The 72,089-nt window shown below is 38.1% G+C and overlaps 1 protein-coding gene across 1 annotated transcript; it reads left to right on the forward strand.

Annotated features, from left to right (window-relative positions):
- Positions 1 to 5,476: 5,476 nt before the first annotated feature.
- LOC139712907 (uncharacterized) lies at positions 5,477 to 57,666 on the forward strand. Its single transcript, XM_071624685.1, has 8 exons — positions 5,477 to 5,558; positions 7,898 to 7,916; positions 11,940 to 12,052; positions 14,340 to 14,674; positions 48,927 to 49,067; positions 55,295 to 55,429; positions 56,262 to 56,642; positions 57,383 to 57,666. The coding sequence occupies exons 3-8, from the start codon at positions 11,991 to 11,993 to the stop codon at positions 57,664 to 57,666; spliced, it is 1,338 nt and encodes a 445-aa protein (XP_071480786.1). The 5' UTR covers positions 5,477 to 5,558; positions 7,898 to 7,916; positions 11,940 to 11,990.
- Positions 57,667 to 72,089: the final 14,423 nt, after the last annotated feature.

A 72,089-nucleotide genomic window follows, 5' to 3' on the forward strand; every position in this document is an offset into this window, starting at 1 on the left:
AGGCTGTAAAATCCTCGCGATGACCGAGCAGCGCCCTGTCGATTTCCCGTCGGTCATCGATCGATTTCAGTAAAATTTCGGCGAAATGTGGGGATCTCCAACGAGCAGAGTCCGAGCAGTCACCGAGCGATGCCCCATCGGCAACTGGACGATCTCTTCTTCTTCTTCTTCTTCCAGGTAGAGTGCAGCTTCAAGTTTTGAAGATTATCGCACTGTGAAATGCGTGTGAGTGTGTGGACCCTCACACACGTCTACGTCAGGATAGCTAACCGGCAACCGGCCATCTCCAACCGGCCACCGGCCGATTTTCACGAAATTGCTCAGCGACCGACGGGTGATCGATAGGTCATCTACCGGTGACCCGTAGGCGTGCCGGCGGCCACCCGCCGGTCTCTGCCGGAAATTTCTCACGAGCTACCTGTGTTTATTAATGTTCCTATATGTGATTTGTGATGTGTTAATTAATTAATTAATTAATTAAAGAGAAAACTTGAGGCAAAACATCTAATAGTTAAATTATCAACTAACAAAACTCCGCCATGTGATACCACAGATAACTAGAAATTAGGAAATAAAACAAAAGGGAGGAACACCCAAGATGGAACAAATATTAGAATAGATTAGAATTTTCCAAAATATCTTTTTTGCTTCTATATTTTACAGTATTTTCTATTCCTATTTGATTTCATATTTTAATTTTCCCCATCTCTTGTTATTCATTTCTTCTTCGATCAATAGGCATTTAATGAATGATAAGGTAACCAAACCATATTTTACTACGTCAACATATCGACACTAACTTTTAGCTTTCATCTCTTTTGCCCCGAAGCGGTTGCCTCTGACTTCAATGTCCCTCATGTTGGTTGCCGAGATGTTGAGATGCTGATATGTTGGTGGGGTTTCCTTGCCTCTTATCCCTCCCCCTGCTTCTTCCACATTGCGCTAGATTATCTTCTCCATCTAGGCCCTGATTTCCTTCAGTGCCTCTGTCATTTTTATCTTAACATTTTTTAGTCCCCAAATCGCTCGACGGCGACCGCTCGATCTATTCTCTTGGTTTTCTTCTGTGCTCTTGTCATTTTTGTCTCTATTATTTTTGTTCCCTAAATCGCTCGGCAGCGACCGCTCGATTAGGTCAGTACCTGGGCGGTTCCTGCTCGGACACCGAGCATATTTTGGGCAGCGAGTGAAAACTGGTCGGTCGCCGCTGAAATTTTAACTTCAGCGGCGACCGACCGATGCCCTAAAAATCAGCGGCGCCTGGTCGGTCACTGGTCGGTCACCGGTCGTTCTCCGACCGGTTTTAGCTAAAAACTCGCCGACCGGTCGCCGACATGGCCGAGCAGGCTGATTTTGGGGGTTGTGACCATAGCCTTAGAGAACAACACTAGTTAAATTTCCAGACCCTTTGCCAACTTCAGTCCCTTCCACGGGATGCACCCTTCGCGGCGACGGAGACGTGACCTTTACCGAAGGCAAGACTATAATTCAACTCAATCTGTTACTTCTTTCGAGAGCGTTTCTGGGAAGCAAATTCGTTCAGGTAGATCGTAGATGGCCTGAACATAGAGCTACAATGCACTGTTGTGCCTCCATGGTCTGAACATTAGCCTATACGTACAGTATAAGAAGGGAATTCCCCGTTTAGTCATTTCGCAACATCTCGGAGTACGAGTGAGTTACGGTGTAGCCAAAGAGCGTAGAAGTGCGCCCTATAAACCCTGCATGTAAGTCACTGGCACGCACATAGGTCTACCATACCCAGATCATTTGCGGATAGAGACACCGTGGCCGTGCTAAGTGTCGCGATTTACAGCGACTGGGCTAGCTGTGTGTATACCCTCCTCCAGTTGCTGAACAGGCTTTGATGAGAAGCTATGTAGAAGTAGAACTAGAATTAGAAGTAACCAGATTGATGACCTGCAATCTGACTAGTCATTAGTGACAATTCTCTTGCATAACTCAAGGTGGTTCGAACTGTCAGACCTCATTGTAACCTATACTATATCGCACTACCACTACCACTAGCAAAGTAGTATCGGACTCGGAGATAGATGCTAGTCAAGTTACAGCGACAGGCGTTGAAACACAGCCTTTTTTGATGGAGTTTATATCGCTCGTCTATCATCATCGCTGGCTTTCTTCACTGGCCCAGGCCCTCACTGGGTTGGGCGTGGTTCGACCATATCGACATCGACAGTCATCGGCAATATACAGGGAACCGGGACAGGTAGGTCTACACCGCACCGCGCCGCGCTGCGGGCTGGGGCGCCGTAACGTACGTGCAGTACCGGTACGGTAGTCCACTATAGTGTAATCAAGTGAATTTAAAGGACAAGTTCACCTTCATAAACATAAGGATTGAGAGAATGCAGCAATATTAGTAAATAATAGTAGAACACATCAGTGAAAGTTTGAGGAAAATTGGACAATCGATGCAAAAGTTATGAATTTTTAAAATTTTTGTGTTGGAACCACTGGATGAGGAGACTACCAAGGCTCGTGATGTCATATGAGTACAACAGTAGGCCTATATAGAAAATGTAAAGAAAATTCAACATTTTTCCCTTTTTTTTGCATAATAAAAGAGCACTTGACCTGCCTCTTTCTAAAGGCAATGGGAATGATATTACCCATAACATGTCAGTAACGAGTCAAGGGAATGTGTAATTTCTTCAAAAGATGAAATTTTGTGAAATTCCCTTTATATTTTCCTTGTATAGTTGTACGCATGTGACATCACACACTGAGGTAGTCTTCTCATCCAGCGGTGACTGCACGAAAACTTTTCAACGGATTGTCCGATTTTCCTCAAACTTTCAATGATGTGTTCTGATAATATTGCTACATTCTCTCAATCCTTAATAAATGAAGGTGAACTTGTCCTTTAAGGATTTTTCCGCATGGACTGTAATCTATATGTCTAAGCCCGCCGCACACTATACACACTTGTACGCCTCACGACCTTACGACTGACAGACTTTGGATCTGAAATAAACAAGCGGTGTTTATTCTGAGGATATTGTGATTTATGTCGGATCCAAAGTCTGTCAATCGTATAGGTCGTGAGTCGTATACCAGCACAGTACTCTCCGCATAATCGGGTAGGCTCGGGCAGAGCGTTTCTCACCCGATTAAGCAGATACCCGATTAACAGAATAACATGTCTCATTTACAATTGACACACACAATGTGTATTTACATGCATTTTACACTGCACCAAACACCGGCCTACACTGTATACTTAACATGCGTGCTTACACGGCATATTATGTATACCGGTACCTTACACTTGCTCAGTCACGAGCAATAATTTACACTCTTTTTATGGACAAATGTGATCTTCAGAACACTTTGTCGTTTGACTATAGACTCCTCGTTAACACGCGGGTGTTTTCTAAAATGAATACGTTTCTTTGCGTGCACTAGTTACGTAGAACGTCAGGTTACTGTTCGAGAAGTGACTGGGGAAAAGCAAAATTATGGAGCTGGTGCATATGGCCTGATTTTCGTTGCAAACTTCTCCTTTTGTGAATGTTGTTGCAGAGCAAGGGAGGAGCGCAAGTGTGTTCAACTCCTGTCTGCCTATGCAATTGTGAGTGCCAGCTACATGTGTAATGTTCGTTTTCGTGTGGCAAGTCGGTACGTGTATATGTGTTTTCATGTCTGATCACTCCCCCAAATGATCGGTCTTCTTTACAAATTAAGCAGAATGCGATTAGTCATGGAAAATTTGACATGCATGATTTCTTAAAATGTTATATCTACGATAAAATGTGGGTAGAAAGTAGATTGGAAGAAAATTATTTACCCATTTATGCGGAGAGGCAACCCGATTATCAGGTAATTTTAATGTGCATTGGAACTGACTCTGACATTCTACCCAATTAAACGGAGTACCCGTTTAAGCGATACCCGATTACGCGGAGAGTACTGTATAGCGTGTGGCGGGCTTTAGAATTCAGATATCAAAACTGCAGGGGTCTATATTGTACATGAAACGGGCCGTGGGCATGGAACAGGGAGAGGGCTGCCGGAGAAGAGATGCCAATGCAGATTGTCATCTCGCTAGCGGTTTGGAAGTGAAAAACTGTATTTCAGTGATCAGCATTTGAAGCAACTGAAGGAGGCAGGGGGTGGGGATGTCCCCCCCCCCCCCCCCCCCCCCTAGTTTGCAGGCTGCACAAACCCTTGTTGGTCGTATAGGAGTCTGCATGGGCCAAGACTAATACACGCACCACTACACTGCAGCCTCTCCCAACAAGTTGTCGGGAGAAGCTTCAACAGGGCCTATGGGACAGTGCCAAAGTGGTGCATGTAGTAGTCTTGGCGCAGACTCCTTTACGAACAACAAGGGTTTGTGCCTGCAAACTACCCCCCCCCCCCCCCCCCCCCCCATGAACTGTTTCATTTTGGAATGAGATTTTGTGCAATTTGGCAAACACTTGCCCTAATACACATTTAGAATTTATGTGCATATTATAATGGCAATCATGGGTTTTACTTTTAGGGGGCTAAATTATTTTAGGCTTCTAAATTTTCATCTAGGAATTAGAGTCTATTGTTATGGAAGATGGTCCGGCAAGACATCATTTTGGATGTTTATCCCCAAATTTTGGTCAGTTGGGAATGAGCCAAATGTGACCACTTGGGCATTGTAGGATATTGAGTCATGTACAGGGTAGTATCGCCCCTAAATTCCAACTTCAGTACAAAAAATTGCTTCAATTGAATACATACAGATGTAGTCCGATTTTTGACAACACTTACCTGGAAACATTTGGTTCCTCCAGTAGTCTCTTTCTGTCAAAATTGATGACTTTAAATGATCTGGTCAAGACTCAAGAGGAATATGTGAGAATGACAACTGCTCCGTTCGACGGGATTGAAACCTGTGCGCATGCGCTAACCAGAGTTCAATGTAGCCTTTTCACAAGGCCCTCTCACTGTATTGCGTTGCTTAAATTTCTGGGTGAGTGAAGAAGCAATCCCAGCCGAGCACGACAGTGTGGGAGCGAAAGGGCGAAAAGGGCGCGAAAGTTCTTGGCTACGCAATATGTATTGGATGCCAGTGGCAAGTTGCGAAAATTTCATGCTGCGAGAAAGGCCGTCGGCTCCAATTCTCAAAATTTTCATGCCGCAAATATATTGTGTTTTACAGTAGTCTATGAAAGCGGATGGGGCGGGGAGGATATGAAGGGATACATATCTGATGGGAGAGTGTGAGCTCACATCAGTGCCTCTTTTAATTTTGGTGTCTGGTTTGCGACTAAATGTCACTGTTCAGTGAAAGCATGTGAAACTTGCATTTTAGTTTAAAACATTTTTAACACATTTTTTCATGTCAATTTTTATGAGCATTATACAAGTCCTTTTCACATGACTTCATTCCTTTTGATCATGGTGAGAAACTTTTCTTTGACTTTTGATTGCACATTTTACTATTTCACATCATATATCATGCTTCATATCAAGAACAGGACATTATGAGGACGCTCATCATACTGATGGTCTCTTTGCATTTGGGCCATTGTATCATCTCATCAGCAGATGAAGCCGTAAGTATTGTGTGCTCTGTGTGACATAAGTGTATGGTAATCATTGCTTGGTTAATTTGAAAGTAACAATGATGTCACTAAAAAAAATAGAGAATATAATATGTGACCCGCTACAACAAAAGGATCCGGAAGTCAGGGGAAGACAATTTTCGGAAAATGGCGGAGTCTAGCTGCGGAGCTAAATCCAAATCTTCGGGCACGTTTCTGTTACGTGAAAAGTCGGAAAATCATGGCCCAGAAGAACGCTGGTTTCTTGCCTTTCCTTTGATCATTTAGCTTCGAAATTTCGATAGATGATAGACAAAACATTAGACTACAAAATTATGCCAAAAGCAGAAATCTGATTGTTTTGACCAGTTTTGATGATGTGACTTCAAACTTGATTTTCTCTGCTCAGCCGTCAGCGACTTTAGGATCCTTTTGTTTAGCAGGTCACATATATTCATATATAAAGAAGGATGTAATGTCTATGCAGCAGTATCAAAGTCTTCAGAAGAACTTTGTATGATTATCTGTAAGGATACAAGCTAATGTTTCAACTTGCTCAGTAGTGACTATGAATGAGGTTTGTTACTGAAGTACTTACTGCTGTTATATTAGGACTTGGATAAACAGGGACACTGCTTATGGGACAAAATTACTGCATGCTATTTTGTATTTCCATGGCATATTATATCTTACTGCTGTAATAGGAGGAGGCATTGGTTAATTGGGACACATTCAATTGAAAAAAAAAAGAAGAGTTTTCTACCTGAATGGTGTAGAACATTTAATAGCTGAATGAAAAAAAAAATGAAGCCATGTATGTGTATAGCCATAATGGAAGCCATTTTGTATAAAGAAGTATTCATGACTTAAAAAAAAAAAAAAATTATGATAAAATACACACCATTTATTCCCGTAAGTACCGTACTGTAAAAGTGGATATTTTCGCATGAGTGATTTTTCACACTCGGCCTTGTATGATAAGTTTTGCATGTTTTTAACAATCATGAAGACATTAAAGGGACTGTACAGTACTGGTTGAGGTGGGGATTCATGTTTTGAACATTCCAAAGTGAGATAATGAGAAACCTCTATGAAATATGAAAGAGCATGTAATTTTAAGAAGGATTCAAAGTTTATTGGATGAAAATTGTTTTTCAAATGGCCGAGATATCCAAAAAAGTGATAACAGCAAAGGCGACAGGCCACGCCTTTTATTAGGATCTCTTTGTTTCACATTGTTTTTGGATATCTCAGCCATTTCAAAACCGATTTTCATCAAATGAACTTTTGATACCCTTATAGAATTGCATGCCCTTTGACATCTCATAGAGTGGTTTCTGAATATCTTGCAAAACTTTCAAAGCTAAATCCTCACCTCAACCAGAACTGTACACACCCTTTAAGTACCGGTACTTGGAACAGATGGAGAGCAAAAGTATTTGTGTGCTTTTATTTTCATGCTATGTTCTGGTTGCACCAATTATGTGAAAATTTTGACACTGCAAAAATTTCCACGTTTACAGTATTTGCTATACATATAGCCCAGGCTTGTGCACATACCTGATACCTGTTTATTGAACAAACTTTGACATCAGTAACTGTGCAAAAAATTGTTTACATGGAGGCAAATTAATATCTCACTGCCATAGGACCAGTCAGTTTCCTTGGCAGGTGAACGAGGGTGAACTGGCTCAGAGGTAGCAAATCTGCCTTGCAATCAGGAGGTCTCGGGTTCAGAGCCTGAATGGAGCATAGTCATGTGTTATTACATATTTTTACTGTCTTCCCTCTGATTAAAAGCTGATCTACATTCTCTGATATTTATAGATACTGTATGTATGATGGTCCCTTCATTGTGTGGGAAGTGTCACCAATCAAGTACAGAAAAGATCCCTCTTCCCATTTTGCATAGAGAACAGTGATTACATATGGACTGTCCTACAAACTCTGTAGAGATCGGGTGAGGGTAGGCATCTACCGACACCATGGGATTTGCCTAAGCCCAAAGGTGACTAGTAGAAATTGGCCAAAAAAAAAAAAATATATATATTAACAAACCACATGGCTATATTTCAAAGTATCAAGGGATTGTGTTACAAGTGTCACATCACCATGTAAAGTGTGGTATGAAATTAGATGAATACATCAGTGACAAGTGCATTTAATCAAAGAGTTAATGCCAGTCTAGTACCACATTATTTTTTTCAACATCATTAAGAATGGTCATCCCTCAATTAAAAGTGCTTATTCACTGCACTTTGACCTGATGATGAAGTCAGTGTCCAAAGCTACAATGTATGTGTGTCTAAAGTATGTGATGTGTATCATTCATGTTTGCGTCCCAATTACAGGAAGGGGATTCCCTAAGAGGTAAAACTGTTTTGCTGATTCATGCACCAGAACCTACTTCTCTATTCTTTATATTTAAACCCCTCCACTATACTGTTGAATCTTGGACTTTTGCATGCTATGTCTCTTGTACCAAGTGTGGTTGGCTGTTTTGTTTGTTCATGTGAACATTTTGAGATGTTATCCTCAGCAGCACCGACCACCGTTTATTTTTTTAAATCTCATTCCATCTGCCAGTATCATTATTTCACTTGCAAACTACTAAATAGGCCCCGTACAGCATGATGTTAGCAAGATTAATTTTGCATGAATCAAGACTTACCAACAATTTCATGAGTGGTGAAATTTGTGATTTTGATGAAATTTGTGGAGTGTAGCAATGAACGGATAAATCAAGACATGAGCGCATTATTAGATGCACAGAGACTTACACTTTGTAGGCCAGCTAAATTTGATAGTCATGCATGTTGTTTGTGTACCATATACTCCGTACCAGAACATTTACACATAATGCATGTCACATTCATGTCGGGATAAGAGTTAAACATTGAAATGTGCGAAAACGAAAACCCTGCCAAACATATGCTGTATGTACCCTAAATATTAGGGGTCAAGGTGGTCACAAATTGAGAATAAAATACTTATTTCATTTACATTATGCGTTTATGGATAATGTAACATTTATTTAATGGGCCTTCACAATCTTTCACCACACTCGATCACAGAGACTCCAACCCCAAGCACCTTCTGATCTGGAGATTATCCCGCCCGAAACCCCTAGCAAACGGGAGACTCCAAGTTGATGTGTGCAAAGCGCGAAGTTCCTAGGATTCTAGATGTTCTCTGGTGCTATCTAAGGCTTATTTTTTCAACATACGATAGAAATAAGTAAGAAATGCTTTCCACCGGGAGACACAGAGCCAGGGCGGGAGAAATCAAATCTCAAACGGGAGAACGGGAGATTGTGCAAAAATGGGCTTTCGGCGGGAGATCTCCCGTCGAAAGCGGGAGAGTTGGAGTCTCTGCGATCATTACCACATACCACTTCATTCTGTTGATATGATTTATTTTCTTAACTTTGGTTTGTTAGAGCACATGCACAGCTGTTTCAAGTTTTTTTTTTTCCTTCAGTTAGCATGAAAAATCTGAAGATTGCCTTAGTGCTGCACTTAGATCCTTGGAATGCTCATCATTTGTTTTAGTTGATGTTAGTGTTTTTATTTCATATCAAACGATGTGAATGGGATTTTCTTATATTTTGTTGCATGTCTGTTACTAGATTGTTCAATGTGTATGTAATTGATAACTTTTAGATTTGATCACCACTGCAAAATCTAGCTCATTAGTGATCAGTGTTGTTGTAATGTGATGTTCAAGGGTAGATGCCTATTACTGGAATGTTTTGTAGAACATGTGGAACTTCTCTATGCGATTACATGCTGTGCCTGAGGCTAATGAAATATGTTTTAGGGTTGTCTGACAGGCAGTCTGTCTGTTCAGCATTCACAACTCAGAAAGTGTAGTTTGTTTGTTTGTTTGTAGGAGTAGGACACTCTCTGCAATCGTTACAACATAAAATTTGTATAGATACTTCCCCATAGAAGCTTAAAAACTAAATGAGTCTATTAGCCCCAACTTAAAAAGCTGGCGCACCAGATATTTACAGTGATAGCTACAGCACATGTAGGTGCTGTGCTTGAAGTACCAGTGCCTCGATCTGTGTGGGTGATGAACCTTTGTACAGTGAAGTGTGTTTTGAAAACCGTCATAATTAACTTCTACGGTGTCATTTACTGGTATATCGGATATGAATCCGAGCAGAAAGTACACATTGTCTGAATTTCAACACAGCAGGGATGGGTAATTATAAAGAAAAGATATTCCTTGCATTTACAAGCTAGCCGACAGTGTGTGCACATATACTGACTGTTATGTTTGTGCATCAGAGGTTGCACAAAATGAAAAGCAATTTTTACACCAGGGCTGGGGCATGAACCTCAGCTCTGTATTATAACTGCATGCATGTCCTGGCACAGAATCTGTAACATCATTGCATGCAGTACACAGTTGATAATGTATCAACACACAGTGTATATCAACCTATGGAAATGTTAACATGAGAAGATGCATTAGTTTTTGCAATCGGACTTCTCCTGTTACACTCCACTGACATGTTAAGCACTTGTTTAACACTTAACCAGGGTGATCCATGAAGGGTTTCAGCATGTCGCTGCAACAAATTCTTGTGCAACTAAGCCAGCAACATGCTATGCAACATCCTCAAGAATTTGCAACAAGCTCAAAATGAAATGTATTCAAACATGTGAAAAACATACCTATGTGCAAAACATAAGAAACATCAAACTACCTGATACTTAGATAATTGTGTATGAGAGTGAACATTGAATGTAAGCAGTTCAAAGAGAGATAAGCTGTGAAATATTGTGTACTACGTGCACGTGATGTGCGCTCCACGCATGGTATATGTAACTTTCTGCAATATTCTCAGATTCTAAGCTTGCAATGTGCTTACATTTCAAGTTGTGGACCACCCTGCTTATCACTCCTTTTTCTCAAGTGATTACATGGAATTGAATTGAATATATTCCACTCTCAAAAGCTCAGGTAGCATGTAACACTGAACATGATATACATTTGCATCCTATACAAATAAAGATGCAAATTACATGAATGATTAAAAAATTGACAATAAGAATGGAAAATGGAAAGATGTTCAGAAAGTATTGAAAGAACATAACTTGATCCTACAACAGTCACAAAGTACAAGTTTTAAAAGAGCATAACACAGACATTCACACGAAAGGCCACAGAGATATTTGTACATTACACACACACACACACACACACACACACACACACACACAATACGACAGCCTAATTCCAAATTGTATCTAATTATCTGATACATTTTGTAGTAAATACTTCAAATGATGAAATTCATTGGCAATTAAATTCAATTCTGAAGGACTTGCAGTTGTGTTTTATGCTACCTTTAACACCGAGGTAATTGCAATGGGTGGTGGAAAAAGTGAGGTTTTACATGTCTTAAAAATTTTTTTTTTTGGTCGTTTTTGATGTTATCAACTAGGTAAAGCTAAACATATCTGATTTATGTTTATTTGATGTTCATTGCATTGTTCTCAATTCTTAAACAAACTTCAGCCAGTTGAAAGCGTAACTCAAATATAGTAGGACACATTTGGTGAAAGAGTCAAAATCAAAAAGAGAAGTGAATCCTCAAATTGTCTTTAAATTTCATTGTTTGGTTTCAAGCTATATAAAACTGGAATCATAGCAGGAAATAGACTTTCAGACAATTTATTTATATTGGGTAGGCTAACTAGACTTCTCAGGAAGGAAAAAGGGATACGATTTCTGATGACCAGAAATATTGATTCAAGACGTCCTTGACATATTCATATTAAAGGGCTATGAATATGGGCTATCCAGCCATCTTCTCAGGTGGAATGTGCAACAACAAACAAACAAAATATCAAAGGGAATGTCACCTAATACATATTTCAGCTTTTTGAATAAAAGCAAACAATAAAATGCTACTAATGAATTCAATTTATAAACATATGATACTTGCCAAAAAAGAAAGAATAAGAAAACATAAATTTATATGTTGTGTAGCTGTTGTGTAGACTGTGGTGTTATTTTTAGAAGTAAATGGAGTAGTAATTGTACACTGTAGCATATATGGACTGCAGTGGTGCACCTCCCTGCATAAAGCATTATCATGACAGTATGCACGAGTCAGGGACATTACTTTCTTCTGTGTTTCCATTTACATACTTGAATAATGTGGGGCTATCTGCTCTATACTAAAGTACGTTAGAACAATTAGTTCATAGATACATTGCCTTAAATGTATTCATGATATTAACAGGTTCAGAGTACTCTTTGAGGTACATGCACTTGAGGGCTGTATTTATTTATGCCATGGCCTATCATTTGTGGCCACAATTGTTTGTAATCAGTGTGATTATAAAGTGCATATTTTATCTTTATCTGTTACAGCATGACTCTGACTGTGTATTTCCAAACACTTACTCACATGAAGCATTGTGCATGGAAGGACAGAGGGTTATCTGTGATCCAGACCAACTGGAGAACTGCTCTGCATCTGAAGGGTACATTTTTGGGGGTGAAAGAAAAATTGTAATCATGCATTTGTATTTATTTTAACAAAATACCCAGTATATTTTTCTTGTTATCATAGTTATTGTTAATGTATTATTGTCATAATCGTTATGTGGCAATTCAATCAAAGCAATGTATGCAAATGATTAGAATGATAAGTACAATTGTAACTTATAATTTTTTCATACAATCTTGATGATTGCAGAGACTCCAACTCTCCCGTTTTCGACGGGAGATCTCCCGCCGAAAGCCCAATTTTGCAAAATCTCCCGTTCTCCCGTTTGAGATTTGATTTCTCCCGCCCTGGCTCTGTGTCTCCCCGGTGGAAAGGATTTCTTACTTACTGCTATTGTATGTTGAAAAAATAAGCCTTAGAATAGCACCAGGAACATCTAGAACCCTAGGAACTTCGCGCTTCGCTCACATCAACTTGGAGTCTCCCGTTTGCTGGGGTTTTCGGGCGGGACAATCTCCAGATCAGAAGGTGCTTGGGGTTGGAGTCTCTGTGATTGATGCACCAAACAACTAGGTATATTGCCACTTGTTCTAATCCTTTTTTGGCTAATGCCCATTTGGACTCATTCCATGTGGTCTAATCCTGTGTTGACCAAATGGTCTAGCTGTACTGGTGTTTGATGATCTGGAAATTAGTCCAAATGGTATCTTTGATAAAGTGACTATAAACTAACAACTATGCCAGGGTTGAAAAGACTATTACTGGTCTGCAGGTCTTCCTTCCAAAACCCAATGGTCAGTATGGTGTGTGTTACACACACACACACACACACACACACACACACACACACACACACACACAAAAGTAACTCCCTTTAATCAAAATAGTGTAACTTTTCAATGAATAGATTTTGAGCAAAACAGTTTAAGAGAGGTATTCTTACACTTATTGACTAATATTTGTGTGAAAATGAGAGTGATCTGTTAAGTTATGCATGCATGAGCACACATTGAAGACAAAGTTAAATAGTCATTTTTCAAAAGTAATATTTTGGGGGTATGTGAAACATTCTGTATCTGGTGAATGTTTGAGTGCTGGTGTTGTTTCATCTTACAATGTTTGAACCCCTTATGCCAAATTTAAATTGCACTTTAGCACTTAAATTTCTCGCCAGAGCAAGAAGTCTTTACATCTTTATAATGTGCTCACCCCACCCATAGACCTACTGTAGGCCTATACTCCACCACAATATGACTCCCTCTTTTAATGTTCAGTAGCATGTGCTACTGTTACATATTGTTGACAATATCTGAAGTCATTTTCTTTAATAAATTAAATGGATTTTGCTGCTATAGGTGGGTTGAATGTAAGGCAGTTGCCCTAAAATTGTGCTCACCTGACCATTAAAGTTTTGGGATAGATGTGGTGGTCAAAAGATGGATGATAAAATAACAACAGCATTTACAGATACACCAGAAATGATAAGATACACCAGAAGCAGAATGTTTCACAGACCCCCACCCCCCCCCCCAAAAGAAATGACTCTTATTACCTTTGAAAAGTGACCAATTTGTTTTTAATGTGTTCTCCCTCATGCATGACTGAACGGATTCTAATCTGTACAAAAAAGTTAATCAAATAAGTGTAGGAATACCAATGCTAAATCATTTTGCTCTAAACTTTTTTTGTTAAAAAGTTACATTTTGCTTTTGAGTGTATCAATTTTGTTATGTATTCATATATAAATATATAATAATAATAATAATAATAATAATATATATATATATATTATAAATCAAATAATTTTCAGAAGAATCTAAGAACCAAATTATGACACAGTAAAGAATGAGAAAAGATTTGGAAATGTCCTTTGGTTATTTTTCTTGTTTTCCTGCTCTGGATGAATTCATAGCACTCACAGCAATCAAAAATCAGTGAAACTGCACATTACTGGCATATATCAGAAATGTGAGCCATTTATGTGAGCACAAATACTATGCTTTATATATTCATGTGTATGCTGTCAAAATCGCATAGTATTTGTCATTTAAACTTAACCTGTTGAGGAAGGGCTAATTCTGCTCCAACACACATTTTCAGTAGGAACCTGCCCGAGTATACTTGGGACTAGTCTCCAGCGGGTTAAAGTACTGTTTCAAGCAGCACTCTTTTTTTTTTCGTGCCAAGAACCGTGCTCGTAAAATAATTGTCACGATGTGTCACAATAACAGTGAGCCAGATTACTTAGAAATTGAAGGAAAATTGACTTGAGATGTACCTAGATTCTCCTGAATCCAGCTGTCATATAATCCAATTCACAGGTGTGGTACCTGTCCACATGGAACATACCAACCATACAGGAACAATTGTAGACAATGCAGACCATGTACAGAGTGCAAGGCGACTCAACAGATCACGCAAGAATGCAGTCCAGAGAAGGACCGGCAGTGTGCAGAGCGATTAGATAGCACTACCACTGAACGACCCGTGTCTGGTTTTACAGCCTCTTCCATGCTGTGGAGAGATACGTCCCAATCTACACCCTTTGCTGAGTACACAGTCGATGACACCATAAAAACTCAAACACCTACAAAAGTACAGCAACAGACCACCAATGCAACTGCAACTGACAGAGACTATGCCAACTCTCAGAATGGTAAGTCTTTAGCTTATTGCTGAGGTATGTATGAACAGTGGACTCTGTTTCATCCAAACCTATGTGTGGATACAACAGATGCATTATCACTGGTACTAATGAAACAGACTCATGAAAGTTTAAAGGAAGTATTTTAGGTGGACAGCGGAGGTACTGTATACACCGCCAATTTTTAAAGTATATTAATGTTTTGCGAACTGGAACTTGTAGACAGTTTTGCAAGTTTTGGATTTCTTGTTAGAGATTAACCACTTTGATAGAATGAGAAATAAATATCATTTTACAAAGAAAAATAAAAATAGCAGTTTTTCACTTTAGATACAGTGTACGACTTATTTCTTATGGGAGGCAATATTTTTACAAGTTGTTAAGTTATATTCAGAAGAGTGGAGTCAAAAGGGGCCTGAGCTTTCGATCCTAGCAGAATCTTCTTCAGAATCTTGGTCCTTTTGCCTCTGATGACGATTCTGCTGAGATCGAAAGCTCAGGCCCCTTTTGACTCCATTTTACTCCATTGGCTTACCACTATTGGAAAAGCAGTTTTCAGCAGCTTTTTAGCTCACCTGAGCCAAAGGCTCAAGTGAGCTATTGCGATCGCCCTTCGTCCGGCGTCCGTCGTGCGTCGTGCGTCATGCGTCGTGCGTCGTCCGTCGTCCGTCGTCCGTCGTGCGTCGTGCGTCGTGCGTAAACTTTTTACATTTTCATCTTCTTCTTGAAAACCCCAAGACCGATTTTCATCAAACTTGGCAGGTAGCATCCCTAGGGGGTTAGGAACTCAATTTGTTAAAATGGGCACCATGCCCCACCCAGGGGGCCCCCAGGGGGGCCCAAACCCCCAAAAATTAAGGAATCTGTAAAAATCTTCTTCTCTAGAACCAGAAGTGATAGAGCTAAGTTAATACTATGAGTTAGTACATTGATGACTGTAGTTTCAAGTTTGTTCATGGCAGAATCAGGGGTGCCCCCCTTGGGACCCAGGGGAGGGGGGTGGGGAAGGGTTCTAATGGGGCCTAAATTGTACATTTTCATCGTCTTCTTGAGAACCCCATGACCCATTTTCACCAAACTTGGTAGGTAGCATCCCTAGGGGGTTAGGAAATCAATTTGTGAAAATGGGCACCATGCCCCACCCAGGGGGCCCCCAGGGGGCCCAAACCCCCCAAAATTAAGGAATATCTGCAAAAATCTTCTTCTCTAGAACCAGAAGTGATAGAGCTAAGTTAATACTATGAGTTAGTACATTGATGACTGTAGTTTCAAGTTTGTTCATGGCAGAATTAGGGGTGCCCCCCTTGGGACCCAGGGGAGGGGGTGAGGAGGGGTCCTAATGGGGCCTAAATTGTACATTTTTATCTTCTTCTTGAGAACCCCATGACCTATTTTCACCAAACTTGGCAGGTAGCATCCCTAGGGGGTTAGGATCTCAATTTGTTAAAATGGGCACCATGCCCCACCCAGGGGGCCCCCAGGGGTCCCAAATCCCCCAAATGAAGGAATCTTTATAAATCTTCTCTAGAATCAGAAGTTATATATAGAGCTGAGATAATACTATGAGTGAGTACATTAATGACTGTAGTTTCAAGTTTGTTCATAGGAGATCCAGGGGTGCCCCTCTTGGGTAGGGGGGGGGGGGGGGGTGGTGGTTGGAAGGGTCCAAATGGGGGCCTGAATTGTACATTTTCATCTTCTTCCTGAAAACCTCATGATGGATTTTTGTCAAACTTGGCAGGTAGCATCCCTAGGGGGTCAGGATCTCAATTTATCAAAATGGGCACCATGCCCCACCCAGAGGGCCCCAGGGGGCCCCAATCCCCCCAAATTAAGGAATCTTAAAAAAATTGGGCCCGTATTGTACATTTTCATCTTCTACTTGAGAATGCCTGGTCAAATTTTGGTAGAGCTGTGAATAATTTAGATTAGTGACTGCGTGAAAGGTGAACTTGCGATACTCAGGTGAGCGCTAGACCCGCGGGTCTCTTGTTTTGCTACACATATTCAGAAGAAGTCTACCTACCTGTAAATTGTAAACGAGATGTACTGACACCTATAGTTTGTTTGCTTTTCCAAATGAATGTTGAACCTCATGGGATGGGTGCCCCTATATTCACAAATTGTTATTTACCATTTGAACCACTTGTGGCTGATTATTATTTTTTTTTATGCCTCCACCACAAAGTGTCACTGGAGGCATTATGTCTTTGGGTTGTCCGTCAATCTGTCAGTCCGTCCTTCCGTCCATCCGTCCATCCGTAATCAATTTTGTGGACAGCGTAACTTAAAAAACGTTTGAGATATATGCTAATGAAACTTGGTATGTAGGCCCTATGTATGAGTGGACGAAGTTGTGCCTGTAAACTTATGGTTGCATGTGCTCAAGGTCAAAGGTCAATTGCAAATTCTCAAAATTTCCTATGCAATGCCTGAAGGTATTTTCTTGAAACTTAGTGTATACATGTATTACCCAGTAAAGATTCTCTTGGGAAAGTTTTAGGCTGTGGGGTCAAAGGTCAAGTGAGAAGGCTAAAATTTCACCTTTTTCTCTGTATCTCTGCATGGAATTGCTCAAAGTATCTTCATGGAACTTAGTACATACACGCATGTAGTGCCTTACAGTGATTTTCCCTGTACTTTAGGGGTCATGGGGTAAAAGATCAAGGTTAGCTCCAGGACAAGTAAAAGGCTAAAATTTGACTTTTTTCTCGATATCTCGAAAATTGCTCAAAGTATCTTCATGGAACTTTAATAGTACATATGCATGTAGTGCCTTACAGTGATTCTCCCTGGACTTTGGGGGTCATGGGGTCAAATGTCAAGGTTAAAGGTCAAGGCCCGAAACTTACGGCACCCCTCCCCCAAAAAAAAATAAAAAATTAAAAAAAAAATGAAAAAAAATAAATTGTGTTGGCTTAACGGGCCATATATGAAAATAGGGTCTGTAAATCAAATTTTTTTTTTTAAGCTGCACTTTTCAGTGAAGCGAACGCTGTACAACTCCATATGGTGAAGTGCAAAAAGAAATATATGAAAACAGCCTAAATGTTCCAAAAAAAAAATCATGCTACTACACATGCCAATTAGATTTTTAAAAAACAGAGATGGAGCTTGTGAAACTCAAATGACAAAAGATGGGGACTGCGCCGAAGCGATAATGTTGTCCTATCGATATAGATATTTTATGCTATCGTGATCGCGATAGCAAAGATTTTTATGCCTCCGCCATGAAGTGGTGCGGGAGACATTATGTTTTCGGGTTGTCCGTCATTCCGTCCGTCCATCCTTCCGTCTATCCTTCCGTCCATCCTTCCGTCCGTCCTTCCGTCCATCCGTAATGAATTTTGTGGACAGCGTAACTAAAAAACCTTTTGAGGTATCCTAATGAAACTTGGCATGTGTGTATTAGGGGGTGAAGTTGTGCCTATAAACTTTTGGGTGCACATGCTCATGGTCAAAGGTCAAAGGGTCAAGGTCAAATGCTTAAAATTTCACTATTTCCCCCATATCTATGCAATGCCTGAAGATATTTCCTTGAAACGTAGTGTATACATGTTGTATTACCCAATTAATATTCTCTGGTGAAAGTTTAGGGTCAAAGGTCAAAAGGTCAAGTAAAATGTTAAAATTTCACTTTTTTCTCCGTATCTTAAATATTGTTCAAGGTACATGTACTTGTATCTTCATGGAACACAGTATATATGCATGTACTGACTGGCAGTGATTATCCAGGGAATTTAAGGTTCATGGGGTCAAAGGTCAGGGGTAAAGGTCAAGGGCAACACCTCAACATTTTACTATGTAACTCATTTATGCAATGCCTGCAGGACTCATTTTTTTTTTTACTTGGTGTGTGCATGTATAACCCAATAGAGATTCTCTGGCAATTTCTTTTTTTTTTTTGCCTCAAAGGTCAAAAGGTCAAAGATCAAGTGAAAGTGCTGAACTTACTTCTTCCTCCATATCTTGGAAGTGGCTAAAGTTATCTTGAAATTTAGTACATATTCTGCCTGACAGTGATTCTCTTCTGAGTTTTAGGGTCAAAGGCCAGATGAAAATGGTAACAATTTACTACTCAATACAGAAATTGCACTTTTTCTCCATACCTTGAAAATTACTCAATGCATAAACTTATGAAAGGGTCAAAATCAAGTTAAAGTCCTTAAATCCCCAAATACATGCTCTCCTGTTCATCCAATTAAACCTAGGTCAAGGAAGGTGAACATTCAACACATTTGTGACAAACATGTCATTTCAATATTTTACCAATTTAGTGAAAATGTAATCACACATTGTCCACATGTACTATAGACCTATTAGGAGAATCATGCATTATGGCGGAGACATACCAGTCACCATAGCAACATTTCTAGTTTTTTTAATCTCTAGGGTCATGGACATTTTTAGGGTCAGTCGCATTACGCCAATGCAACTTTTTTTTTCCTTAGCTTTACTGTCTACATGTGTTACCAGATAAAGATTCTCTTGGGAAGTTTTTGGCCATGGGGTCAAAGGTCAAAGGTCAAGGAAAAATAATAAAATTTTACTTTTTCTCTATATCTTGGAAATGGCTCAAGATATTGTCATGAAATTAGTACATATGAATATACTGCCTGACAATATCTCTGTAGGGCATTTTAGTGTCTTTGGGTCAAAGGTCAGGTTAAAATGCCACAATATGCTGAAATTAATCTTTTTCTCCGTACCTTCGAGATTACTCAATGCAGAAGCTTAATAAAAGCAGACCATGAGTCAGAATTTTGAACGATGTACAATTAAGCCAAATCAATACCAAATTTAAAAAGTTGGAATTACTCAAAATCATCTATCTTACCTGAAAGAGTATAATTTAAGCTTTAATATGAACCCAATTATACCAGGATCTTCCCAGAGGAACAAGTTCTAATTCGCCGTGGAAGTTTACAATGTCCAGAGCAGCAAAAGTCCGTGAGGAATAATAATGCACATACATTTGAATACCATTAACATAGCATGCAACGATATGATTCAGTTCAGAATCGTAACGAAATATCTTAAGGGATATATGTATGTGTTGGCAGAATATTAAGCTTGTATTCTTAACCTGTACCAGGGCTGCACACTGGCGTTGCTCCGACGGTCCCAGACCGGTAAAAGTCACTTTCGTTTATGTCTACCGGTGCAATTTGTACAGTAAACATAATTAGTTTTGAGCATTAGCAGTCGACACAAGAGATGGTTATTTGTGCGCTTGTGCATTAGAGCTGCTCAAGCACTGCCATCAATACATGCAAAGTATGTACAATGTACGGTAACTGCTGAAATGCATGCCGGTATTCCCCGACGAGTTTGTTCGTTTGTTTGCTTGCGATCGGCAGTCATGCCAGACAAGGAGTATGGATAGAGGCGCACGCATTTCTGTGGTCATTTCACTCATGATTTTTTAACGCAAGATCCGATCCTGTGTCATAAAACTTGTCATCAGTGACAATTTGTCATAGATGTGACAAGCTACTGAAATCCTCGCATCTGATTGGCTGAATGCAAATTTGTCATAGAAATGTGGCAGTTGTCACTGATGACAAGTTTTATGACACGGGCACTTGAAGATCCCGGCTTTGCAGCAGCATGGCAGTTGACATGTTAGAACTAGTTTACTTGTGCTGATTTTTAGAAAAAGTAAAAAAATATTCAGTGGTAAACAGATCTGATTGCGTTCATTTTCATTTCATTCCTTCAGAATGGTCTCATAATGAAGATAGGCGCCAAAAGGATCGCGAATTTGACCCTGCCGTATATACCTTTCAAGAACGCATGCACAAATGCGAAGAGATTATCGGAAGAAAAATAAAGAACCCCTTCTGGCACGTGCATCAGAAAATACTAAAGCTAAAATGATTCATGAAATCATCGCAATCCAGCTCAGCACCAGGAGTGTGAAATGTGCAGCAAGTTAAGTAACGTGTGTTACTCTACGTGCACCGATGTTTACAAGAAGGCACAAATGCATTTGATACAAACTGATTTTGTTCATAATCATTTTACGCTTCAATTCACAAACAAACATTCAATTCTTTTTAAATTGTTCTATACACGAAGAAGAGATAGGAGTACAAACATCACAAATTTGACCCTACAGTGTACTTTCAAGAACGCATACAAGATATGCGAAAAAAATTTCGGAGGAAAGTTAAAAACCGTATTTCAATCCCTTCCTTTTTTCTTCCTTTTCGTATCAACAAATCAATTCGCAAATGATTCCTTTTTGTTCCTTCTCAATGCAATGATCCATAAAGGTTTCTTGTGCAATAAACAATGCAAGTTTACAAATTGGGGGGGGGGTAATAGTAGTCGACAAAAAGCATGAAAATAAATTTGAAAGTCATTTAATGCTTTTTTGGGTTGTTGTTGACCAGTAAATTTTCTGTTCGGACCAGTAAAAAATTGGTAAAACTGGGTATTTACTGGTGCGATAGAGACAGGTCAGACCGGCAGAAAAAATTGGTTAGTGTGCAGCCTTGCCTGTACGTAATGATAGACAACTGATGATTTAACCAAATTTGTTATTTCTGTTGAAATATTACTCTTTTGCAGAACAGAATTTTGACCTTTGACTTCTTTGACCTTTGACCTTGATTTTTGACCTGTATTGTACATTTTGCTACAAAATGCTACTCCTTCGCCATTTCTAACCCGATTTCGATTCCGTTTGCTTTATGTGATGGCACTATGTGAGGGCTTCAAAACTTCTACACAGAATTTTGACCTTTGACTTCTTTGACCTTTGACCTTGATTTTTTACCCATATTGTACATTTTGCTACGAAATGCTACTCCTTCGCCATTTTTAACCCGATTTCGATTCCGTTTGCTTTATATGATGGCACTAGTTGAGGGCTTCAAAACTTCTACACAGAATTTTGACCTTTGACCTCTTTGACCTTTGACCTTGATTTTCGACCTATATTGTGCATTTTGCTACAGAATGCTACTCCTTCGCCATTTCTAACCCGATTTCGATTCCGTTTGCTTTATGTGATAGCACTAGGTGAGGGCTTCAAAACTTCTGCACAGAATTTTGACCTTTGTCTTCTTTGACCTTTGACCTTGATTTTTGACCTATATTGTACATTGGCTACAAAATGCTACTCCTTCGCCATTTCTAACCCAATTTCGATTCCATTTGCTTTATGTGATGGCACTAGGTGAGGGCTTCAAAACTTCTACACAGAATTTTGACCTTTGACTTCTTTGACCTTTGACCTTGATTTTTTACCTATATTGCACATTTTGTTACAAAATGCTACTTCCGGCGGGGACATATGTTACGCACCGCGTAATTTCTACTTTTCCTTGTTTTTAAAGTATATTAATGTTTTGCAAACTGGAACTTGTAAGACAGTTTTGCAAGTTTTGGATTTCTTGTTAGAGATTAACCACTTTGATAGAATGAGAAATAGATATCATTTTACAAAGAAAAATAAAAATAGTTTTTCACTTTGGATACAGTGTGCGACTTATTTCTTATGGGAGGCAATATTTTTACAAGTTGTTAAGTTTGCAATTATCAGTCAACTTGCATAATTATCAGATAAAACCCTGAAGGCTTGCAAAATATACAGAGTCTACAGTAATGTATACGCCATATTCAGAAGAGTGGAGTCAAAAGGGGCCTGAGCTTTCGATCCTAGCAGAATCTTCTTCAGAATCTTGGTCCTTTTGCCTCTGATGACGATTCTGCTGAGATCGAAAGCTCAGGCCCCTTTTGACTCCATTTTACTCCATTGGCTTACCACTATTGGAAAAGCAGTTTTCAGCAGCTTTTTTTGCTACACATATTCAGAAGAAGTCTACCTACCTGTAAATTGTAAACGAGATGTACTGACACCTATAGTTTGTTTGCTTTTCCAAATGAATGTTGAACCTCATGGGATGGGTGCCCCGTATATTCACAAATTGTTATTTACCATTTGAACCACTTGTGGTGGCTGATTGTTATTTTTTTTATGCCTCCACCACAAAGTGTCACTGGAGGCATTATGTCTTTGGGTTGTCCGTCAATCTGTCAGTCCGTCCTTCCGTCCATCCGTCCATCTGTAATCAATTTTGTGGACAGCGTAACTTAAAAAACGTTTGAGATATATGCTAATGAAACTTGGTATATGTAGGCCCTATGTATGAGTGGACGAAGTTGTGCCTGTAAACTTATGGTTGCATGTGCTCAAGGTCAAAGGTCAATTGCAAATTCTCAAAATTTCCTATGCAATGCCTGAAGGTATTTTCTTGAAACTTAGTGTATACATGTATTACCCAGTAAAGATTCTCTTGGGAAAGTGTTAGGCTGTGGGGTCAAAGGTCAAGTGAGAAGGCTAAAATTTCACCTTTTTCTCTGTATCTCTGCATGAAATTGCTCAAAGTATCTTCATGGAACTTAGTACATACACGCATGTAGTGCCTTACAGTGATTTTCCCTGGACTTCAGGGGTCACGTGGGGTAAAAGATCAAGGTTAGCTCCAGGACAAGTAAAAGGCTAAAATTTGACTTTTTTCTCGATATCTCGAAAATTGCTCAAAGTATCTTCATGGAACTTTAATAGTACATATGCATGTAGTGCCTTACAGTGATTCTCCCTGGACTTTGGAGGTCATGGGGTCAAATGTCAAGGTTAAAGGTCAAGGCCCGAAACTTACGGCACCCCTCCCCCCCAAAAAAAAAAATTAAAAAAAAAAATAAAAAAAAATAAAGAAAAATAAATTGTGTTGGCTTAACGGGCCATATATGAAAATAGGGTCTGTAAATCAATTTTTTGTCCCCGCCGAACGAGTTCGAGCAGGGGACTATGAAACGGGCTCCGTACGTGTGTGTGTCCGTGTGTCCGTCTGTCTGTCCGTCTGTCCGTCTGTCTGTCTGTGCGTCCGTGTGTGATCAAAATGTTCAATTTGCTACTTCTCTGTCATTTATGAGCCAATTTTGATTCTGTTTGCTTTATATGATAGCACTACATGGGAGCTTTGAAACTTCTACACAGAATTTCAGTTGTGACCTTTGACCTTGACCTTTGACCTATATTGTACATTTTGCTTCAAAATGCTACTCCTTCGCCATTTCTAACCCGATTTCGATTCCGTTTGCTTTATGTGATGGCACTAGGTGAGGGCTTCAAAACTTCTACACAGAATTTTGACCTTTGACTTCTGTGACCTTTGACCTTGATTTTTGACCTATATTGTACATTGGCTACAAAATGCTACTCCTTCGCCATTTCTAACCCGATTTCGATTCCGTTTGCTTTATGTGATGGCACTAGGTGAGGGCTTCAAAACTTGTACACAGAATTTTGACCTTTGACTTCTTTGACCTTTGACCTTGATTTTTGACCTATATTGTACATTTTGCTACAAAATGCTACTCCTTTGCCATTTCTAACCCAATTTCATTTCCGTTTGCTTTATGTGATGGCACTACAGTCTGTAGGTGAGGGCTTCAAAACTTCTACACAGAATTTTGACCCTTGACTTCTTTGACCTTTGACCTTGATTTTTGACCTATATTGTACATTGGCTACAAAATGCTCCTCCTTTGCCATTTCTAACCCGATTTCGATTCCGTTTTCTTTATGTGATGGCACTAGGTGAGGGCTTCAAAACTTCTACACAGAATTTTGACCTTTGACTTCTTTGACCTTTGACCTTGATTTTTGACCTATATTGTACATTGGCTACAAAATGCTACTTCTTCGCCATTTCTAACCCGATTTCGATTCCGTTTGCTTTTTGTGATGGCACTAGGTGAGGGCTTCAAAACTTCTACACAGAATTTTGACCTTTGACTTCTTTGACCTTTGACCTTGATTTTTGACCTATATTGTACATTGGCTACAAAATGCTCCTCCTTTGCCATTTCTAACCCGATTTCGATTCCGTTTGCTTTTTGTGATGGCACTAGGTGAGGGCTTCAAAACTTCTACACAGAATTTTGACCTTTGACTTCTTTGACCATTGACCTTGATTTTTTACCGATATTGTACATTTTGCTACTAAATGCTACTTCCGGCGGGGACATATTTTACGCACCGCGTAATTTCTACTTTTCCTTGTTTTTTAAGCTGCACTTTTCAGTGAAGCGAACGCTGTACGACTCCATATGGTGAAGTACAAAAAGAAATATATGAAAACAGCCCAAATGTTCCAAAAAAAAAAAATCATGCTACTACACATGCCAATTAGATTTTTAAAAAAAGAGATGGAGCTTGTGAAACTCAAATGACAAAAGATGGGGACTGCACCGAAGCAATAATGATTGTCCTATCGATATAGATATTTATACCCCCGCCAAACGAAGTTTGAAGGGGGTATATAGGAATCAGCGGACGGTCGGGCGGTCGGTCGGGCGGTCGGTCGGGCGGTCGGTCGGGCGGTCGGTCCGTTGCAAATCTTGCGTCGCGAACTACTTCCTCAGTTTTCAACCGATTCCCATAAAACTTGGCACAGATGTGTGCCTTGGGTTGTAGATGTGCAAGACGTATTTTTTGACAGTACCCAAAAGTACGTTGCCATGGTAACGGCATATTATGGGCAAAAATGGGTACAAATCTTGCGTCGCGAACTACTTCCTCAGTTTTCAACCGATTCCCATAAAACTTGGCACAGATGTGTGCCTTGGGTTGTAGATGTGCAAGACGTATTTTTTGACAGTACCCAAAAGTACGTTGCCATGGTAACGGCATATTATGGGCAAAAATGGGTACAAATCTTGCGTCGCGAACTCCTCCCACAGTTTTTGATCAATTTTTATGAAATTAGGTACAGATGTTCATCTGAATATGTTAATGTGCAAGACACATATTTCCGCAGTGGCAAAAAGTGCGTTGCCATGGTAACGGCATGTTATTGGTAAAATATAGGGCAAAATGCTTCATGGCAAAACTGCTTCACAGTGTTCTTCCAATTCTCATGGAATTCATATTTAATGTTTGTCTTAGGATATAGGTCAGCATGACACATTTCTTGACAGTGACAAAAAGTATGTTGCCATGGTAACAGCTCACATATTATGAGCCAAAATGATGGAAAATTTTGTGTTGCAAACTACTTCCTCAGTTTTTGCCCAATTTCCATGAAACTTGGTACAGACGTGTGCCTTTAGTTGTAGATGTGCAAGACGCATTTTTCGACAGTACCCGAAAGTACGTTGCCATGGTAACGGCATATTAATGGCAGAAGATCAAGGAAAGATCTTGCGGATTTAACTACTTCCTCAGTTTTTTGACCAAAGCTTATCAAATGTTGTTTTGACCAAAGCTTATGAAATGTTGTTTGACGGGGGTATAACCAGTCCCTGTAGCGACATTTCTAGTTTATGCTATCGTGATCGCGATAGCAAAGATTTTTATGCCTCCGCCATGAAGTGGTGCCGGAGACATTATGTTTTCGGGTTGTCCGTCATTCCGTCCGTCCGTCCATCCTTCCGTCTATCCTTCCGTCCATCCTTCCGTCCGTCCGTAATGAATTTTGTGGACAGCGTAACTAAAAAACCTCTTGAGGTATCCTAATGAAACTTGGCATGTGTGTATTAGGGGGTGAAGTTGTGCCTATCAACTTTTGGGTGCACATGCTCAAGGTCAAAGGTCAAAGGGTCAAGGTCAAATGCTTAAAATTTCACTATTTCCCCCATATCTATGCAATGCCTGAAGATATTTCCTTGAAACGTAGTGTATACATGTTGTATTACCCAATTAATATTCTCTGGTGAAAGTTTAGGGTCAAAGGTCAAAAGGTCAAGTAAAATGTTAAAATTTCACTTTTTTCTCCGTATCTTAAATATTGTTCAAGGTATCTTCATGGAACACAGTATATATGCATGTACTGACTGGCAGTGATTATCCAGGGAATTTAAGGTTCATGGGGTCAAAGGTCAGGGGTAAAGGTCAAGGGCAACACCTCAACATTTTACTATTTACCTCATTTATGCAATGCCTGCAGGACTCATTTTTTTTTTTAACTTGGTGTGTGCATGTATAACCCAATAGAGATTCTCTGGCAATTTTTTTTTTTTTGCCTCAAAGGTCAAAAGGTCAAAGATCAAGTGAAAGTGCTGAACTTACTTCTTCCTCCATATCTTGGAAGTGGCTGAAGTTATCTTGAAAGTTAGTACATATTCTGCCTAACAGTGATTCTCTTCTGAGTTTTAGGGTCAAAGGCCAGATGAAAATGGTAACAATTTACTACTCAATACAGAAATTGCACTTTTCTCCATACCTTGAAAATTACTCAATGCATAAACTTATGAAAGGGTCAAAATCAAGTTAAAGTCCTTAAATCCCCAAATACATGCTCTCCTGTTCATCCAATTAAACCTAGGTCAAGGAAGGTGAACATTCAACACATTTATGACAAACATGTCATTTCAGTATTTTACCAATTTTGTGAAAATGTTAGCACACATTGTCCACATGTACTACAGACCTATTAGGAGAATCATGCATTATGGCGGAGACATACCAGTCGCCATAGCGACATATCTAGTTTTTTAAATCTCTAGGGTCAGGGACATTTTTAGGGTCAGTCGCATTACGCCAATGCAACTTTTTTTTTTCCTTAGCTTTACTGTCTACATGTGTTACCAGATAAAGGTCAAGGGAAAATGATAAAATTTTACTTTTTCTCTATATCTTGGAAATGGCTCAAGATATTGTCATGAAATTAGTACATATGAATATACTGCCTGACAAGAACTCTCTAGGGCATTTTGGTGTCTTTGGGTCAAAGGTAAGGTTAAAATGCCACAATATGCTGAAATTAATCTTTTTCTCCGTACCTTGGAGATTACTCAATGCAGAAGCTTAATAAAAGCAGACCATGGGTCAGAATTTTGAACGATGTACAATTAAGCCAAATCAATACCAAATTTAAAAAGTTGGAATTACTCAAAATCATCTATCTTAATTACCTGAAAGAGTATAATTTAAGCTTTAATATGAACCCAATTATACCAGGATCTTCCCAGAGGAACAAGTTCTAATTCGCCGTGGAAGTTTACAATGTCCAGAGCAGCAAAAGTCCGTGAGGAATAATAATGCACATACATTTGAATACCATTAACATAGCATGCAACGATATGATTCAGTTCAGAATCGTAACGAAATATCTTAAGAGATATATGTATGTGTTGGCAGAATATTAAGCTTGTATTCTTAACCTGTACCAGGGCTGCACACTGGCGTCGCTCCGACGGTCCCAGACCGGTAAAAGTCACTTTCGTTTATGTCTACCGGTGCAATTTGTACAGTAAACATAATTAGTTTTGAGCATTAGCAGTCGACACTACGAGATGGTTATTTGTGCGCTTGTGTATTAGAGCTGCTCACGCACTGCCATCAATACATGCAAAGTATGTACAATGTACGGTAACTGCTGAAATGCATACCGGTATTCCCCGACGAGTTTGTTCGTTTGTTTGCTTGCGATCGGCGGTCATGCCAGACAAGGAGTATGGATAGAGGCGCACGCATTTCTGTGGTCATTTCACTCATGATTTTTTAACGCAAGATCCGATCCTGTGTCATAAAACTTGTCATCAGTGACAATTTGTCATAGATGTGACAAGCTACTGAAATCCTCGCATCTGATTGGCTGAATGCAAATTTGTCATAGAAATGTGGCAGTTGTCACTGATGACAAGTTTTATGACACGGGCACTTGAAGATCCCGGCTTTGCAGCAGCATGGCAGTTGACATGTTAGAACTAGTTTACTTGTGCCGATTTTTAGAAAAAGTAAAAAAATATTCAGTGGTAAACAGATCTGATTGCGTTCATTTTCATTTCATTCCTTCAGAATGGTCTCATAATGAAGATAGGCGCCAAAAGGATCGCGAATTTGACCCTGCCGTATATACCTTTCAAGAACGCATGCACAAATGCGAAGAGATTATCGGAAGAAAAATAAAGAACCCCTTCTGGCACGTGCATCAGAAAATACTAAAGCTAAAATGATTCATGAAATCATCGCAATCCAGCTCAGCACCAGGAGTGTGAAATGTGCAGCAAGTTAAGTAACGTGTGTTACTCTACGTGCACCGATGTTTACAAGAAGGCACAAATGCATTTGATACAAACTGATTTTGTTCATAATCATTTTACGCTTCAATTCACAAACAAACATTCAATTCTTTTTAAATTGTTCTATACACGAAGAAGAGATAGGAGTACAAACATCACAAATTTGACCCTACAGTGTACTTTCAAGAACGCATACAAGATATGCGAAAAAAATTTCGGAGGAAAGTTAAAAACCGTATTTCAATCCCTTCCTTTTTTCTTCCTTTTCGTATCAACAAATCAATTCGCAAATGATTCCTTTTTGTTCCTTCTCAATGCAATGATCCATAAAGGTTTCTTGTGCAATAAACAATGCAAGTTTACAAATTGGGGGGGGGGGTAATAGTAGTCGACAAAAAGCATGAAAATAAATTTGAAAGTCATTTAATGCTTTTTTGGGTTGTTGTTGACCAGTAAATTTTCTGTTCGGACCAGTAAAAAATTGGTAAAACTGGGTATTTACTGGTGCGATAGAGACAGGTCAGACCGGCAGAAAAAATTGGTTAGTGTGCAGCCTTGCCTGTACGTAATGATAGACAACTGATGATTTAACCAAATTTGTTATTTCTGTTGAAATATTACTCTTTTGCAGAACAGAATTTTGACCTTTGACTTCTTTGACCTTTGACCTTGATTTTTGACCTGTATTGTACATTTTGCTACAAAATGCTACTCCTTCGCCATTTCTAACCCGATTTCGATTCCGTTTGCTTTATGTGATGGCACTATGTGAGGGCTTCAAAACTTCTACACAGAATTTTGACCTTTGACTTCTTTGACCTTTGACCTTGATTTTTTACCCATATTGTACATTTTGCTACGAAATGCTACTCCTTCGCCATTTTTAACCCGATTTCGATTCCGTTTGCTTTATATGATGGCACTAGTTGAGGGCTTCAAAACTTCTACACAGAATTTTGACCTTTGACCTCTTTGACCTTTGACCTTGATTTTCGACCTATATTGTGCATTTTGCTACAGAATGCTACTCCTTCGCCATTTCTAACCCGATTTCGATTCCGTTTGCTTTATGTGATAGCACTAGGTGAGGGCTTCAAAACTTCTGCACAGAATTTTGACCTTTGTCTTCTTTGACCTTTGACCTTGATTTTTGACCTATATTGTACATTGGCTACAAAATGCTACTCCTTCGCCATTTCTAACCCAATTTCGATTCCATTTGCTTTATGTGATGGCACTAGGTGAGGGCTTCAAAACTTCTACACAGAATTTTGACCTTTGACTTCTTTGACCTTTGACCTTGATTTTTTACCTATATTGCACATTTTGTTACAAAATGCTACTTCCGGCGGGGACATATGTTACGCACCGCGTAATTTCTACTTTTCCTTGTTTTTAAAGTATATTAATGTTTTGCAAACTGGAACTTGTAAGACAGTTTTGCAAGTTTTGGATTTCTTGTTAGAGATTAACCACTTTGATAGAATGAGAAATAGATATCATTTTACAAAGAAAAATAAAAATAGTTTTTCACTTTGGATACAGTGTGCGACTTATTTCTTATGGGAGGCAATATTTTTACAAGTTGTTAAGTTTGCAATTATCAGTCAACTTGCATAATTATCAGATAAAACCCTGAAGGCTTGCAAAATATACAGAGTCTACAGTAATGTATACGCCATATTCAGAAGAGTGGAGTCAAAAGGGGCCTGAGCTTTCGATCCTAGCAGAATCTTCTTCAGAATCTTGGTCCTTTTGCCTCTGATGACGATTCTGCTGAGATCGAAAGCTCAGGCCCCTTTTGACTCCATTTTACTCCATTGGCTTACCACTATTGGAAAAGCAGTTTTCAGCAGCTTTTTTTGCTACACATATTCAGAAGAAGTCTACCTACCTGTAAATTGTAAACGAGATGTACTGACACCTATAGTTTGTTTGCTTTTCCAAATGAATGTTGAACCTCATGGGATGGGTGCCCCGTATATTCACAAATTGTTATTTACCATTTGAACCACTTGTGGTGGCTGATTGTTATTTTTTTTATGCCTCCACCACAAAGTGTCACTGGAGGCATTATGTCTTTGGGTTGTCCGTCAATCTGTCAGTCCGTCCTTCCGTCCATCCGTCCATCTGTAATCAATTTTGTGGACAGCGTAACTTAAAAAACGTTTGAGATATATGCTAATGAAACTTGGTATATGTAGGCCCTATGTATGAGTGGACGAAGTTGTGCCTGTAAACTTATGGTTGCATGTGCTCAAGGTCAAAGGTCAATTGCAAATTCTCAAAATTTCCTATGCAATGCCTGAAGGTATTTTCTTGAAACTTAGTGTATACATGTATTACCCAGTAAAGATTCTCTTGGGAAAGTGTTAGGCTGTGGGGTCAAAGGTCAAGTGAGAAGGCTAAAATTTCACCTTTTTCTCTGTATCTCTGCATGAAATTGCTCAAAGTATCTTCATGGAACTTAGTACATACACGCATGTAGTGCCTTACAGTGATTTTCCCTGGACTTCAGGGGTCACGTGGGGTAAAAGATCAAGGTTAGCTCCAGGACAAGTAAAAGGCTAAAATTTGACTTTTTTCTCGATATCTCGAAAATTGCTCAAAGTATCTTCATGGAACTTTAATAGTACATATGCATGTAGTGCCTTACAGTGATTCTCCCTGGACTTTGGAGGTCATGGGGTCAAATGTCAAGGTTAAAGGTCAAGGCCCGAAACTTACGGCACCCCTCCCCCCCAAAAAAAAAAAATTAAAAAAAAAAATAAAAAAAAATAAAGAAAAATAAATTGTGTTGGCTTAACGGGCCATATATGAAAATAGGGTCTGTAAATCAATTTTTTGTCCCCGCCGAACGAGTTCGAGCAGGGGACTATGAAACGGGCTCCGTACGTGTGTGTGTCCGTGTGTCCGTCTGTCTGTCCGTCTGTCCGTCTGTCTGTCTGTGCGTCCGTGTGTGATCAAAATGTTCAATTTGCTACTTCTCTGTCATTTATGAGCCAATTTTGATTCTGTTTGCTTTATATGATAGCACTACATGGGAGCTTTGAAACTTCTACACAGAATTTCAGTTGTGACCTTTGACCTTGACCTTTGACCTATATTGTACATTTTGCTTCAAAATGCTACTCCTTCGCCATTTCTAACCCGATTTCGATTCCGTTTGCTTTATGTGATGGCACTAGGTGAGGGCTTCAAAACTTCTACACAGAATTTTGACCTTTGACTTCTGTGACCTTTGACCTTGATTTTTGACCTATATTGTACATTGGCTACAAAATGCTACTCCTTCGCCATTTCTAACCCGATTTCGATTCCGTTTGCTTTATGTGATGGCACTAGGTGAGGGCTTCAAAACTTGTACACAGAATTTTGACCTTTGACTTCTTTGACCTTTGACCTTGATTTTTGACCTATATTGTACATTTTGCTACAAAATGCTACTCCTTTGCCATTTCTAACCCAATTTCATTTCCGTTTGCTTTATGTGATGGCACTACAGTCTGTAGGTGAGGGCTTCAAAACTTCTACACAGAATTTTGACCCTTGACTTCTTTGACCTTTGACCTTGATTTTTGACCTATATTGTACATTGGCTACAAAATGCTCCTCCTTTGCCATTTCTAACCCGATTTCGATTCCGTTTTCTTTATGTGATGGCACTAGGTGAGGGCTTCAAAACTTCTACACAGAATTTTGACCTTTGACTTCTTTGACCTTTGACCTTGATTTTTGACCTATATTGTACATTGGCTACAAAATGCTACTTCTTCGCCATTTCTAACCCGATTTCGATTCCGTTTGCTTTTTGTGATGGCACTAGGTGAGGGCTTCAAAACTTCTACACAGAATTTTGACCTTTGACTTCTTTGACCTTTGACCTTGATTTTTGACCTATATTGTACATTGGCTACAAAATGCTCCTCCTTTGCCATTTCTAACCCGATTTCGATTCCGTTTGCTTTTTGTGATGGCACTAGGTGAGGGCTTCAAAACTTCTACACAGAATTTTGACCTTTGACTTCTTTGACCATTGACCTTGATTTTTTACCGATATTGTACATTTTGCTACTAAATGCTACTTCCGGCGGGGACATATTTTACGCACCGCGTAATTTCTACTTTTCCTTGTTTTTTAAGCTGCACTTTTCAGTGAAGCGAACGCTGTACGACTCCATATGGTGAAGTACAAAAAGAAATATATGAAAACAGCCCAAATGTTCCAAAAAAAAAAAATCATGCTACTACACATGCCAATTAGATTTTTAAAAAAAGAGATGGAGCTTGTGAAACTCAAATGACAAAAGATGGGGACTGCACCGAAGCAATAATGATTGTCCTATCGATATAGATATTTATACCCCCGCCAAACGAAGTTTGAAGGGGGTATATAGGAATCAGCGGACGGTCGGTCGGGCGGTCGGTCGGGCGGTCGGTCGGGCGGTCGGTCCGTTGCAAATCTTGCGTCGCGAACTACTTCCTCAGTTTTCAACCGATTCCCATAAAACTTGGCACAGATGTGTGCCTTGGGTTGTAGATGTGCAAGACGTATTTTTTGACAGTACCCAAAAGTACGTTGCCATGGTAACGGCATATTATGGGCAAAAATGGGTACAAATCTTGCGTCGCGAACTACTTCCTCAGTTTTCAACCGATTCCCATAAAACTTGGCACAGATGTGTGCCTTGGGTTGTAGATGTGCAAGACGTATTTTTTGACAGTACCCAAAAGTACGTTGCCATGGTAACGGCATATTATGGGCAAAAATGGGTACAAATCTTGCGTCGCGAACTCCTCCCACAGTTTTTGATCAATTTTTATGAAATTAGGTACAGATGTTCATCTGAATATGTTAATGTGCAAGACACATATTTCCGCAGTGGCAAAAAGTGCGTTGCCATGGTAACGGCATGTTATTGGTAAAATATAGGGCAAAATGCTTCATGGCAAAACTGCTTCACAGTGTTCTTCCAATTCTCATGGAATTCATATTTAATGTTTGTCTTAGGATATAGGTCAGCATGACACATTTCTTGACAGTGACAAAAAGTATGTTGCCATGGTAACAGCTCACATATTATGAGCCAAAATGATGGAAAATTTTGTGTTGCAAACTACTTCCTCAGTTTTTGCCCAATTTCCATGAAACTTGGTACAGACGTGTGCCTTTAGTTGTAGATGTGCAAGACGCATTTTTCGACAGTACCCGAAAGTACGTTGCCATGGTAACGGCATATTAATGGCAGAAGATCAAGGAAAGATCTTGCGGATTTAACTACTTCCTCAGTTTTTTGACCAAAGCTTATCAAATGTTGTTTTGACCAAAGCTTATGAAATGTTGTTTGACGGGGGTATAACCAGTCCCTGTAGCGACATTTCTAGTTTATGCTATCGTGATCGCGATAGCAAAGATTTTTATGCCTCCGCCATGAAGTGGTGCCGGAGACATTATGTTTTCGGGTTGTCCGTCATTCCGTCCGTCCGTCCATCCTTCCGTCTATCCTTCCGTCCATCCTTCCGTCCGTCCGTAATGAATTTTGTGGACAGCGTAACTAAAAAACCTCTTGAGGTATCCTAATGAAACTTGGCATGTGTGTATTAGGGGGTGAAGTTGTGCCTATCAACTTTTGGGTGCACATGCTCAAGGTCAAAGGTCAAAGGGTCAAGGTCAAATGCTTAAAATTTCACTATTTCCCCCATATCTATGCAATGCCTGAAGATATTTCCTTGAAACGTAGTGTATACATGTTGTATTACCCAATTAATATTCTCTGGTGAAAGTTTAGGGTCAAAGGTCAAAAGGTCAAGTAAAATGTTAAAATTTCACTTTTTTCTCCGTATCTTAAATATTGTTCAAGGTATCTTCATGGAACACAGTATATATGCATGTACTGACTGGCAGTGATTATCCAGGGAATTTAAGGTTCATGGGGTCAAAGGTCAGGGGTAAAGGTCAAGGGCAACACCTCAACATTTTACTATTTACCTCATTTATGCAATGCCTGCAGGACTCATTTTTTTTTTTAACTTGGTGTGTGCATGTATAACCCAATAGAGATTCTCTGGCAATTTTTTTTTTTTTGCCTCAAAGGTCAAAAGGTCAAAGATCAAGTGAAAGTGCTGAACTTACTTCTTCCTCCATATCTTGGAAGTGGCTGAAGTTATCTTGAAAGTTAGTACATATTCTGCCTAACAGTGATTCTCTTCTGAGTTTTAGGGTCAAAGGCCAGATGAAAATGGTAACAATTTACTACTCAATACAGAAATTGCACTTTTCTCCATACCTTGAAAATTACTCAATGCATAAACTTATGAAAGGGTCAAAATCAAGTTAAAGTCCTTAAATCCCCAAATACATGCTCTCCTGTTCATCCAATTAAACCTAGGTCAAGGAAGGTGAACATTCAACACATTTATGACAAACATGTCATTTCAGTATTTTACCAATTTTGTGAAAATGTTAGCACACATTGTCCACATGTACTACAGACCTATTAGGAGAATCATGCATTATGGCGGAGACATACCAGTCGCCATAGCGACATATCTAGTTTTTTAAATCTCTAGGGTCAGGGACATTTTTAGGGTCAGTCGCATTACGCCAATGCAACTTTTTTTTTTCCTTAGCTTTACTGTCTACATGTGTTACCAGATAAAGGTCAAGGGAAAATGATAAAATTTTACTTTTTCTCTATATCTTGGAAATGGCTCAAGATATTGTCATGAAATTAGTACATATGAATATACTGCCTGACAAGAACTCTCTAGGGCATTTTGGTGTCTTTGGGTCAAAGGTAAGGTTAAAATGCCACAATATGCTGAAATTAATCTTTTTCTCCGTACCTTGGAGATTACTCAATGCAGAAGCTTAATAAAAGCAGACCATGGGTCAGAATTTTGAACGATGTACAATTAAGCCAAATCAATACCAAATTTAAAAAGTTGGAATTACTCAAAATCATCTATCTTAATTACCTGAAAGAGTATAATTTAAGCTTTAATATGAACCCAATTATACCAGGATCTTCCCAGAGGAACAAGTTCTAATTCGCCGTGGAAGTTTACAATGTCCAGAGCAGCAAAAGTCCGTGAGGAATAATAATGCACATACATTTGAATACCATTAACATAGCATGCAACGATATGATTCAGTTCAGAATCGTAACGAAATATCTTAAGAGATATATGTATGTGTTGGCAGAATATTAAGCTTGTATTCTTAACCTGTACCAGGGCTGCACACTGGCGTCGCTCCGACGGTCCCAGACCGGTAAAAGTCACTTTCGTTTATGTCTACCGGTGCAATTTGTACAGTAAACATAATTAGTTTTGAGCATTAGCAGTCGACACTACGAGATGGTTATTTGTGCGCTTGTGTATTAGAGCTGCTCACGCACTGCCATCAATACATGCAAAGTATGTACAATGTACGGTAACTGCTGAAATGCATACCGGTATTCCCCGACGAGTTTGTTCGTTTGTTTGCTTGCGATCGGCGGTCATGCCAGACAAGGAGTATGGATAGAGGCGCACGCATTTCTGTGGTCATTTCACTCATGATTTTTTAACGCAAGATCCGATCCTGTGTCATAAAACTTGTCATCAGTGACAATTTGTCATAGATGTGACAAGCTACTGAAATCCTCGCATCTGATTGGCTGAATGCAAATTTGTCATAGAAATGTGGCAGTTGTCATTGATGACAAGTTTTATGACACGGGCACTTGAAGATCCCGGCTTCGCAGCAGCATGGCAGTTGACATGTTAGAACTAGTTTACTTGTGCCGATTTTTAGAAAAAGTAAAAAAATATTCAGTGGTAAACAGATCTGATTGCGTTCATTTTCAGTTCATTCCTTCAGAATGGTCTCATAATGAAGATAGGCGCCAAAAGGATCGCGAATTTGACCCTGCCGTATATACCTTTCAAGAACGCATGCACAAATGCGAAGAGATTATCGGAAGAAAAATAAAGAACCCCTTCTGGCACGTGCATCAGAAAATACTAAAGCTAAAATGATTCATGAAATCATCGCAATCCAGCTCAGCACCAGGAGTGTGAAATGTGCAGCAAGTTAAGTAACGTGTGTTACTCTACGTGCACCGATGTTTACAAGAAGGCACAAATGCATTTGATACAAACTGATTTTGTTCATAATCATTTTACGCTTCAATTCACAAACAAACATTCAATTCTTTTTAAATTGTTCTATACACGAAGAAGAGATAGGAGTACAAACATCACAAATTTGACCCTACAGTGTACTTTCAAGAACGCATACAAGATACGCGAAAAAAATTTCGGAGGAAAGTTAAAAACCGTATTTCAATCCCTTCCTTTTTTCTTCCTTTTCGTATCAACAAATCAATTCGCAAATGATTCCTTTTTGTTCCTTCTCAATGCAATGATCCATAAAGGTTTCTTGTGCAATAAACAATGCAAGTTTACAAATTGGGGGGGGGGGGGTAATAGTAGTCGACAAAAAGCATGAAAATAAATTTGAAAGTCATTTAATGCTTTTTTGGGTTGTTGTTGACCAGTAAATTTTCTGTTCGGACCAGTAAAAAATTGGTAAAACTGGGTATTTACTGGTGCGATAGAGACAGGTCAGACCGGCAGAAAAAATTGGTTAGTGTGCAGCCTTGCCTGTACGTAATGATAGACAACTGATGATTTAACCAAATTTGTTATTTCTGTTGAAATATTACTCTTTTGCAGAACAGAATTTTGACCTTTGACTTCTTTGACCTTTGACCTTGATTTTTGACCTGTATTGTACATTTTGCTACAAAATGCTACTCCTTCGCCATTTCTAACCCGATTTCGATTCCGTTTGCTTTATGTGATGGCACTAGGTGAGGGCTTCAAAACTTCTACACAGAATTTTGACTTTTGACTTCTTTGACCTTTGACCTTGATTTTTGACCTATATTGTACATTTGCTACAAAATGCTACTCTTTCGCCATTTCTAACCTGATTTCGATTCTGTTTGCTTTATGTGATGGCACTAGGTGAGGGCTTCAAAATTTGTACACAGAATTTTGACCTTTGACTTCTTTGACCTTTGACCTTGATTTTTGACCTTTGACCTTGATTTTTGACCTATATTGTACATTTTGCTACAAAATGCTACTTCTGGCGGGGACATATATTATGCACCGCGTAATTTCTACTTTTCCTTGTTTAAGATGTATCTGATCTAGGCAGTCTCTATAACCAAACAAACATTGCATAGTTTTCATCAGGGAGGTTCGCATAAAGCTCACGGACGTTCGGAACAAAGAAGATATTGAACAATGCAGTTCTCTGGAGTTGGAAACGCATTCTTTTCACAACAAACAGGAATTTCATGTCGAGAACAAACTCCTAGAGCTGCAAAATCATGAATAATTATTACCAATTCTCAATTATAAAAGCTTGTTTCATATTTTTTCATGCTGAGGAATAAAAAAAAACTTTTTCCATCCCTCGTAGATGAACGTACAAACGTACGTGAAATCTCACTGATGTACTCCATCTGATGAAACATTACGCCTTGTCGCTAGAATGTTCCGTCAAGCAAATCAGTCAACACTGTAATTATAACGACTACCATTTGTAAATTTACACTTCAGGTTAAAACAATCAAATGAATTATAAGAAAATGCAATGTCATGTCTTGTTGGTTGCAAGCAGGCCATCGATAACCTCTGAAAAAAAAAAAGAATATTTTCCGCACACATTGCTTTCATTACCATTAACCAAATAAATTGGATGATGCTTTTGACAAAACTTTTTATGATAACTTTAGATGTCTCAACTGAAAATCTGTTATTAACCCAAGTCCGTATGAAAAAAAAATGGAAGAAGATCGCATTGAGAGTTGACTGATTTCAAAAATTTAACGCTCCCATATCGCGATAAAGTGCATATGGGCAATTCCATGGGAATGTGGACATGGCACTAAAATTTCAAGTTTATCATATTGCAAAAGAATTACTCATTATGTATTATTGAAGTTAAAGAAACTCAAAGAATTATATCAATCGGTCAAATATTTCTCGAGAAACAGCTACAAATGTTGATGACAATTTTTCAGTCATCCAAATTGCTAAAATGCATGCTTAACTTAATATACATTTTTTTAATAGAACAATTCTGCTAGCACTTCAATTAATTTATTTTAAAGAAGCATATTGGTTCTACTTCAGTCTCCTGTGAGGAAATTTTTATGCCACCTTAAAAAAAGATTTAATCACCACATGAAAGTTCAGCCCTTGAGCCATGTAACGCGAGTTACCGAAACAAGAAATATTTTTCATTCTGAAGGAAGCAGTGGAGGTAATTTGTTGGGAATCATAATTTTCTAAATTCATCATACCCTGATACTGTACACAGGATGTTGACTTGAATAAACACTGTCATCACATTAAAAAATGTCAATGAAAAGTGTAACGCGAGTTACCATGTAACGCGAGTTACTGGCATGTAACGCGAGTTACCGACTACAGTGTATAAACACTAGTTTCCACCAACATAAGCAAATTTTAACACTTAATTGAGCTAGATTGTGGTAAAAACAATCAAATGCAGTATTATACACACTATGCTGGACTGAAACAAAGGAAGGCAGCCTAATAAACTGTGATTGTATAATACTAGCATCAAGGCCACTGATCACATGCCACATTGAAGAGTCTAGCCAGGCTTTCACTGCATGTGTACATGTACATCCAGCAGTGAATGAGAACATAAAATTTATCATCTGAATTTCCTGCATCAGTATTACAGAATTTTTATTACAGAATGCTACAAAGCAGCAAGTGTTGGTTCTAATCCTTATTCTGTGGTCTAGTGACAACGACGCCTGTCTGGAGATCAGGAGGTTTTGGTTCGAATCCTGCTTGAGTACATTGTATGTATGCCCCTGATTTTTTATCACGGCTGCTACTAAAACACTGATCAATTCAGTGCTTTTTTACGCTGATGTAGGGCAATTTGTCAATCAGTTGCAATGAAAACATCTCAATGGAAGAATTTCATGACTTTGAATAATAAAATATGCAGTACCCGCTGCATGATATAAGGATTAGAACCAACGCTTCCTGTTAGGCGGAAGTTCGGTGGTCTAGTGGAGATGACGCCTGTCTGGGGAGATCAGGAGGTTGTGGGTTCGAATTCTGTTTGAGTATGTACGCCCATGACTTTTTTTATCATGGCTACTACTAAAACACTGATCAATTCAGTGCTTATTTATGTCGATGAAGGGTAATAAGCCAGTTTGTAATTTAGCTCATGTATACATTGGTACAAATAACCTTTTTTTTTTTTTCTCAGTTGGTTCGGCACTTCACTCATTTTCAAAGTGGCATAATGCATAAGCTTGCCTGATATAACAATTTATGGAATTCGTATTAAAAAAAAAGAATGAACTTGCATTTAGATCAGGGGATCAGAGTACTCCCATCAGTTTATAATTTAGCAGCCATCCATTTCATTGTTTTGTATTGAATGCAGTAACAGCTTTTCTCCTTTTATATAGCGAAATACCATTCTTGCTGTCAGGTGGATGTGCTGGCAAGCATCATTTAGATAAGGATCACATGAATAATCATCGCATCACAGATGCTTATCTCAGTGAATTTAAAAACCAAAATGCCTGTTGGTACAAATGACCTTTTTCTGCTCATGCGCAAAGTGGAATTACGAACTGGTCTATTTGTCAATCAGTTGCAAAGAAATGTACTAGTTTTCACCCCTCACAAAGATAGGATTTTAATTTTTGAAAGATTGTAAAGCTTTTTTGTAAACTTATAGATAGGGTTTGATACTTTTATGTTTTGTTTTAAAAAGACTTTCAACATTTTTCATCTTTACACTCTGAAAATTACAATGTACTTTGATATACACCTAAATCATCTGGGTATATATTCAAACATATTCAAGGTCTCTATGAGGAGTGAAACTCTTATTAGTCTTAAATGCATTCTTCTCTATCAATTGGGTTTATTAGTAAAATGTTTGTTTAACATTCATTCATTTTACTATCTGGGCAAGTCCAAGATAAGGTCCCCTCAGAAGGCAAAATTTCATCTTTGCTCAATATTGACATGTTTGGTATCATTTTGAAGCTTATGAGTTGAAGTTTTGATTTCTGTGGAGGAAAAAATGATATTATGTAAATTTATGCAAATTTCAAGGGCTTCATTTGCATATATGTGAAACACAGCGTTACGTATGGGACATTTATAAAAATTCATATTAATTCAAAGGAAAGCAAATAATATTTGATTAATATGTGGACATAAGAAGTTCATCACATAGTTTAACTTGGTATGAAAATTTAGGGATTATGCAAATGATTATGCAAATTAGCTCGTGTCCTATCATGAGATGTCCCATACGTAACAAAATGAGGTCATTTTTTTAGGTTTATTCTGAAATTGCTGAGGTTATTTTAATGCCCTTTTGGAAAGTTCTAATTTATTGTTTAGAGAAATTAGATACCAGAGAAAAGAGAAAAAAAAGTAAAAGAAATATTTTTTATTAGGCATTGAAATAATGTTACGTATGGGACATCCTCATACATATTGCATGTGAATGCATGTAGCTAGCTGGGAAGGTTTCTCAGTACACAAATGGTCAATCATCCTGAAGAAAGCATCCCAACATTGTAGCTACTTTTTGAGTTATAGACACTTGAAACAATACATGAACTTGACTGAACAATTTTCAGAAAGGGGGAGGGGAAAATGGCAAAATACACAATGAAAAATCAGCATTAAAGGGATGGTATACATTGTAGTTTTTTGTAGAAATGGGGATTCAGTTTTCAACATTTAAAGAAATGATTGGAAACCAATTATATGAATTACTTAGGAGCATAAAATCCTAAGACTAGAGGAATTCAAAGTTTATGTGATGGAGATTCAATTTGAAATGGTTGTGACATATATAGAAAAAAAATATAAAAGGTAAAATGATTTTTTTTTAATTGCAAGTGATACACAAATTGTCCTTATTCAGTTTTCAGTAGTAGCCACAACAAAATTCATGGGTATACATACTGAGGTGTGACTCGAATCAATGACCTGACTGCTAGACAGACATCATTCTGATATACAATGTATCTACTCGATCACTGGGGTTCCACGCAGCAGGTATTGCTTATTTATTAAACTTAATATTTCTTGTGTCAAGTTGTTTTTTATTGAAACTAAATGGCAAACTGCCCTTCATCAATGGAAGAAAACACTTTAAACTACCAGGTATTCAATTTTTCAGTAGTAACTATCCTGATAAAAATAGGGCATACATACTCAGGTTGGTCATAAAAAATATAGAATATGATTGAATGTGATTATGATGGTAAATATCTGGGGAATATTGTTCCCTTGTCAATCTGGATCAGTATTTCAGTGATTTCAACTGATTCCACCTCAATAATTATGCAAAAATTTGTTTATGGGTATTTTGCAAAATTATTTTGCAAAATACCCATAAACATGCTTCTCCACACACTTAACGAATGGGGGACAAAGGGCATGCATACCCAGGTTGGTCATAAAAATACAAAAATATGATTGAATATGATTATGATGGTGAATATTTGGGGAATATTGTTTCCTTGACAATCTGGATCAGTATTTGAGTAGTTTCAACTGATTCTACTTCAATGATTATGCAAAATACCCATAAACATGGTTCTTCACACACTAAATGAATGGGGGACAAACTGTCCCATACGTAACTGTCCCATACGTAACACGTCATGTCTGTCTTTGATTAGAACCTGTAATTAGAGCTTTTTGCCTAATGACATGAAACTTACCTGTGATAATCTTGAGTGTTGTGACTTTCATCACAGTGAGTTACAAGTTGTAGAATGATATACTTTCAGAGAGTTTTGAGGTTGAAAAAAATGTTCAAAAAAACAAAAATTTTCTGGTCCCATACGTAACGGCACATATTTTCTCTTTTAGAATATAATTGTCAAGGTCATTTTTCTCAATTTTTTACAAGATTATACTTCTCCTAGATATCAATCACCATGATGAAGTTCAATATGATCAAAGGCCATTAACACTATTTTTCAGGTCATAAAAGTCTCTGAATGTCCCATACGTAACGTGCGTGTTATCTTGGACTTGCCCATCTACAAAACTATGCATCTCTCAAAATATTCAACACAAGATTCAGTGCCATCAGAATAGTTGAATGTCATCAATTTGTGTCACCCTGTGTGAGTGGACATAATGTAATGCGAGTTACCGTAACGCGAGTTACCGACATAAAGGCTCCCTACAGTTTACCAGGTCATTGTTACTCAACTTTGATAGTGTTAATTTATGAGTCCTAACCCACTATCAATTCAAGGTAAGAAAACTTTTATCAAGATTGTCTAGTATGAGGAGACTTTCCAAAAAGAGGTCTTTATAGAATTGACAATGTCCTTTTTGTGTAACGCGAGTTACCAAAGTTAAATGATTCAAGAATCCCAACATGTTTGTCCTTTATTTTTCTTTTTGGATTCATTTGGTTGGTGTATGTCTACTTAACCCATGATGAAAAAAGTAACTTGTAGATCCTACCAATTACAAAGATATTGGCACATTATCCCATAAATGTACCCATTATTTGTAACGCGAGTTACCGTGGAATTGCCCATATCCTTAAGAACGAATACACTTATCAAAATTTCATAATCACAAAGTAAAGATTCAGGTCCTAAATTTGTTATTTAATTACTACAATGCAAAATTTGCTTATAACCACGATAACGAACACGGTCGCAGGTGGATATGACAAAGAATTGACAAAGAAACACAAAAGAAATGTGCTCCGTTATCGAAATACGAAGTTTAACTGTGGAGGGCAAACGCTTCATGTTTCAGTGTGTATAAGAAGAAATCCCTCTGCGTTTGCCTCTTGTGTTACACACTGTTACCGAGGAGAATTTTTGTTATTATGCGAGTCAGAAATGATATACGGTTCGTTACTCCGAAGTTTCGTGATAACAATTTCAACGCACTAAGTTCATAAAACTCAGATGGATGTTTGTGACTTCGATATTATACAGTATGGTTTGTCAATCCGAAATTGATTAAGGTTCGTACAATCATAAAGCTTGTTTATTCAGTAAAATATGATAGGAATCTCCGAAGGCTAATTGGAATGTTTGTGTGTTAATTGGAACGTGAAATAAGGTTCATAATCCAAATGTGGAGAAACAAGTTAATAACCACAGCCTCCAGATTCAGAAACTGCATGATATCGTTTTCACCTAAACGAATATCAGGCCCATATTCCACATTTAGAATAATGGACCTTAAGAATATTCAACCTTAATATAATTGAATTTTTGGATTTACAAACTTTCCAAATAAGAACATTTTTAATGAGGAACCTCTTGAATTAATTACAAACCTTTCTTTTGTCGTTTTAGGAATAACAAACCTTTGGATTAATGAATCCAGTGAATAATGGACATTCCGAGTAATGAATCTTTGCAAGAGCGAACGTATCAAAGTGCGACCTCAAGCATATTACTAAATCATCACTTTTTTAATATGTGTTTTCAAAGTAAGCACAAAAGCACAAATGTGACCGTGCACCTCAAAACGAACATAAAGTCGCACACACTGATTTTGCGTGAGGACTGAAAATAAGTGAAACGGGTCAACCCAGCCGAACTTGACTTTTTCATGTTTTCTGAAAGAGCGGGTCTTCTTTTACATTATGCTAAAATTTGGTATCATAAAACGGGCAGGAAAGTGTGTTTTTTAGCAGTTTATCTCGAGCATTTTTGGTAGATTAGTGTGATTAGGTGTGTCTTTAGAATCCCTTTTTCATTTCTGAAAAACCATGTCCACATTCTTCACTTTCAACTCTGATAACTTTTGAAAGGATAGTGCTACTGCTTTGACAGTTGGCATTAATTGTGGACAGAATGTGTTAATGAGGCATGCTAAATTTCAGTTTAATCTGATAATCCCTTCATTGTTGTTACTCCTGTGGTTTACTTCCTGTTTTTTGTCTCATTCATCGCACAGCCATCACGGTTTGGTAAAGATTAAGCGCTTGAATAGATGCTGTACTTCAGAGCCTCTTTTCTCATTTCACACTTTTCCTGAGTTTGTGCTTTCTTTCCAATATTTAGATAGGTTAGGAGAGTCCATTTGATTTGAGTTATACATCATTTTAAAGCTTAAAGGACAAGTTCACCTTCATAAACATAAGGATTGAGAGAATGCAGCAATATTAGTAGAACACATCAGTGAAAGTTTGAGGAAAATTGGACAATCGATGCAAAAGTTATGAATTTTTCAAATTTTTGTGTTTGAACCGCTGTATGAGGAGACTACTATAGCTTATGAGTCATATGCGTACAACAGTATAAAGAAAATGTAAAGAAAATTTAACATATTTTCACTTTTTTCGCATAACAAAAGAGCACTTGACTTGCCTCTTTCTAAGGGCAGGGGGAATAATATTACCCATAACATATGTCGGTGACGAGTCAAGGGAATGTGTACTTTTTTCAAAAGATGAAATTTTGTGAAAATCTCTTTATATTTTCCTTATATTGTTGTACGCATGTGACATCTAAGTTATTCATACACTGCCGTAGTCTTCTCATCCAGCGGTTACTGCACAAAAACTTCAAAAATTCATAACTTTTGAACGGATTGTCCGATTTTCCTCAAACTTTCAATGATGTGTTCTACTAATATTGCTACATTCTCTCAATCCTTATGTTTATGACGGTGGACTTGTCCTTTAAAGTCTGTTCTTTGAAAATATGGTCTTAACTAAAAATTCATGTCTGGCGACTTTTTGTTTGTTTTGAGGTGCAGGGTCACAAATGATCTCTCTGTCTCTTAAAAGTAAACTTAAAAAAAGAAGATATATGAGGCAGAATTGCAAATTAAAGACACTCGGTCGTGGCGAGTGGTTTGTGCGGCACGGAGACGAATGCAACACGCTGCCTCCCCCATTCTGTATCAAATGTAGTGACTCCCGAATGAGAATAGCGCTGGCTCAATGGGTCAGCGAAAATACGGTAGGCTACAAGAGAGCTCCCTGTGCTTATCTCCTAACCCAAAATGGCTGTCCCGAGAGCTTCCGAATGGACGCACACTCTCAGTGCGCATGCGCATGAAGAGAGGCCAAAAGAGCCACACGTCTTCTGGCCTCTCTCCTCCAATCACCGCAGCTCGCGGTGACAATATTTGTGTATGATGCGTACACACACACGCACACACACACACACACACACACACACGCCGCAGCGTCTTCTGGCCTCTCTCCTCCAATCACCGCAGCTCGTGGTGACAATGTTTGTGTATGATGCGTACACACACACGCACACACATACACTAAAACTTGTCTCAGTGGTAGCATTACACAAACTTCGGTCGTTCGGAGTTTACGTACCATTAGGGATGGCGATCGGCTGCCTTTAACATAAAGATTGCTTTCCATTGATGAGTGTAAGAACACCATGTCATGATAAATGGAGGATTTGCGTGTTTTCATCAGACAATAATACTACATTATTTTTGTTCGCTTATGACGAAATTTCGATGAATAAAAAATGAACAAAAACAGCCCCTGCAGATTAACTCGGTGTAACGGGAGTGCTCTGGCAATTCTTTTCTCTATGTGTTGGAGCTCAACCCTTCCTTAGTTTCTTCTCGTTTTCATTCAAGTGCTTCCACGTTCTGTTGAAACTTTTACGTTTCTTCTTGACACATGCCCATTACAGACTTTTTCCATCATTTCACCCTTTTCGTTTCAATATTCTGAATGTGACTGCGTAGCACTTTTCGAACTTTTTTTTGTTCTTTTTGGTCGCAGCATGTTCAGGCTACTTATGGAATGAGAGAAAAATCGTGAAAAGAAAAATTAGAATGTATAAAGGCATAAAATATATGACAATTACAGCGAACGTCCGTGATGGAGACCAAAAATAGATGTGTTCTGTTTGAGATGGCAGCTACCTTACTCAAAAGATATACACAGGGAGCATCTGTCACTAAAAAGTGGCATTGTTCCTCTTTCTCCTACTTATGTAATTCATGGACTTATTCTACCAACGAACATCCATGAGCAAAACGTTTTCCTTTTGTTATTACAGGAAAATTGAATGCTGAACGTTATTCACTTTTGGGTATGAGAGACTCAGTGATTCAGTAATATTTCAAGTAACATTAACTCATCGTACAGTGATATATTTGTAATTATCACAGATTCCTTTCTCGGACCGAACATCCGTGAGCAAAATTTTTCAGAACCTATAACAGTGCAAATTGTCTCCAAAACCTCATCAGAAAGAAATTTAAATGCACAGAGATTACAGATTAGTACGCAAAATTCCAGATTCCTATAAGTTGGTTTTCAGTGTTCAGCTGTATTTATGTAACTAGAGGGAATACAAGGGTAAAATTGCAAGCAAATTTTGAGCTGTTTGTTCATCATGATCACATACCGCCTTAAAAATTCTGAAACTACTGCTCTAAGCTCACTGTTTACTTTGCAAAACTTTACTTTTCTTTATTTGAGCTGAAAGTTTTACAAAATAAAGGACACCTTCGAGACAAGTTATCCCTATCGATCGGATTGCTTACGTCACGGATGTTCGTTCTACCACTAGGGTCATGTTCCAGGACTGATAACTAATCGACAGAGAGCGCGTAGCCTTCCTAACTCTTTCAAAATTTTGAAAAGGTATTTTCAGTGCAAATTATTAAAAATTTGGCACCCTTTCAACATATGTATTTTTCACAGAGGAAGTAGGAGGTGGATTTTCAGAGAAAATATTAAAAATTTGCTGGGTTTTCGGTGAATCGTATGGTCCAAACACTGCAGACAAGCCCCAGTCCGCTCCAAACATGGCATGCAGCTCCTCCGCTAGAGAGCCAGAAGAAAAATGTACCTGTGCCATCAAAAGAAGATGGTGCCCCACTCAATAAAGTTTTAATCATCACGGACGTTCTTTTTTTCTCGGAGGTTCGTCTAAAATGTAATTTCGGTTCGCATTTGACAAGGGGTGGACAAAAACTCAAAACATACATATTACCATGTGGCTAGATCTTAGTTGATTATGACACAGAACAATATCGCCATTAACGTTCAATGGGCTGCGATCTTTATTGGTAAATAGCGGACGCACATCTGTGACGAAAACTGAGTATAATCTTGCATGAAAGAATGTTATGTCCCATGTACAGCCAGTAGACGTACAATTTTTGCAGGATATGTACATTAGGTGGAACACCAATTTTTCGTATACATTACAGTTTGGACAACAAAGTAGAATTTGCAGCAGCGATAGACATAAATAGAAGCATCATGGACGTTCGTCTGTTTAGGACCTTGATATTTCAATTGTTCTCTGTAATTTTATACGTGCTCATAGAGTTCTTATAATTTTGTGGTACATACCCATGATATGACAAATCCAGAACATGGTCAGATAATACTGTAGATGTCACGTACCTTAAAAAGGCAAATCATTGGTTTGAAAAACAAAAAATATTGTGAAAATAGCATTTTTACCGTATTTTTTAGCGTTAAGTCCTTGTAAAATGCAAAATATCAGTCAGAAGTAAACCAACCCATACATTTCCTGAAAGGAAACTTAACCAGGCTTTGAGATGACATGAAAGAAACTGCTTTCTTAGATCATCCTGGTGTGTTCTAAGGGAAAGAGTGTCATAAGGCGCAAAAATTGACAATTGTACATCGTTTAAATTCTCACCCATATACATGAATTACTCTACAATGATTCTGTAGGGAAAGATTTGGGCCATGAAGTCACAGGTCAAGGGAAAATGTTCCAATGTCACAATTTTTACCATATTTTGAAATAGCTCAAAGTATTGTTTTGAATTGAAATGGATGTCACCTGTTAGTAATTATTTAAAGAATTGTAGGTCATATGGTCAAAGGGCAGTGATGAGAGGTCAAGTCAAAATTGCTCAAATCCCCGAATACCTGCTCTCTTAGACAATTTTAGCCACCCATCCAAATGAAATTGAGATTGAGGAAAGTAAACACTCAACACATTTGTGACAAGCATGTCATTTTAATTGTTTGCCAGTTATGTGAAACTTTCGTCTCATATTGTCAAGACGTACTGTAAGCTAGTGTATTGGGAGAGCCATGCATTATGGTGGAGGCATACCAGTTGCCATAGTGACATTTCTAGTTTGTTTGTTTTTTTAATTTTGTGTGCAGGCAATACAGTAGTAGTCATGTTGTGTGCAGTGGTAGCTGTGTTGGCTATAGTGGTAGCTGTCCTGGTAATTGTGTTGATTGTCACCTGCATGAAGTATAACTTGCTGAAGGATAGGATTCGTCCACAAGATCAAAGAGCAGGTGAGTGTGCTCATACTGATTTTCCCGTGTTTAGATGTCAAATATGCTCACAAAAGCCAATATTTGGGCCAAAGGAACTGGCACCCAGCTTCAATTCAATCTTTTATTTTCATTGCATAGTGGTTCAATGAACATGTATTATCACGATACTCTGATTGATTCAAAGGTGTTTAAATTCAGAGGCTATAAAATAGAGTGATATAAGTGAAAATAAGAATTTTGGCATTGATCACAAAAAGTACATCCTAACTACCTCTAATTAATTGTGCAAATCTAAGTCCATTTTGTACTTCAAATTCTGTTATGATGTGAAACTTTTCAGTCTGTGTTAAGCATATAGGCGTAACCATGGTGTTTTTTAAAGATCGGAACTGTGTTTAATCCTTTTTGTGCTTTGTTTGCCAGTTGGCACAGATGTCTGGAAACTAATGATCAATGAATAGAGATTTACATCTTTAAGGTATTTATAGGACCTACCTTATTCCTTGTTACGTAGGTCACCATTGACACAGACGGTGCATTTTAATATCTGAGTGGGCTTGCTAATCTACAGCTAGGCCAAGTTTGAGTGGATTACTGAGTGCTAATGAAAAGGCTAATTCTCTGTATGGTTGACTTCCAGTACATTTACATGTATTGTGTATTACAACCAATTTCCCAAAGCTGTAGGCCTATGTATCATGTAGATGCCCACTCTCTCATGTTGCTGTCACTGTTTTATGGTTGGAAACAAAGTCGGGCAGCAATACATCGGAATTTAAAGCAAAGAGTCATGAGAATGTAAAAATCTTAAATTCAGAAAACCAGTGTTCACAGACTCTCATATATGTAGACTGTATTTCTAAGCAAAAAGTTACAGCATGCATTTGTTTACTTATAGTAATGCACTTGTCAATTGTAGTCCCGGCCCCTGGGTACCCGGGGATGGCCGGGACTTGCATCACACTTGCAATTTTGGGATGTTACACCACCCGGCCAAGTCCCGGCCAAGTCTCCGACCGGTCGGGCAAAATTTTCACGGAAATCCCCCGCTAAGTCCCCGGCAGGCCGGGCAAAATTGAAGTTGAAATCCCCGGCCAATTCCCTGACAGTCCGGGCAATATTTGTGCAGAAATCCCCGGCCAAGTCCCCGACAAGCCGGGTATATTTGCATAGAAATCCCCGGCCAAGTCCCGACCCTTAAGGCCCGGTCACACTGCCCAAAAGTCGCGTAAGTTTGCATCAATCACACAAGAAATTTGGTTGTGCGTGCTTGTCCGTTGAGAATTTTCGCTGATTAACGCGATGAAAATCGCCGATGAATTGTGCAAGAACTACGGAAATATCACTAAAAAATCACTAAACCACGCACTTTCAGCGCATATATAGGCACGCAAAGGCCCCAAAAAGGGCGAATTCTTGGTTGTGCGCGACGACTGAGGTCCATGGAAAATCACGCATAATCTGCGCTTTATCACAATGAATTGCGTAAGAATCGTGCATGATTTGCACATGAACGTGATAGTGGCAACATTTTCGCAAACGATCACTGATATTCCATGCATATTTCGTGCGTTTTTCGTGTAAGAACAACGCAAACTACGCAAAAATTACGTAAAACAGCGCAATACTGCCTAAACTTTTACGCGAAGCCGAATTTTGAGCTGCTCAAAAACCTGGCCTTTGAGGACCTGTCACACTGCCCAAAAGTCGCGTAAACGCATGAATCACGTAAGAAATTTGAGCCTTATTTACGTGATACATGCGCAATCCAGTGCGGTTTCATGAGTTTGTCTAGGGGTCTACAACGTGGAACCTTTGTAGTTGTCAGCCGATGCGCGCCGGATCGGCGCTTTACGCAATTCCAGGTTTTGAGGAGCTCAAAACTCGGCTTCGCATTACTGCGCTGTTCTACGAAATTTTTGCGTAGTTTGCGTGGTTCTTAGTACGCGAACAATGCGTGAATTATGGGTGGAATATCAGCGATTGTTCGCGAAAATGTTGCCGCTATCGCGTACACCAACGACTCTCCACTGACGATTAGCAGACATAAATAATGACGCATGTTTCGCGCTAACACCTACGTATCACTGAAAATCACTGAAAAAAAATATTGGCGTAGGCCTATATATCTCTAACAGAACATGCAAATAAGCACATGTATACTTCCGAAATACTGATCGATGAATCACTAATGTATCACTAACAACTCACGTATGATTGTGGCGCTATATTCTTGCGTGATCTTTCCGCAGTTCTTGCACAATTCATCAGTGATTTTTCATTGCGTAAATCAGCGAAAATGGTCAAATTCTCGACGGACAAGCACGCAAAACCAAATTTCTTACGTAATTTATGCGATTATGCAACTTTTGGGCAGTGTGACCGAGCCCGCATGGAATCGCGTAAAGCGCCGATACAGCGCACATCCGCAGAAAATACGATCGAAGGTTCCACGTCAGAAAAATTCATGAAATGTGCAAATCGCGCATGTTTCGCGCTAGGCTCTATTTTCTTACAGGATTCATGCGTTTACGCGACTTTTGGGCAATGTTACCGAGTCCTCAATAGCGGGGAATTGCTAGTCAAGCGAAATAATTTATGGTCACATTACCGTATTGGAAATGGTACAAGTCATGGTCAACTCTCTAGCAAAATCTGGCTCAATCCCGGCCAAAATTCCTGCCCCAAATGCTTGCCATTTGGTTGGAGCGAATTTCCCCCGACAAGCCCCGGTTTATTCCCCACCCACCGGGGCAAAATAAGTGAATCTCCCCCGACAAAGCCCGGTCCATTCCCGACCCACCTGGGCAAAGTAATTGAATTTCCCCTGACAACACCCCGGTACATCCCCGGCCCACCATTGCAAATTAAGTGAATTTCCCCCTACAAAGCCCGGTCTATTCCCTACCCACCCGGGCGAAAAAAATGCTGAAATCCCCGCCCAACTTGGTTGCAAGTCCCGACCATCCCTGGGTACCCATGGGCCGGGACTACAATTGACAAGTGCATAATGATTTAGCGGTTTTGTTGAGCTTGAAATATTAGATGATTTATGGTGATGATGATGATTCACAGCATTTGTATAGCGTCTTAATAGAAACATTCAAAGGTGCAGACTTCTCCAAGAGATTAATTTAGCAATTGAATGCCTGGTGAAAATTGTGAGTCTTGAGTGAGGCTTTTGAAGTGATCCAGTTTGTCAATTTCACAGAGAAAAGATGGGAGGGAGTTCCATAGGCGAGGAGCGATAGAGGAAAATACCTGGTCTCCGTATCCATTGAGATGTGTGATGGGCACCTGGAGAGTAAGGCCAGATGAACAAAGGCCAGGGCGAGGCTGCTGTCGCTCGATTAGAGAAGACCAGTATCCTGGGGCCAGACCATGAATAAGCAGTAGGATCTTGAAATCAATTCTGTTCTTGATGGGGAGCCAATGCAGCTCAGCCAGGACAGGGGTGATGTGATCATACTTCCTCAGCCCAATGAGCAAATGTGCCGCTGCATTCTGTACTGCTTGAGATCTGTTCAAGGTTGCAGATGGAAGGCCAGCTAGAATACTGTTACAGAAATCCAGTCTTGATATTATGAGTGAATGGATGAGACAATGATCGAACAATATCAAACTTTTTGCTAAAATTCAAAGAAAAATATTCCCTGTAGTTCTGTCAAATTCCCACTTTGGTTGAGATGTTGCACACCACACATAAAAGTGCCTGGGTAAACACCAAAGGCAGCTTTGGAAAGCCCAAGATCGAGAAATTATTCTCCCTTAAAAGTAAATCAAAGTATTCATTTGCCTGCAGAAACTGTTGAATTTTACTCTAAAGTATAGACATTATGCATAGGAAATGTGTGAAATGACGCTGTGATGATACAATTTCAGTTGGGTAATGATGAAAATGCAAAGTATTATACCCAAGAAGGTACACTGGAGGCATTGCAATCTCAGAGTACCTGATCGTGTTTCCTATGGTGATGAATTATATTCAGTTACTGATTATGGGCCAAGTATGTTCATCGAATTGAATGTTCATTGAATCACATGCAGCAACTTGTCAGCTGCATGCAATTAAGAATATACCACTAGGGTATGATTCAATCATCATGTATTAGTAACTTTCTATAAACTCAGGGCCCACTTCCGGGTTTCATGAGCTAACAAGCAAAAAAAAAAAAAAAAAAAAAAAAAAAAGGTCCTCGGCTCATTTCTCCCCGTCCATCTTCCATTTCCGGGTTTCTTCAGCTGACAAACGAAACAAAACGAAATGAAAACAAAACAAAAAAAAAAGGTCCTCAGTCCTCAAAATAAACAATAAAAATTATAAAGGTCTTCAGTTAAAAACATAACCTTACCACGCTCACACTTCAAGATCTCTATCCCTTACTATTAAGTGCCACTAACGTTACTTCCGGGTTAAAAAAAGTGTGGGGGCCCAAAGTGATGACACCTTATGTATTCCTTTGTATGGTGTACAAGAAGTGTGGGGGCCCGAACCCCCACAGCCCCCATGGTTCCGCCAGCCATGAAACTCATTGCTAAATGAGGAGGGCACTGCAGAAATGTACTATGATAAAAATTATTTACAAAATCTGCAAATTACAACCCTTGCACATGTCTGTTCATCATGATGCAACAAACTGATCTCATATTCTAAATTGCTTATCGATATTCTTTCAATTAATTTCTTTAGTCTCAGCATGCATCAAAAAGAGGAAATCTTGCAAAAAGTTAAAAATCCTTTTAATCCTGGATGTATCAGGAATCCAAATCAGTTGAAAAAAGTGCATTTTGCTCGCAAGTGAAAACACGCAGATGGATGTGCAGGCACAGAAATTTTTTAAACTCTTAAAATTGTCTGAAACATATCTAGAAAATTGGTCGGGAAGTCGTTTTGAGCATTAGCCTGACTGATATGCCTTGTGCGAAATGATCAGTTGACAATATATCCATTAAAAATGATCGAAAGTTATGACATTTATAGTTACAAAGATATATGATCGATCATTTGACATCATGCCAAAAGGACAAAATGGCACCTACCAAATGACGTCACAGATAAGTTGACGTTACGAGAAGATTTTTTTATCAAGATGTTGACATGTTATATGAAGATTGAGAATTTCATGTTGGTTGGTCTTGTCATTGTTGAGATAGCGGATTCACAAAATTTGTCAGGAAGAAAAAGGAATAGAAAAAACGAGAAAATTCCATAGAGACACAGTAGGTAATCTGTAACTATACACAGCCCAGTCGCTGTAAAAATTCGACAGGGCTGTACCAGGATGGTGTGCAACAACAAAGCGAACGCAAAGCGAATGTGCCAATCACGTTGAGTTTTGATACACGGCATCATTTTTGTCACCTCAGACTCGTTAAAGACAATCTTCATTAATTAGACTTCATTTCTATGTTATCAATATTTACATAGTACACAATTTACAACTTACCGAAAATGAAGATTATACGCAGCGTGTGCGAACAGTACATCGTCGTTCACTGATGGCCGTTTCGAATAATTGTTCATGCTGCATATACTCTTTGCTTTGGTAAGTTCTAAATCGTGTATGTCAATATTGATAACATAGACATGAAGTCTAATTAAACGAAGATTGTCTTGAAATGAGTTTGACGTGACAAAAGTGATGTAAGTATCAAAACTCAACGCAATCTGCATGTTCGCTTTGTTGTTGTACACCATACTAGTACGGCCCTGTTGCGTTTTTACAGCGACTGGGCTGTGTATAATTAGGTAATGCGCTTATACCGTATCACCTCGATAAATAATAATACATTTTCTATATTCATACATTAAAGGCACATAGTATTCCACTACTTATAGTAGGACCTATTGAGTGCTTTGGTGATCACTTGATACTCTAAATGGCATAGACTGGCAGATAAAAGTTACAAGCCATTTAGAAGCTCTACATCTTACAAATAATGCCTTTCTGCAAATCTGTGCTCCCATTTACCCACTGTGCAGTACATAGGCACAAAAAACAACAAGCCACTTTTTGGCACAGTCTGCTTTACAGTAATCATGCTTTGTGATATTCAGAAAGAGTGGCAATTTAATGCAGATCTATGGAAACTGAAGACAGAACTGCATTGTGTAGGGATCATGACAAAGGTTTCACAATTCTACTGTTGGATGAAGTCTGTATGTAGCAATTAATGTAATTTGTCACTGCTAATATTATTATTATGACACTGCGTACGAAATTTACTATCCTGTTGCATTGTAGACCTGCAGGAAGTTGGAGAGGTGCCTACTGATCCAAATGGAAATACATGTAATTCCCGAATCCCCATATCCCGTGATGGACAGGGGAACCACAAGGCCTTACTACCCGAGGAGGCTGCTCCACCTGGTGTACAGGGTAAGAACAGGATGTGATTAGCTGGTAACATATCTGTGATTTTGATTGGATGAAAGTTATTCTTGTATGCAAAGAATATTTTGAAGATATCTTTACAATTTATGTTTATGATAAAAATTACATCAGGGTAACTCTACTCCATTTACTAAATATCAAACCCTCAACTTTTTGGCATTGAACTCAAAACAAATATCTCTCAAGAGTGTCTACTTCTCGATATGTAATTCACCGAAGAGTATAATAGTTATCTGTCAAAGTAGATTCTATAAAAAAAAGAACATAATTGATTATTTAATTAATTTTCTTTTGTTTATATTTGTCTTTGTGTTGTCTCAATCGATCACTTTTATAAAGTAAGTTTTTTTTTGGAGATAATACTTATGAACGCGCAAGAATATATTTTGTTAATATAAAGGTAGTTCAAATCCTCCACACTCTCTCAAAGGTATTTTGATTTTTGAGTGAATTTTTACTCTGTGATACAAGTGATGTAACAAAGAAAGTACTCTTTATGATGAAATAGTCGTGATGAAAGTAAGTTTTGTAAGCAATATTCTTCTTATTGAAGAAATGTTTTTGTAATGGTGAAAATGATTTTCCTAATGATGGAATTTGAATGTTAAGAGTAGTTTATGTGATGATTTGAATCAGATTTTTATAGAGCAAAAAAAAAAAAGACAGAATTGTTTACTTTTGTTTGTCTTTTTACTTTTGTTTGTCTTTTACTTTTGTTTGTCTTTTTGTTAGAAAGTTCTGAAGCAATGACATACTTGTTTCAATCTAATTTGCATTGTGGTTGTGATTATCATTACTCTCTTGTAATCACATAAAGGGGACTCAAATTCAGATGTCAGACCAACAGTTCATGTCAACCATGTAACAGGCACTGTACAGTATGTAGCCCCACCTGTACATGATCAACTACAAGCAAAAGTAGAAAGGAGCACTTCAGTCCAACCTCTGAATACCAGGCAGTGTGAGTCTGGACCAGGGCAGCAAGACTCTTGCCAATCACCTGGCCCTTCGCAAAATGAGTCTGACCCATGGCCAGAATTGCCTTGCCCATCACTGGGAGATTCTGACCCATCACAACAAGAGTTTGGCCCTTTGCCCGAAGAATCTAACTCATTGCCAAAACAATCTGGCCCATCATCACGAGAGAAGTTCGAAGAGGGTAAGGATGCAGATTGCAGTCAGCCTCTGGTGGTTAAAGGTGAGATTAGTCCAATATTCCTGCTTTTGCTATGTGCTGCTACTGTCACAATCATCTGTAGATCTAATATGAACACAAGTGATTCGTTGCTTTAAAGTGTCCCTGAAATCCAAATGTATGTCGATTTGTGTTGATTTGTGATACCCTCAATATCACTTTTGCGGTGAAACGAATATCTAGAAACATTCCGTATATTTTTAATGATTTTTTGTTCTATTTTTCTTTAGATTACTTGGGAACGCCCACAAAAAAATCCTTTCAAACCAATATTCCTCTTGTCACCTCATCTGTCTATCATTGCTATTAAAAGTACTGAAATGTTTAACAAAAGACATTGGAATGCACCTTCCCCTCGACTCAGCATAACTTGCATGTTCCCTCGCCATGTCTTTTGTTAGTCACATTAATATCACAGAAACATGCAAGTTATGCCGAGTCGAGCTTCTACATTACAGCATCCATTCACAGTGATACAGTACAAATTTGCCTGTATGGCTACCACTGAAAACAGTGGTACTTTTGCCCGTATATTTGATAATTTGATTTAATTTGCCTGTTTTGAAAATGATAATTTACAAACATCACCACCATCATAAATCAGTTTGTTTTGATTTCCATTATCATGCTAATAGTATTCTCATCCTCAAAATCATTGTGTAATCTTAAATAACTTCCTAACAGTATTAATGTACATGTTCTTTTGATAAACTTTTTGCCTAAACTTTCTCTTTACTGTGCAGGATGTGACAAAGTCAATGATGATTTCTTGGATGCAGTTGCAGAGGAGATTTCAGATGTAGATATTGAGAAGGTGTGCAGAGCGCTGGGAATGAAACAGAGCGCAATCAACAACATCAAAGACAGATATCTGTATCGTAGTGATCTTGGATTTCAGCTATTGTATGCTGTGTCAAAGAAAGAAGGAAAGAAACTGACATACCAAAGACTGATTACTACACTGAGAGAGACTAAGAATACGAATGCAGCTGACGAACTTACAAAAAAATTCAACATCCAGTTATGACACACATTGACCGTATGTCTTGAGTGTGTGTGTCTTGAGTTTTTCATTTTTGCACTTGACAATCTCAAGGAAACAGTCTGATTTTGTGCAGATATGATTTCTTACCAGTTCCACCAAACCTATGCTATGAAGTGCATTAAGTCAGAGGTGCTCATTAAATGAAGAGAAGATGACAATTTCTGTAGCAATATTCCCCTGGCCTTGATGGATCAAAACTGACCACAGAAGGGTTGTAAGGCTTCCTCTGGGCAAAGAATCATGTTATAATTAAGTCTGATGTCGTAAATGTCTCCTTTTCACAGACTTCATATTTTGGGCTCAGCCTTTCTTTAAATATTGTCCTATGGTGACATGAATGAGTCATGAACTGTTCAACTTTTTATTCTTATGGTAGAGATAGTGGAGGTAGTCTTTAGGCCAAAATAATCCAATTTAGATTACAAATGTATGTCGTGCCTTATTAGCTACAGTTCTCTCCATTGCATGCACTCCTTTTTTTCCCACTTGCCATTATTGGGAGATTATTATACAATGGAAAGGCCAGTGAAGACACACAGCCCTCACTCTGTTTCTTACTAAGCCAAGGCCCTTATAAGTGATCCCCTCTAACTTCTGCTACAGTTGACACCAGTCAATCAAGATGAATGAGTTCTTACCACCTTATCTGGAGCAGGGACTACCCCACCCCAAAAGTTGTTTCATGTAGATGCACTTAAATTTAAGTTTGACTTCAATTGCGCGTAGCCGTCACTGATATTGTAGTGGTTGAGGGGAAGTTTCAGCTCACAATTTTTTGTGAGATATTTAGAAACCACTAAAGGAAATGCTAAAGAGCGTACAATTCTAAGACAAATTCAAAATTCATTTGATGAAAATATGTTTGGAAATGGCTGAGATTTCCAAAAACAAAGTAAAACAATAGATCCTAGAAAAAGATGGGTCCCATCTTTTAATAGGATGGCTTTGTTTGGGATATCTCAGCCAATTTAGAGCCAATTTTCATCAAATAAAATTTGAATTTCTTTTTAAAATTTTTGTTTTTACATATTTCATAAGATGTTTGTTATTATCTCAAAAATCATACTTAAAAAAGAATAACAATCTTAGAACCTGCCACCCCATCTCAACCATAACTGTTCATCCCATTAATTAAAAAAACAAACAAACCTAAAATACATGACACTGTTTGCCACTCACAAGCCAAACAAAGGGACTTAAATGGCCACCCATAAAGCAAGTTAAACTTCAAACTTAGTTATGTGATACCCTCCCCCCCCCCCCCAAAAAAAAAAAAAAAAAAAAAAAATGTTTCATCTAAAAACTTCACAAAGTTCCACATGCTTTATCACAAATGAGCCCAGACATAACAGGTTGGACTATGAATGTATCTGTTGGCATTCATTGAAGATACCCATAGGTTTTACACGTATGTCAGGTTAGCCACTTGGGAAATACTGTTTTTATCAACCTGTTAACAGTTAGTCAGAGATATTAGGGTACATCACATTCAACACTTTTAATCGACCTTTGAGTGAAAAGACCATGTGCATACATCAAGCTTTGTGATTGCAGCATTTCTTCTCTCAGTTGCCAGTGTTAATAAGTTGCAATGTACGTGATGTATCAAAATCAATCTTTGGAAAGTACTGGTAGTAATTTTGCAAAATGCTCTTCAACCTCGGTGCTCTAATAATGAGTGGGAGCCTTGTCTGACAGTGCAGTATGACTTATAAAGCCTTAGAATGATGGATATTCTTTTGTGTCTGGAACATGAAACTATCAGCTAAATTTTCTTTTTCCATGTAATGAGTTCATTTTTACTCCTTTGTCAAGATTTATTTAATGTGAAGTTTCTGTAATGTACAAATACCTGATAAACATTTCCCCCTCCCGTGTTAAGCCGATGTCTCCATCCTAGTTAATATGCAGTATAAATCGTCACCTGCCTGTCAAAATGACCCTGGCATGAAATTTAAACCTTAAACCAAGTGTTGGTTTTTGACATAATGTGAGAGAGTTTTGAGAGCTCTTTCATATGTATGTACATTGTACATTGTAATCATCATTTTTCTGAACGCACAAGCCTTTTTAGGCCCTTCTGCCAGGCAGGTGACAAAATATGCCTTGGAGATGTTGCTGTGATATTATCGTCATCTTATTTAAAAGTGGTGCTCTTCTTTATCTGAGTCCTGGGTTAAACAGTGTCTCCTGCTTTCAGTTTACTTTGTTTTCTTTTCTTGAGAAGGGGATTTTGAGTTGAATACTTGAAACTGAAAAATGTTGAATCATTCAAGTAACCAGGAACATCCACATCTTGAAAACTTCAAGCGTGCATTCTTGTCATTTCTATGAAAATGTGGAAAAGTCACATTGGATTGTTATACAAGGCCCAGATGAGTCTGGCTTGTGGGAACTAAGCAAAATTGTGTATGAAAGCACATCAGAAGAAAGTAAGCAAGCATACTTTCCTATTTTAGTAAAATCCATTTTTAAAGACTAGCTGTGAAATCTGTACTGAAAGAGCTGTGAAATCTGTACTGCTTTGAAAATCTGTAACCTTTTTTTCCTACGCTGTACATGGCTTTAAAACTTGGCACACCAGTTTGTGGGTAGAAATGGTTGTGTATGTTGGGTGAGGCCATATGCCTCACTGTATCCAACATGACAAAATGCAACAACCGTGTAGTAAAATTTGCATGCAGTAAAATTTGCATGTAGCCACACAAGACTTGGTGCTGTATATGAAGTGGCATGTACATTTTTTTTTTTTTGCATGAAGGTGTGTGATTTTCAATACTTAGATGTGAATATATATTTCCTAATTCAGTTCTATTATTAATGCAATATGACAGAATTGTATACTTTTTTTTTTTTCTTGCTGTACCTCATCTGAGCTAAGGATTCATGTGAGCTATTTTGATCAGGTTTATGTCCATTGTCTTGCCATGGACACCATCCTATGCCCTGATGTGGGGTAACAATAGACATGTTGAGGAAGAAAATTGTTATGATTAACATGTCCACAATTCAAAACTGTGATTAAAGTTTCTATCCTCTGCTGGTATTATTCTCTACAATTAGGGGATACAAAGTTACTGGAGCTGTTCACATATTCCACAGTATACAATCATACAATTCTCTGTCTCTGAAGTTGGGGGCATCAACAATGAACACATAATTTCCAGATCTAGTTCCTTGAAGTGGTATTTAATGTTGTGTTGGTATCTTGGTGCATGTACCTGCGCAGAAAGATGATGAAATACTTCATAGCCAGCACAGGAGTGGTGTTTTCAGGCCCTAAAGGAAAACTTATTAACTTTTCATAATTCTTCAAAATGCAAGATCAGATTTGGCAGGAATTGTTCATGGGGTAGCTTCAGCATGTAGATCATGTTGAGTTGATTATTAAAAGTCAATTTTTCCTCTTGCGTAGAGGCTCTTAAACTCGGACTCTCTTATATGGCCACAACACTTGAAATTTGAAGCCTTGTCTCTCAATGTTGAAGATCAAATGTAATATAGTATGAAGAGGTTGCAACAGTGAATGTAATGTCATGTGATTATGGGACACCATTGTGCTCTAAAGAATTACCAGAGGAGGGTAATATATACATTACAACATTATTGTACATAAGAGAAAGAATAATGTATATGTATAAAGCTATAGAAGATGGGTATATGCAAGGCTCAACATTAGAGGTTGATTCAAGAGACAGTAGAGGTTCATTCCAGCAGTGGCCCATTGGCCCAGGGTCACTAAAAATTAGATGACGGGCCACCAAATTTTCTGGAAAAGGCTGTCTTTTGGTGGCCCAATCATGCACTTCAGATTAAAAATTGATTGTTATGTTTCTATTTATATCCAGGCCAGTACTTTTCTTTGTTGGGCCTCCAAAATTTAAGATTTAAAGATTTTAGTGAACCAAATGGGCCACCAGAGGAAAAATAAAATTATTTTTAGCTATGATCTTGTGTGATGATTATATTCATAAATGAATACATCACACACACACACATGCACACACACAATAACATACAGTATGTATACCTATGTAGGTATATAGGCATATAACAAGATAATCTTGTTGATTACTCAAATTTTTCTCTGTAAACTGTGCAGTTGTGCATTGAAAACCCTGTTCCCACAGTGAATTTGTAGATTCTAATGCACTTTTGTCATTTTGTTGTTGTATACTGCCAATCTTGGGAAGACATTTATTCCAGTGAGATTTGATATAATTTGAATTGGTACTTTTGTCATCATTTTTAGTGTATAATAGAAAAAAACAAAACGCAACAGTATCTGGTATGCGTATTGCATACAATACTAGTATCATGCTACATTTATTTCTATGGAGTACCACTTGTTCTTAAGCATGTTGGCATTCAGGTATACAGTTGACCTCAGATACATCAAATAATTGCCATAGTCGAAGGTCTTTTCAAGTCCTCTTTACATTCTATTGATTTCAATCCCTAATAAGTTGAATTTTCTGTAAGTCAAAGCTATTTCCTCAGCCAAATAGATTTGACTTAGGCAAGGTTTACTATATTTGTCAGTTAATAATGTTATTTTGTGGGTTTTGTTTGTCATATCTCTTACACTGGGTGCATGAGAGCTAGCACAATTACAGTTCATCCATGTGTGACTGGTGGGATCTCTTCCACTCACTGATTGTGTGAATCTGTCATATGTTTTCAAAACAGTGGAAGTATTCACTTAGGTATTCATTCAGAGTGAATCACACTGATTTTGAAAGAAGAGTACTGTAACACACTGGAACATTTGCCTGCTAGTAGTATTCATCATTCCACATCATAACTGTAAAAGTACCAGGTATTCTTTCTTGGAAAGACAGTACCTTGGTATCAATGAAGTTGACTGTGCCAGCTAGAGTTATCACCTTATACCCAATATTTGTCATATTTTTGAATAAATTATCTGACTTTTCTCAGTATTCTTAGCATTGATCTTCCTGTAAGTTATTTTGATTACATTGTACTGTATTTCTATTTTAGAACTTGGTTGAATGATTGTTGTGCAATATATGTACAGCTGTATTTTTGACCGTGCATCACAAAACCAACAAAAAGTTGCACACACTGATTTTGTCTGAGGACTGGAAATACATGTAGGTCAAATGGGTCAACCAATATTGAGTTTTCCACATTTTCTGAAATAGCAAGTCTTTTATGTTTAGGGACAGATTAGGATCACAAAAAGAATTATAAATTGTGTTTTAGCAGTTTTTCTCGAACATTGTTGTTGCTCCAGTGGTTGACATCCTGTTCTTTGTCCCATCATTTCACAGCTATTAATGTCTTGGTAAAGATTTAGAGCTTGAATATACCCAATACCAATTCAGAGCCTCTTCTCTCACTTTACACTTTTCTTGTGCTTTAATTCTTTCCAGTATTTAGACAGACTAGGAGAGTCTGTTTGAATGGAGTAATACATCACTTTAAAGCTTAAAGTCTGCTCCTTCAGAATCTGCTCTTAACTTCAAAATCCATGTCTAGTGATTTTTGTTGGTTTTGTGATGCAGGGTCACATGAACTAGTAACTGTACGGCTGCTTGAAACTTGATAGCATGCACAAATCTTGCAGTGTATGATTTTCTTTTGAGTGTGAAATAGCTTCCTGCATAATATTATAGACATAAAACCTATGAAGCATTTTACAAAAATGCAGCATATTCTAATTTGCACTGTTCCAGGATTGTGTGTGTGTGTGTGTGTGGGGGGGGGGGGGGAGGGGGGGTGAAAAGCACCCTTCACCAAGTTTGTGCTGAAAGGAAAGGCATGCAGAAACTGGGGGGGGGGGATCTTTTTTACACAGAAAGGCTTCAATTTAAATATATATATATATATATATATATATATATATATATATATATATATATATATATATATTTTTTTTTTTTTTTTTTTTTTATCATTAGCATATCCCTTCATTTGTAGAGTATGGTGTATTGGTGTAGATTCAATACCGGTACCCTTAATGCTGAAAATGTCTGCACTCACAATCAGCAAATTTTCATCTCCCCCAGACTTTGCCCAGACGCTTCTGAAAGGCTTTATGAAACTGTCAATGACCTCATGACAGTAGCTCAGTAGGTACGTGTAGTATTGTGGCTGTCCAGGAAAAGAGAAATGTGTGTGGTTGATATAAAGTTTACTTTGGCTTTGTCAACACAATTCTGTGCCCCCATTTATCCTGAATATGAATGTGACAGGGCCTCTCACATCTTTATTTTGACAAGGACTGTTTTCTCATTTCAAATGGTGTTGTGTGGTTTGGGTAAAACGGTCACTAAAATCACCTGTTTTTTCTGAAAGTTGATTCAGCCTCCTTTTGGCCCTGAGTTTACCCATGCATACCAGTGCATCTTCTTGTTGATGTTCAGATCTTGTCATTTCAAAGTTTACACCATCTGCAAAATTGCCTCTCCAGCACACACTGCAATATTTCCATGGCATTTGGTGCACCATCAAATCTGTGGGGTCATCTCGCCATGTACATATTTTGGGTAAAGCATGCTATAAATGGGTCTAGGACAATTATACCCCCTGGGCAATTACCCCTGGACCCTTCCCCTGGCCCCAATCCTAATCCTAATCCTGAACCTAGCCCTAACCCAAACTCCTAACCCTAAACGTAATCTTTACTCTAAAATTGTCCTCAGGGGCAATTGCCCGGATACGGTATAAATGTATTATGATGAGAGGAATTAAGCACTCGATATGAACTTTTGTGGCAGGGGACTTAAGGGTAACGCTTTAATATTGTTGTGTGTTTTTTCTGTATTTTTTATTGTTTTGCTTTTCGGTTGGTTGGTTTGTTTGTAAGAGCCAAAATGTGTGTGTGTGTGTGTGTGAGAGAGAGAGGGGGGGGGGGTGCAGTCCCCTCCTTGGTCAGTAACCCTGTCTCGAGGACGCAGAGGACCTATTTCTTCAGTCTTAATGCTTGACTTGTGTAACACCTTCAAGATAACACTTCGCTTGAGTAGCCAGTACTAAGGAACGAGACAGATTCTTCAGCTTGAAGTCTGGGGTCTGTGCAAGTAGATGCCTCTTGCAAACAAAGATGTTATACGTGTATCTGAAAAGGTGATGTAAGACTACCACTCCTCACATCTATCCTGAGTCAGAGATGTTCTGAAGTCAGCAGAACCATGAGGGGCAAGTGTACATTAATCACGTTATATTCAAATTTCCATCAAAAAAATTTAAATTATGTTGCAACTTTGAAAGGAAAAAAAAAGGACAAGTATTCTGAACATCTGAACATAATGTGCAACCTCACAAACTCGCACCCATTGGAATCTTGTCAAATGCAATAAAAAAAGTTGACAAAATTCAGACTGCTTGATCACCTTCGTTGAGAAAGATTCAGTGCTAACATTTGTATACTGTATATCTGCTACATGGTGCATGTTTGGTTGCCTTTCCAAACTCACAGACACACACACAGCGCAGTGCACTGGTTTTTATCAGTACTACAATGTATTCTCCTTTAGGCACCACTCTTTTGACACGAAAAAATATCTTTATTTTTTACCAAGAAACAGAGATTTGCGTAGGCTAAATGGGCAATTCCGCGGTTAGTAACGTTACATTTTAGAGACATTCTCATGATTTAGATTAGACTCATTTCTCTATCTGTGGATGTGAAGTCTCATTAATGTCACCAGAGATCATGCTAATGTAGACCTAGAACAGAGCAAAGAATGAAATCATTTCATGAATTATTTCAGAAGAAAGGTCTGCTTTTAATGCCGGTTAGTAACGTTACAAAAAAAGGACATAAAAAATTGATAAGCATCTTTGAACAAAAAGTTTGCTAAAATTGGTATAGCTTGAAATATATCAACACTTATTTTTCATTTCTAGCTTTAAGGGCAATGTCTACCCCAAATATCCTTTCTCATTATAACTTTGTTTGAAAATTAAGTACAAAAATCATGGTTAGTAACGTTACGGTTAGTAACGTTACGGTTTGTCCAGTGATTACAGAATTGTGTGTTAACTCAAATCATTACATGTTTCCCCATGAGAATGCAAAGTTAAAGCTAAGAAACATCAGATAAGACATGAAACTCTTATTTCAATCATCAAACTCATGCAGTATAGTACCATTGTACTTGTACATGTTAAAAAAGACTAGACAAAAAGTTTGCATAAATTACTAACTAAAAAAAAGTACCACTTTTAAAGGCTAGGTCAAGTGATATCCACAGTTTCATAACTTTGCCAATCACTGTTTATCATGACTCACAGTAATTCACAAAAGCAGCCTGTTTTATTGAGCAAAACAGTTAATGTGTTCCTTATCAAGAGTACCTTTAATAAAGGGGAAAGAAATCAAAGAGCAAAAACTAATGTACCGGTATGTAGTATGTACAGTGTATGGCCAATTGTGGTGTGCGTAGTCATTGCACAATAGGAATCCAGCATAATGCAATGTTTTATATTATTGTGAAAGTAGTTTAAGTCATATGACATTAACTCAAATAATACAGTGTATTACTAGTTGAATTCATGTTTATTCAAGTCTAGAGACATGTATTTTTTTTTCTTTTAGACCAGTTTGAATGTCGAATCTCTGCATTGTTCTGAAAACAAAAGTATGTTCGTTCGCTGTACCTGAAGCGTAATTAACCCCGACAAACCATTGTATGATAATTTCAAATTGGGACAGAAAATTTGAAGCGATGGCCTCAATTGTTTTTAACACTACTTTCCACACAAAATGCTCTGCTGGCCCACAGATTCCATCAATTGCCCCTTCCCATGGGAAGTGGTTAAAAAAAAAAAATCGCTCAAAGTGCACCTTGTGAGCCTTCCAGGTAGTGATGCGAATGCTGTAGACACCCCCCCCCCCCCCCAACATTTCCTGCCACGATTCCGCAACGTTCAAAGATTTTGCCGCATCGTCTCATGACTTTTTTCATTGAAGTCTCCCGCATATTTTGAGACCAAATTTGCGACGTCCGGGTACACCGTTCTGCAGTTTTGTAATGTTTTGCATAAATGCATGTCGACCTGAAAACAGCTCAAATTCATGATATTGTGTGCAAATCCAATGCAAATTGTGTTTTTTCGTTAATTTGATATTAATCAGATTGTTTCAACCTTTGACTCGTGAAATTAATCAATTGTAATGTACAATTTTGTAGATATGCTTGAAAAAGTGCCTGCAACAAATTTTGGCCAAAAAAACAATAGAAAACAAAAGGTAAAAAACATTAAAATACATAAGAAATTAACAAAACAATAAGAAACAAAAGAAACTGATTTTGATTTTTCTATTTTTTTTTTGCAAGAAAATTGTTTGATGTGTCTTGAGGAACTCTTACACGAAAATTTAGCAATCCTTCAGTCTTTTTTATGGAGTTATAGGTGAAAATACGATTTCATGCGTAAATTTGCATAATTAATTTACTAAAAAAAAGAAGCCAATATCTTTTTATTGTATGACCACGTAATCTTGTAGTTGACATCTGGCTCTATCATCAGGCAAAATTTTGCCAGACCAGGACCTGTCCATTGGAGTCTTATTCACTTTTTTTATGGTTAGTAACGTTACAATACACACAGGCTGTGGTTAGTAACGTTACGTGGTTAGTAACGTTACACATTTTGACTGCTGTTATTTCTCACTTCTATAATGATTAGTAATACTTATTTTTTATATTTCAGTTAGTCATTGGACACAGCAGAAAAAATTGAAATATTTTCATTCATAGATGCTTTATACTCTCTGGAGGTAAATAATTTCACTTTTTGGTTAGTAACGTTACATGACTGTCCAATGGTTGGGGAAATGCACACATGTTTGCATTTCAAAGACATGTAAGTTGATTTTACTTAATCTATCCATGAAGGCACTGCATTGCCTCTATGAATTCAATATTTGTGGCTAGAAAATGGCATTTAACTTGACTAGCTATCTTCTTTGCCATTATGGAGATTTTACTGATGAAATTCAATCTGAAAGATTACTTGTTCAAAATTGGTTAATTCAATACCTAAAACTATCGAGATACCCTGAAAAATAGTTTTTCCTGAACTATCAATGTGTTCTTTCTGAAGTCAAACACAAAAATCAAGGAAAAAACCAAATTGAAATTTTATGGTCATGTCCCTCTAACTGCGGAATTGCCCAAATGCTTATACATGTATTTCAAAACAAGATTACACCCCATACTGCATACCTCTGAGAAAGACAACATTCAGGAAAGAAATGGAAATTTCTCCTTTATTTTCTTTCTGGTTGGGTAAAAAACAACAACATAACATGACAGACATCATCAAATACAACTTTGGACACTGTCAACAAAGAAATACACTTTATAAATGTGTGAAGTTGATGTGGAACTTAACCCAAGCATTGTGTGGATTCCCTGAATTCAGTAAAAAACATGGGAAGACAGCAGCAAAAATTCCAAGAAAATTAGGCCATAAAATTTTGTTTATATTTGCAAAATTTTGATTCACATAATGAATAATTTTCTTTCAGGACATCGCAATGGCACTTGAGCTTGCTCCTTCAGAAAGTTAAAGATGACTATTTCAGCATAGGATATGTATATTTTCATGAAACTATTAAATGGATGGTCCAATTATCCTCTAACCTTCACGGACTTGTTTTACTCCTCTCCCTGCAATCACAGAATCCACATAAATTAGGGGAAACTTTCCACAACCCTAAAAACAAAAGTAGTTCTTGCAGAACACAGCTAGACAATATTGTCATAACACATTTGGCACTAACTGGCAGTTATTTTCAGCTTTCAGCTCATGCTTGTCAAAACTATTTCAATTTAATTGTACTCAAAACTTAACCTTCACCAACTGCATGTTGTTTGCAATGTCATCCTCTGCATCTTCACATAGGTTCACACTAATTGATAATTTTCAGAGATTAAAGACCCAGAAGTATGCAATGGGAAGGCTGGCTAAACTTGTAAAATCACATAATCCCTGTTATAAATTGTGTACATCTTCATCACTGATCTCTATGTGAGTACAGTATTAAGAACCTCCACTGGAGTTTGCCTGTTACTGATATGCTATACGCTTAAATGCACTCTTCACTGATGTGCAATTCGTATTCTAGCAGGCGTGCGCTATTCATGGTTTGCGAATGTACATACCCTTGTGGGCAGTGAATGAAAATCAATTGTATTAGGCCATCCTTCTTTCCACATGCTCCTGAGTCTTTTAACTTCCAGATAAGGATAACACATTCAGCCAGGCAAAGAAACACTCATAATATTACATGCCTACAATTCACACACACATAATCCGAACAAGCACATTTGAGGGCCGCCATGGGCAGTTTAATAATGATTTTCAAGAGGAGCAGCCCTGGTTGTTTCAGGTGCTATAGGGTTAGACTTCCACCTGCACACATATGCATAAAAGTAATAGCAGCCACAGAATATGGCGCTGCACATGAATCATTTCAGACAATGAATACATCACATAAAAGGCCCAAATATGCTGTGAATCCACAGTGAATACAATGTTTATGAATACATATAATGGAAGTGATACCGCACAGTGGAAACTCGATATACAGAGATCTGATATAATAACAAGCCAATTTCTCCAGTCCCAATGAATGCATTTCTTTTGTTTTGTATTGTTTATTGACTCTTGATATAACAAAATATCATATACCGTACGAGCTGAAATTTTCGCTGTGGTTTCATTTTCGCGAATTTCGCGAATCGCCTTTGAACCGCGAAAATAACAACGTGTGAATAACTAAGTTCAGTTACAGTTGTAGACCCTTGCAACCGCGAAATTAACAACACGCAAAAATGTCCTCAAAGTAGCAATTCAGGAAAATATCTGTACGCGAAAATTTCAGCTCATACAGTATAAAGAAGAAGTTGCCTTGGTCCCATAGATCTCATTAATATATTGAGTTTTCACTGTAGTTGAATACAGTCTGTAACTAAAGGAAGACATTTCAAGCCTGAATGGAATTTTACAATTAAAAATTTGTGAATGAAACAAAGAAAGAAGGCACTAAATGCATAGTATTATCTTATTTTAACAAAGCCCATTTTCTGGAAGGAATAGCAATTTCTACACACACATACAGGATTTTGGACTAGGCATGCCACTGGTACATCAATATGAAGTGGAATCACACAAATGTCCCAGAACAGAGAAAGACAAAGAAACTGAAGAATACACACTATAATCTTAAATTACATGAATACTTGACAAGATTGAAGGACCATTCAGACTTTCTGTGTACACACCATGTTGGGGTGGGATTGACTGTAGAATACATAGAGCTAATGAGAATGAATCATTTGGCAGTGAAAAGCATCTAGACAATGCTGCAATGCATGTCAAACTGTGTAGCTAGACTTGGAACATGTCAACTGAGCACCTCTGGTCCTTACGCTTTATCATTTACTCACTTCTGTGAACACTCTGGAAAATGAAGGCTCAACATTGTGATTGGATTTGGCCTGAATACTCGTTTTTTTGTTCTTTGGTGTTTTTTCCCACTTGCTGTACTGGCAGTACCACATAATATTTCACAAACATCTCAACCATTACTTCTCATACATTTACACTGACTTCTAGATTGATGATAAATCAACAGAGGTACGGAAAACAGTACTTACAGTAAATTTCTGTTTAAAAATAAAGCAAAAAATATATTCAATCTGGAACGCAAATTATCAAGGTGCTTATACTGCCAAGTAGCAGTAACTAGAGACAAATGAAAAATAAGTTAATGTCAGTTTATATGTGTGCCATTCTTATTTCATTTCATAGTACTTTTGCTGAGTTTTTCAAGAAGCTAAAGTGAACCTCAACAGAAGGAAACAAACAATCACTGTGCATATCGTTCTGACTAATCTTCAAAGTCCTCACAAACAATGTTTGGTTTACAACAAGCTGTATGGCCATAGTCACTGGGCACGCTATAATGATTTTATTGTCATGTCAATTTTGAGGTATAGCATTGAGGGAAAATGGAAGGGAAATCTCTTTGGAGAAGAATACACAACTCCACCTACCACCCCCTGAAAAAATATGGTTGGTCTCACCTGGGCCCTGTTTTATCAAAAGATATAATCAATTTTTGATTTCCTTAACACACAGGCTGCCATAGACTTATGATTGAAATCAACTTTATAATCAAATTTAACTCTTCATAAAACAGGGCCCTGGAGCTGAAAACAATTTTTGGTTCACAAGAAGCTGTATGCCCATTGTCATGTGAATTTTGATGTGGATTTTGTGGTTTAGCATTGAGGTACTTCCCTCTGTGACAAAATGTGCAAATCAGAAGAACAGTTGAACTGTAAAAAATCACTGCTTTAAGGAGAAAATGTTGAGTACATTTGGTATAAAAAATTAGTACCAGTATTCTTGCAGCCAAGATACATGTAAATATGTCATGCAGTGGTACCAGGATTTTCACATATAGCAGTACTGGTAGTTATTACTATAGAAAACATTACATTAATGAAAATAACCTTCAGAGCATTAACCAACTGAAAAAGAAAAAACAACAAGAGTATTCTGGTGGTAACGTATGTATACTTATTTGTGATTCCATGAAAATGAATTGTAATGTAATTGGGGTGATATTTGTAATTCCGAAGGTTATTGAGTACTCTGAAATGAAATAAAGGTTCATTACTCCAAAACACACAAATTCCATCCCTTTCTCTAGAGGGCCTGTTAATCCAAAGTGAAAGAGGGTTAGTTAATCTGAAGATTTGTGGCATTACTGTTAAAGTGGTCATTTTTGTGTGTGGCTGGGCAAGATGAGTTTAGTGTGCCTTTAAATTCTGTGGAATCAAGACATGTATTATTGAACATATAATGTGCAAAACTATTCACATTTTCTTTTCAGGCTGGCTTCTTGTCATGTGAAATGCATGAAAATTTAAACACAGCAAAAATGTCCACGTCTATAGTATTCTGATGCTGCACGTTAACGAACCTTTTATGAACCTTTTTTTGCATTTTAAGATTAACATATTTTATTTCATTTTCAGATAAATGAACCTTCGGATCAACAAATCTTATTTCAATTTTGGATTAACGAACCTTCAAAATAACGAACCTTCGGAATAACAAACCTATTTCATTTACGGATTAAGGAATCTTTGAATCTTTGGAATAATGAACTGTAACCATGCAATTGTACTCGTACAGCTTAAACACATGCTTGCATTAAATCATCACATTGTGGAAATAAAATGAAATTATGTCTCGCCACAGCTTGTTCACCACAGTTATTCTCCAACCTCTTGTCACTGATTGTTGTCATAGTCTGACATATTTCATCGACATCAGTTTTTCCCTTTACATAAAACTGAACAGAGCATCATTGCCCCAAATTAAAGACCCAAAACAGACAAAACCATCAAATA

The sequence above is a fragment of the Diadema antillarum genome, unplaced genomic scaffold, assembly GCF_040938485.1.
Source record: "Diadema antillarum isolate AM-2024a unplaced genomic scaffold, OU_Dant_1.0 seq00001873_RagTag, whole genome shotgun sequence".
NCBI lineage: Eukaryota > Metazoa > Echinodermata > Echinoidea > Diadematoida > Diadematidae > Diadema > Diadema antillarum.

Coding starts and splice junctions, on each gene's coding strand:
- LOC139712907 (XM_071624685.1), top strand. CDS start 11,991: ATGGAAGGACAGAGGGTTATCTGTGATCCAGACCAACTGGAGAACTGC. Junction 14,675..48,926: donor CTATGCCAACTCTCAGAATG/GTAAGTCTTTAG, acceptor TTTTGTGTGCAG/GCAATACAGTAGTAGTCATG. Junction 49,068..55,294: donor TCCACAAGATCAAAGAGCAG/GTGAGTGTGCTC, acceptor GTTGCATTGTAG/ACCTGCAGGAAGTTGGAGAG.